The sequence below is a fragment of the Ischnura elegans genome, chromosome 6, assembly GCF_921293095.1.
Source record: "Ischnura elegans chromosome 6, ioIscEleg1.1, whole genome shotgun sequence".
Taxonomy (NCBI): domain Eukaryota; kingdom Metazoa; phylum Arthropoda; class Insecta; order Odonata; family Coenagrionidae; genus Ischnura; species Ischnura elegans.
In genome coordinates, this window is record NC_060251.1 from 116,864,154 (window position 1) to 116,936,242 (window position 72,089).

Below are 72,089 nucleotides of genomic sequence, written 5' to 3' on the forward strand. Positions count from 1 at the left end.
GGATTTGTCAAAATATGCAATGCCAACAACCTTCTTCATTCTTCTTCTTCTTCAACATTTTTCAACTTCCTTACTTAAAAAAACATTTTCGAGGTTTCCTGCAGCTTTTTTCTATTTAAGCTCGCTCTTCCCCCCGAATTCCGAGGATATAATCAAGTGAATCTTGAGTAAGAAAAATCTAGAGGTGATGGGGTGTGCTTAACACATTACAGTACTCTCTGTACGTTGTTCAAGAACATAGACTTTGTATTACAGAAAATATTTGAAGAATATTTCCTCTATTAATCGGCCATTTTCGACTTTCTAAGTATGCACGAATAAGAAACATGGAAACCCATTTGGTGAGTATTGGGAACTGTATTACCCTATAAGGTTGAACCGCCTCAATGTGTTAAATTTGAAATGAACAGCGAGGGACGAAAAAAAGACAGAAATGGTCAGTATAAAATTACCGGTGAAAAGAGCATTTAAAATTATTAATTTACGACCTGATAATAATACAAGCAGGCACGTAAGAAAAATATTCATGAGATCTATCCACTCGATAGATGACACTTAGGGGAAAACGTATTTGAGCATATCATGAGGAATGATAGCGTGACGAAAACAATCGTTGAAGGAAAGGCGGACGGAAAGGAAAGCATGGTACGGACCATAATAGAGTGTATATATCAATTCTAAAAATCAAGCGCATCTCAAAATTTGTCCGGATCGGCATAGGTATCTTTAACATAGTGTAATAAAATTAAAAAGTAAAATTCAAGCAAAAAACCACTCTTTGTTGGCAAATGTATATTTTATATATACATTTGCCAACGATATATGTATATAACATATAATGTATATGTTATATTGTAGTTATATGTTTCAGTTTCATGAATTTTTGGTTACATAGCATACAACTGCAAAAAACCAATCGTTATTTTTCTCTCCTGAAAAGTTGCTATTTTTGAGATTTTTGTGTTTTTAGGACTTAGCCATCGATATGGGGCTCTTTTCTGCATGGGAACGAGGCTTGGACGTTGAGAGCAGGAGAGAAGTCAAGAGTGGAAGTATCCGAAATGAGGTTCTACTGAAGAACGATAAAATGGATCGACTGAGTAAGTAATGCGGAAGGATAATCGCAAAGAAGAAAAAGTCTTCTAAAAACCGAAAGAACAGCTTAGTTTGCTGCATCATGAGGCATGATAGCAAGGGCGGTCTGGCCGCAGGTCGGCGATCGCCGAGGGCCCCGAGCTTAGGGGACCCCCACAACGCTCGCGTCAATCGCGAGGCGTATTTGAAAGGTGCTGTAAAAAATTTACATTACTTGGGCCAAAGTATTTTTTACAATTACAAAATTATAATTTTTCATTAGTTGCTTTATTTACAAGATTCTCAAAGTAATAAAATTACATAAAAATTAATATTAAAGTAGAGGTGACGAATAATAAAAGAGAACGTGGTGCTTCTTTGAGAGGGTCATTCGAAAGCTTATTTATAAGGATTTTTAGACTTTGGTGCAGTGTCAAGAAACAAATTCACTTAATAGATAGTAAAACCATAGTAATATTTTATGCTATGAAATTCTCACATTTCATAGTATTGTCCTTACGAAATTGTTATATTTTTGAATTAACATTTATACACAAGCGCACCAAAATCTAAATTCAGGTATGTGGTATCATAAAATTTTTCGGGAAAGAATTCCCTAATACCCCGAAAAGGAGGGCCACATAATGAGCCCCCGCCCCCAATCGCCCTGGGCCGCCCCTGCAGGATATGCTGATGAAGACGATCGCGCAGAAGGACAGGTGGGCGTGAAGAAGGGCAAGGGACGGCCCCGAATGGTTTACATAGAACGGTTTATTAAGGATGAAAAAGGGAACACATACGTCCCTATGAAAAGACCAGCAGATATGAAGTCCGAATTGAGAGCTGCGTCGAACCAATGTTCGGATTGATGGCATCTAATGAAGGCGAAGCACAAAAATGATGAAGGAAGCAAACACCAGGAATTCTCTTTTCAATAAGCACCGTTCAAGCAAGTCGTGGTAACCATGAGACTACGCTCTCTCAGCAGACAACACGGTCGACTCTCTTGCGTCACACCAAAAGGTTTAACGCACGATTTACATTTTCCCAAACAGTCGTGTGGATGTAGAAACTACTAACAAAGTTCCATGAGTGTCGAAAAGGTTTAGATTTTCGCTTATATTCACCTTATTATATCACTCGTGCTCATTTTAACGTCCGACGCATTTCCCCCATGTTGAAGAGGAGAGCAAGGAGAGACGGAGCACATTTACCTATTTACAGATATACCTTCTGGCACTTCATTCTCGCCGCAAGGATAAAAGTCTCAAATTTAAAAAAATGTCTCTCCGACGTCTTTTTTGCCTTATGACCGATATTAAGGAAATCAGATATTAGTTTCGTATGTTATGCGAGAAGGTGTCTTCGTAAATGGTATATTTAGAATTTGTTTACGTTTTTCCTCGCGTCCCGGCTATATCGAGTTTGTTGACTATTCACTCAACGACTGCCTTTTCGTCCCTTCCCAAACCGGCTGTCTATTCCTAAAGACACCCCTGCGCTCACCCCCTTCTGGCTTCCTACCTCGCCGAACAATAGATAAAAAAGGATTTGAATAGGGGGATGTGTTGTCGCCAGAAGACATACAACAAGAGGAGCGTGAGTGAAGGTCACGGTTTTGACGCCACATACCATGGATATTCACAAAGGTGCAAATGAGTTTCCAAGTCTTACAGGAGAACAGAGAAAATCGGGAAGAGTGTGTAGTAAACGGCTTCAAACAAATAATTAAAACCAACATTTATCTTAGCAGAACAGCAAGTTCTAATAATTAAACAAAATGAGTGACCTCTTGCACCAGTTTATGAACAGTTCCTTAGGTAACGCCAACATCGGGTTTTTATCCACCTTTTAAAATCAGCTAACCCTCTTTAACGGATACTCACAATTAGCCCTAATTAATAATGTAGCCATTTAAAAACGATAAGACAAAGCTTGCCCAATTCCTAATTTTTAATATGACTCATGACTCTTTAAAAAATTGTCTTTATATAAATAACTGCGACAAAAAATTTAAAAGATTTGAAACCTTCATGATCTTTAAAACGAGTGCAGAATCTAAAAAAGTTATAAAAAAATCTGCAACGTGACTCAATCCAACAACCACTACCGCAGCCATTATTTTTCATAATTAATTATTTTTATTGCAATAATTTTACGTTTCAAGTTTTCTGACTTCTTGGATTTTTGAAACGAATGACATTCGAGAACATCGTGCAGCGTTGAAATTTTATTTTCTGCCTCGTAAAATTGAGTCGGACTCGGTTAAAATGTTGTGTACAGTTTACAAGATGACGCATTTTTATTGGGTCATAAGTCAAGTAGGGCAGCGGCGGAAGGATATTTTCGAAGCCAGCTATTAAAGTTGTACCTAACGTCAGAAGGTATCTTCATTAATAGCAACATTAGAATCTGTTTACGTTGTGCCTCCTGTTAAGCAGCTTGCGTGGTTGTTGACTGTTCACATAATGGCTGTTTTATCATCCCTCACTACACAGGCGGGATATTTGTAACACAAACCCTTCGCTCATTCTATTTTAGCTGAGTACCACGCATGACAATAGCAAATAAAGAATTAACAAAGGGGTGAAGTAGTCACCGCATAACGGATAAAGCTACATCTACATAATACCCTGCGAGCCACTTAGCAGGATGTGATCAATCACCAGCATGCAGCATGCAATTGGACTCCCAAATGCACACCACACGGTCCAAAAAACGTCACGTATACTAACAAATTATACCACCATATGGTGGTAGAAATAATAATACAATTAAGAAACATGCATTAAGTTTTACATAGGTTAGTAGGCTACTCCACAAGTCATGCAATCTATTTATGAGTTCTATCGCAGCCGTTATAATCTCTTATTGACCGTGGAAAAAAAGACATTCTGAATCTGTCTATTTTGCAGTCCATATCTCTTATTTTATTTATATGATCTGATCTTCTGAAGCATGCCGGCGTCCGTAAGATATGGCTACCTTTTTTAGAAAAGACACTGCTCTTGAAATTATCTAAAAGCTTTTGTCAATTTATCAATCTACGGTCTGACAGAGATTATCATCCGAGTTTATCTAAGAGGTCAGTTACACCAACAAGACTATCGTAACGACCTTTCACGTACCTGGCAGCTCTTCTTTGCACGCGTTCTAACTCTGTTATTAAGCTTTTTTCATGACGGTCCCAAACACTGGCAGCGTATTCTAAATGGGGTCTAACGAGGAAAAAGTATCTAATATCTCTCACTTTGTCGTCGCACTTTCCTAATATTCTTTTAACAAAACCCATCTTACGATTAGCTTGACCGGTTACTTCCCGAATGTGTTCATTCCACGACAGACCATTATTGAGTCCTACTCCTAGATATTTCACGGATTCAACTGCCTTTAATTGGGTGCCCCGAATGATATAGATACGTTGTAGGGAGTTGTTCTTCTTCCAGAAATTCATTACTACGCATTTTTTTCAAATTTAATTCTAACTGCCATGCAACGCACCACGCTTGGATAGCAGCAAGGTCATTCGTTTGTTCATCTATATCTTTGCTGGAACGGATTTTTCTGTAAACTACAGCGTTGTCTGCAAATAATCGTAATTTACTATGCACTTCTTCGCCAATGTCGTTTATAAAAAGAAGGAATAGGAGTGGGCCTATGACACTACCCTGAGGGACGCCAGAAGCGACTATAACCTCGTTGAAGACTACACCGTCTAATACTACTCTTTGGACGCGGTCGCTCATAAGTTCTATAATCCAGGAAATGACATCTTCATGTAGCATTTCATTCCATAAGATTTCAGTTTTATTATTGACTTTCCGTGGAGTACTTCATCAAATGCCTTTTTGAAATCAAGAAAAATCGCATCTACTGGAATGTTGTCTTCTGCGGAGACTAAAATATCGTGGGCGAAAAGCGCTGAGTTTCGCACAATCTGCTTTTCCTGAATCCATGTTAGTTCTCATTAACAAGTTTTGCGCGTCTAGGTGTTTCATTACCGAAATGACTACGATTCGTTCGAGGAATTTACATGAGTCGGACGTTAAAGATGTCGGCCTTTAATTTGGTGGCTTTTCCTTAATATTGGCGTTACATTAGCGATTTTCCAGTCGTTCCAAGCAAGACCTAGTTCCAGGGAACTAGGTCTTGCTTGATGGATTTACTAAATATTAACTGCAAGTAGGGGGCAATTTCTGAGGCTAGTTCTCTATATACGCGAGAAGGGATTTCGTCTGGACCGGGTGATTTCAATATATTTTCTATTCCGTGCGTACTAATGTCAATAGGCGGCATCTTTCGTGTGCAGAGATTGTCAGCGGTCTCGGGTGAGTTCTCGGAAGGCTCGGTGAATACGCTCTTGAAGTAGGAATTTAATAAATTGGCTTTATCGCAACTGTTTGTCAACACATCTCCATTGTCGTTTCTCAGCGAACAGACGGTAGTACGTTTACCTTGAACTTCCCTAACATATGACCAAAATGCTTTCGGATTATCCCGTAACTGCTCTACTAGTTTTTTTTTAACTCGTTAATTCCTTTCTGAACTCTTCCTTCGTGGCGGCATTAGTCATCCTATATTTTTTAATTATTAACTCGCGTTCATTAGCTGATAATTCCGTGTTGACTTTTACATTTCAGCATGACACGCTCTCTGTCGCCTAAATGATTTTCTCACTTCCGCGTCGTAACATCACGGCTCGCTGCCTTCTTTTATTGTTTTACTTGGGATGTAGCTATTTATTCCCGAAGTTACGAGCGAAAGAAAAGCATTCCAAGTTCCCTCTACATTTAAGTTTAATATTGATTCTTGAAACGCGGGGAAAGCATTTTCCAGATGACTCTTAAACCCATCAAAAATATTGCCGACACTGGGACTGGAACCCGTGACAAATCCTACAGGCTAAGGACTAACGCCTTGGACCGCGCCGCCACGGCCGTAGTTAAAGTAGTGTAACATACAAATATACTTCCTCATTACTCTCGCCGTGAGGATAAAAGTCTCCAGCCTCAAATAATTTGTCTCTGCGACTATATTAGGCCTTAAAAAGGATATTTAGCAAGCCAGATATTAGTGTCGTATGCTATGTCAGAAGGTATCTTCGTAAATGGTATCATTAGAATTTGTTCACGTTTTTCCTCGCGTTCCGACTATTTCGTGGTTGTTCACTGTTCACTAAACGGCTGCCTTACCGTCCCTACTCAAATCGGCTAGCTATTCGTAATGATACCATTGCGTTCATCCTCTTCTCGCTGAGTGCCTAGCCGAACAAAAGCAAACGAAGCAGTGAGAAGGGGGACGAATAGTACTCCGAACACGGCAACAATTATAGTCAAGTGGAGCAACTTACACAGATACCTTCATACAAGTTATTCGCGCTGTGGGGATAAAAGTCTAAATCTCGAATAATATGTCTCACCGACGTAATTTTTGCCTTAAAGGGAAACTTGTGGAAGCCAGACATTAGTGTCGTATGTTATAACAGAAGGCATCATCGTAAATGGTAACATTAGAATTTGTTTACGTTTTTCATCGAGTTCAGACTCTTTAGTGGTTGTTCACTGTTCACTAAACGGCTGCCTTACCGTCCCTCACCTCAAAGGCGGGATATTTATAAGGCAACACCTAATAATTTTTTATCACATTGTATGATACAATCAAAATAAAAGCTGGATTCATCCATTTCTTTTATGTTTTAGCTTATGGTTTCGGACATAGCCAATATTTTTTTAAACGGAGTTTTGTCTTTAACTTTGGGCGACAAATGAAAAACACCGTGAAAATAAGAGGGCATGGGAGGCCTGTTGGAAAAGAATGCTAGGAAATGCAAAATTTTCGGAAGAAAATTTTGCATTTCCTAGAATTCCTAGAAGAATTTCGGTAAGCGAGTTGCATATTTTCTCTAGGACCTTTCACCTCCATTATGACTTTCGGAGGTCGAAGAAATCTGTTATACGGATCTATGAACTGAAACACTGACTTTGGTACCCTTCAAAACCTATGGTTCCACACTTTGGCTGTCATGTTGGCCCGATTTAACTCTACGACCCTTGACCCCCATTTTGACCCTTGGAGGTCACATAATCAACAATACGGATCTATGGACTGCCTAACCGATTTTAGCACCCTTCGAAACCTTTGGTTTGACACCTTGATTTTCATGATGGTCCGACTTTTAACTCTATGACCTTTGACTCCCACGGTGACCCTCGGAGGTCAATTAGTGAATAATACGGGTATTTGGACAATACCAATGACTTGGGCACCCTATAAAACCCATGGATCGAAACCTTTGTTGGTATACTATTCCTTTTGCCACCCTTATGACCTTGACGGTGATCTTACAGGGTCAACGGTTGAATTTTCGCAAATAATAGTGTTATTTTCGGGTTTCTTGTGTCCGAAAAACTAAGAATTAACATATTGGTCAATTAAATTCAGACTTTTTTCTATCTCGATTTCTTTAACATTGAAACCCCATAAGGCAAATTCAAATTTTTGGTTTGGACCCACTTTGTGTGGTCAAAAGGTCAAAATTGTAAAATTTTGCTTACACTGAACAAAACTTAAGACCTTTTCCCAATTTTCATGAATATTGCTCGATGCAAAGATTCTAAAATTACAGGTCAAAAATGACACAAGACCCTAGGACAGTTTATATTTCGAAGCACTTGGAAATGAAGCACCCAAGAACATAAAAGGTATTGAAATACTGCTGCATCTTCCTCCAAAATGCAGAAATATTTTATAATAACAACTTATGGAGACGAAGAAAAGTAACTAGCATTAGCAAAAGGATATCTTTCTATGCTATTTTTCATAATCATTCCTTCAGATCTAAGGCCTGTATATCACTAGTTATCCAAACGGTTTTGCATCGCACATGATACATAACGCCGATCAAACAGCTTGTGATTTGTTGCCCGCAGTTGTGGAAAATATTGTTATAAAAATATATTTTTATTTCTACATTACACGGTGCGTGTTCAAATGCTGAAAGAATTTTGTGAAACTGCGGAATTCGAATATAAGAAAATACTTGGTTACTGTAAAACGCCATAGTTAGCTCTTTCGTCAACTGTAGATAGAATTTTGAAATTAGAGCACACTATGAAATCCTACTTCCTGTCACAGGTTTAATATCCTAGAATTGTAGAAGAGAGTCTTGAAAAAAATCCTCAAATTTAGCTAGAGTTTATACCCAATCAATTTTTTATACACAATCAATCACCTATTTTTCAAAATGCTATTGAAGTTATTGTAGGTGAAAAAATGTTTGTCATCGAAGTAGCGAATGAAGTTTAAAATTTAAAATATCTTTTTCAGAAGCGGTTAGAGAGTAATTTTCTTCCGTTCGCCATCGCTATGAGTAAACGTGAGCTCGAAGAACAGGGTGCAACAAATCGTGCAGATATCATGATTCACATTGTAAATTTCTACAATAATTGCATAGATTATTTACAAGAGCGGGCGCTTTATTAAATTACATTGAATATTTTCATTGGATTACATTAAAACATGAACTTACTTGGAATGATGTTCGAAAATCATCCGATCATTGTGCACAAAATTTCCCATATAACAACATTTTCGAAAATGATCTTTTTACTGAGGTATCATTATTAAAAAAATATATTGGTTAGAAAAGGGCTTCTGCACATAAACCTTGGGCTGAAATTCTAAAATCTCTTCTAAAATCTTGGGCTTCAGCACAAATCTTGATGGAGTACAAATGGTTATAAATATTTCATCTTTTTGAAACAAAGCATATTCCATATACCACAAGCAAATGCTGCGACTGAACGCGTTTTTTCTACTGTAAATGAAGTGTGTGCATCAGAAAATCACTATCAAGTGTTGAAACTTTGAAAGTAAAAATTTCATCACCCTTTCCGACAAGAAATTCAGAAAAAAATAACTCAAATATAAGAAATATGCCAAATAGAAACATAATACCTTACTTCATTTTTAATGCATCATATTTGTAAATTGTAATTGTGTTGGCATTAAAAAATATTAAAATACTATTTTTGCGTTGTAATTTTTTCTTATGATGAATTAATATTTAAGAAATAAATTAACATAAAGACCGCATTTTTAATTAAGAACCCACTCCCCCTCGGTCAATGGTGTTTGAATGGTCTTTGAATGTTAAAATTTAGTCACCTTAGGGAAATATATCGTAAAGTTTAATGCTCTATGATTACGTGTTAACATACAACGGCGTACCCAGGGTCATAAATAGGGGGGGGCGTCAAACCATGGTCTAGAGGGGGTGAAGCCATGGTTTTGGGGAAGGAAAGCCATGCTCTAGGAGGGGAAGACATGATCTAGGTGGGGGGGAAAGCCAAGTTGTGACATTTTAGCATAGAAAAATTGAATGAAAGCAACATTTTATGAAAATGATAGCAGCGCATTATTAGTTGATGAGATTATTTTCTCGAAAAATAGTTTTATTTTAGTTACTTATCTTATACTAATACATATCATTTTTCCTTGGTTTGCAGAAAATTTGTTGTTTACTTTCATTTTAATTTAGCCCTGATTTTGCCTAAAGCCTTTTGCGATTTTTGCTTCTAGGGGGGTCAGCAGCCCTTCGCTGGGTACGCCCATGTTTATACATGCCATTCTTTATCAATGCATTTAATACGATCGCTTCTTGCTTAATCTTGGTTTATGTAACGTTTTGCACACATGCGATCAACTAAGGCTACAAGATGCCTTAGTTGATCGCATAATTATATTTATTAATTCTATCATCATTTTGTGTGCCCAATATCTTCGCTTTTCAGAGACTTTGAAGCGGATGAGCGTTAAAATATCTCAAGCGCGTATGCGCCTGCGTTCCCAACCGTGACGTCACGCTCCCTCATCACCCTCAATTCCCCGCCATGTGATGTTGGCCACCAAAGTGATAGGGAGATCTCGCTGCGCTTCGCTTAGAAACCCCGGGTCCGGCTTCGCCGTCTACCTTTCTGGTTGTTCGAAGAATTTTAGTTCGAATAATGTCACCCGAATGTAATAGGGGCCAGGGGGTAGGGAAACGCCCCGCTCATTCCTCGGAACGGCTTCGTCGTTCTTCGTTGAGAGGCGGCTTCGCCGCCCAGGGGTCGAGTGTGCCCCCCCGGGGCTTCCTCGCCTAGTCCTCGGAACGGCTTTGCCGTTCCTCGTAAGGGGTCGACTTCGCCGCCCAGAGGGCAATGGCAGTTCCGAACTGTTTCGCCGTTATTCATTTAAGGGGTGTCTTCGCCGCTCAGGGGTGGAGGTAGCCCACAGCGGCTGCGCCGCTTGTTCCTAGGAACGCAAGGGGGGCGCCTAGGGGGATTCGGGGGTTTTAATGTGTTGTACATGCGGTCACCAATCGTCCACAGTGACAACGGTACTGCAAGCGTAATAGTGGCGACAAGTACCCATATAAGAAGACTTAAGAGAAAAATTTTAATGTTTTTCGAAGGGTTCCAACGGAATACTTTTTTTTACGATTTTATAGTTGTTTAACCAGTGGTCACCAATTGTTCTCATAAATTCCGTGCCGATAAGTCTTAGGGGTCCGGAACAGTGGCGGAATTCTGACGATTCTTTTACCCGAAGAGGCAATTTATCAGAAAATTATTATTTTTTTTGGAGGTTTTAGGTTATGGTTTGGGTTATCAGGGGTTTTCATAAGTGGTAGGGAGGTGAACACCGGCTGAATTGTGACGAAAACAACTCGGAAAGGCGACTTTAATTTTTTCTTTTACAGCGAGTTTCCAGGAGTAGGTCGGGGTTTTTAAGGTATTTTTTCCGTATGGTTTACGGTGGCCCGCCCTCAATGCCCAATGCCCAATTCCGGATCTAGAGCTCAGAGGGGACGGGTAGTGCGGCGTAATGTTTGCGAGAAGTTCCCTTTTCTGAGACTTAATGGCACATTTTACATTTGTGGGGGGTTTCAGGGGATACCGGGGGTTTATATGTGTGTACTCCTGGCGGTCACCAGTCGTTCACATAAATTCCATAGTAATGAGTCGTTGGGGTAAGAACCAGCGGTGGAATAGTGAAGAAAAGTACCAAAAAGTTGACTTACATGCAAAATTTTATTTTTTGGGGGCTGTATGTGGGGTTACCGGGGGCTTATAGGTTTGTACTGCCAAGGGTCATCAATCGCCCGCATCTATTCCGTAGCGATGAGTGGTAAGGCTTGGAAAAGCGGCGGAATTGTAACAAAAAGTACCCGAAAAGGCTACTTTTATACAAATTTTAAATTTTTAGGTGGCTTCAGGGGGTTTACAGATGACGATACTATATGGTCACATCCATTTACTATCATATCTAAGGGGGTTACCCCTAAGACATCCATTTTTCGAGAGTAATACAGTAAAAAGTAAACCTCTCCCCGGAAAAAATTAGTAGTGTCCGCCAATTTTATTTTTTTTCGGTAAATTGATTGAAACATTTTATAAATTTTTACGTTTTTTAAAACCTCATCCATAGTTGTATATAAATTGTGAGTATCAAAGACATCGCTCAGGAAAATGTTAACGAAATTTTGTGTTAATATTTTGGAAATGATAACTTTTTGGTGATTTTCGGAAAATTTTAATTTTTTTCTGAGTAACCGAATACGACGAAAGAAAACAGTTACCTACATTTCGTAGAACATGTTATGAGAATATATAATGACCATTTTTGTTATACTACTCATGAAATTACTTTGCTGGCAGGATTAAGTATGAAAATAAAATGAAATATTTTCCGTTAAATAAATTTTTAGACGGTATTTCTGCAAATGTTGACATCAAAACCCACTGTAAAAATAACAATTTCATATGGTCGTATTTATTTACTATCACTGACGTTTGCCCTATGACATCAATATTTCGGGAGTAATACAATAAAAAGCAAACCAATGAGGGTTAACCCTCGACTCCGATCCTAATCCGTCCCTTTCCCGAGGACCCGAGCTCGCGACGGACGGACCCAAAACACCGGGCGGGCCCCCACCCATCTGGGCCACGTGTACTACGTTTTTCATTTAACAGTTCATATACTGCTATCAACTATTTATTGCTTTTATCGTCTTGTTGATCATACCAGAAATACGGGCCTTTTTTCGTCGTCTTTCTACGATGATTTTCAAGAATTTTGTCCAATCTAAGGTAAATGTCCCATTTTGACTTGGCAACGCTGCAGCCATCAACTTTGGGGTAGGATAGGAAAGCCCTCTCGGGCACAAAGGTCTCGACGCTCACGACTGGCAAACGCTGTTCTGACCTGGGATTTGAACTATAAATCCACATTCATGCAAAGAGAAAACATTACCTACTGCTCTTGCGGGCATGATGAGAAGGCATAAAAAAAGGAAAAACATGAATTTCTAAAACATGAATTAGGGTCACATTAGCCAGCAGGATACACAAAGTTTCAACAAATCTACTTGTAAGGGGGTGACCAATCTTCAACATGCAGCATGCAAGAGGACCGCCGCATGCACACCATATGCAAAGACATAACTTGCCAATTGTTAGTGATTGCTATAGCAAATACAAGCAAGTTTATAACTATGGAAAAAACAAACATGAAGTGAGTCGTCCTAGCGATGACGCCAATAATTGAGACTAGTGATGGGCAAAGTCGATCATTTTAGTGATTCAATCATTTTGACTCGAGTCACATAAATGATTCAATCAATTGATTCAATCATTATGATCGAAAAGACTCAATCAATGGATGTAATAAATAATTTTGAATAGTCGAATAAATACCGCCTCATCTGCGAAGAGCATTGGTAACGCTAATTGCTCTCCATATTATCATTTCATATACTAGTTTGACTGTGAATTCCTATATGAATAAATGAGATGGAAAAAATGAAGGAAGTAGTGTCATGAAAATGTTTGGGAAGCCAAAACTGCCCCAGTTTCTTATCACTAATAGAATAATTTCAAACTATAACACAAATTACACCACAAACTTTGCATGAATCTGATCTGCAGGATAATTTTATGAAAGGCATAATAAAATATTAACAGCTGCAACTTCTACTTCTTAACATTCTCCTACAAGTCATCTTAATAATTTCCTTTAACGTGTAGTGGTGTTATTAGTACTAATAACTGGTGGAAAACATATATCAGGAAAAGGTTACACAAGTATTCAGTTCTTTATAACATAGTATTTAATTTTCTCACAACTGTTTCTGCGCTGACGAAAAGAGATCAAGCATCGATCGTTCCAAATTTTGAATCAAACCGGAAACCGGATGATTAATATGAAACAGGAAGTCCAAGTGATTGATGATCGACTTGTTTAACGTAATGAATCATGAGTCATTTGATTCACCTAGCGATTCAATCTTTTTGATCGAATCGTTCATGATCGACCCACCACTAATTGAGACACCATTGCTATCCTTAATGGTACCAGGGAAGAATTGCGTTTCAAATCTCTCTGTTTTGCAGTCTATTTCTTTTAGTTTGTTCTCGTGATCACGTCATAGTACGTCGGTAAACGTAGAATATGTTTCACGTCGTCTGAGAAAACATATGCTCCAAATTTACTAACAATAAGTACATTTTGCATATACTTCGATCGACGCTCCTGTTAAGGATGAGTTGTGTTTGCTTAGTTTTACAAGAATTCCCTCTTCTAAATGCGTGCTGTTCTTTTGCTAACAGTTATTTGATGTCTAGATGAACCATTATCGAACGTGAAATAATGCTCTAGTATTTCGCAAGAAATTGCTCAGCTGTGTATGTGTGTGACTTCAATAAACACACCCGAAAAATATAATTATATATTTCTCACCAGCGAATATGACTCAAATAAGCTTACTATGTTGATATTTTTTATGTCGAAACCACCAATATGAATGCATTAGACATAATAGGGTAGCCTCCTTCATCATAGAAAATGAAAGGCATCGATTTCGATTCGTTACCCACCATAGTCATAATAAACAAACTATTTGGCTTTAGAAATCCCAGTTTAGACCAATGGCAATGGTCAATCTTGACCTCATTTGAAAAAGGCCAGATTGGCGCCCGTGCGATGCCACTTCACGTGACGTCAAATATGCTATACGAGTGGTGCATGCATGCAGGGGCACAGCTAGGAATTAAGGCTGGGGGGGTTTCAGGCGCAGCTAATTCTGGAGTGCTTGGGGTATTGCATACCCGCCAGGGTTAGCGGGAGGTGCGGAGACCTACCGCCGGAAAAAATTAAGATAAATGGTTCAAAATGGTGATTTTTACGGCGTTCTGAGGGATATTTACTTAATCCTCACACTATTCTATAAGCAATAGTAATCCAATTAAGGAAAATAGATTTAACTTAAAAATTTCTCTGAGCTCTGGGGGGGGGGGGTTTATCCCCAACCCCCCCCCCCCTCGCCGTTCCACTGCATGCATGCATGAGGCACAGAGCTTAGGGAAACATCTCTTAACAATCACCTACTAAAAATGTCAGTGGTCGGGAATTTCCCTCCGTTTGATAGGGTAATAATAATCCATATTTAAGCCAAGCCCTACCTTCTAGCAGGTTACTCTGCTACCTGCCGCTCCTCCCTACCGTTTGAAATTTTTCACTTTTCATTTAACCACGAAAAATTGATATCTTCATTCAGAAATCTAATAGCGTGAAATACGTTCTCCAGGAGTGATTATCTTTCGATTTAGGCAATAAAAAAAATAATAGGAAACCACCCTATTCTGAACGCAATCGTAAAATTATAAATTTCATATTATTTCTTTTTGGTGTAAGGACAAATAAAATTTATTTAAATTCTATATTTGCAGTAATTTTACATATTTTTCAAAAAGTTTATCGTGCAACAACCAGGAGGTCCAACTACGGTCGCGCCGCATTTCCTTCTCCTTAACCGTGGTTCCATTGAGTTCAGCTTAAAATGTGCTATCTTCCTCACTCAACGAAGCAGTGATATTCGCATAATTTATTGATAAAATTCGGGGCTAAAAGAATAATTATTATTAAAGTACTCCTCAATTTAAGGTAGGTTTGCGTGAGGCATTACTCGAATTACCCCGGCCTTGGTCCCCACCCAAATTGAATTTCCCTCTTCAGTTCACAACGAGGACCATTTCCTTTCTTTCTATCCATAATTCCTAATTTATCTTCCTCCCCCATCCTGGCTTACCCGACTTCTTTCCCTCTAACAGAATACGGTAGTTTCCTTCATCAAAGAAAACGAAAGGCTTTGATTGCGATTCGTTACCCACCATTATTGTATTCATAATATACATGTTATTTGGTTTAAGAAATCCCAGTTAAGACGAATGTTAATGGACAATTTTAACCTCATTTGAAAAAGGTCAGATTGTCGCCCATGCGTTGCCGCTCCACGTAATGTCACAGGGACCTAGTTTCCATACGACTAGATGGGAGTTTTACATCGTCTGTGATTACCAATGCATGCATGAGGCGCAGAGCTCAGGGGAACATGTCTTAATAATCACTTATTAAAACTGGTTAAGGTCGGAAAGTTTTCTTCGTTTGATAAGGTATTAATAATCCTTATTTAAGCCAAGCGCTACCTGCAAGCAGGATACTCTGCTACTAGCCTGCATCGTAGTGGCGGTCATAGCCTCGCACCAAGGTGGGCTCGCTCAGCTTCAGCCGGAACCAGAATGACGTCACAAGGGCTTTTCCCAGCATTCATACTTAGCCTTCGCATTTTCGTGCCCTTGAAAATTTTTACTTTTCATTTAAATGCAAGAAATAAATATGGTCATTTAAAAATCTATAAGGGTGAAATAAGTCCTCCAGATGTAATAGTCTTTCGATTTAGGCAGTAAAAATATAGGAAACCATCATATTGCAGTCATTCCTATCGTCCAATAACAATTGTTAAAATATTTAAGAATGATATTTAAATGGCATATCAGAGAAACATGAATAAATAAAAATAGACTAGAGAAAAGAAATGGAAAAAGCGTGGTACTTCAAATATTTAATTATTGAAAATAATTCTGCATGCAATTACAAAAATATAGGCGAGACAAAGGTAATGAAATCGTTATAACTATAACAAAGCACACAGGGATACTAAAATCATTTTTAAAAATCCACAATCAGTAAAAAATAATAAAAAAACGTGTTAAGGAAACATGCATTTAATAGGCATAACAGGAATTATAATATCTCACAATCAATATCAAGTCACACCAAGGTATAGGGGAGCAATAAAAATAAATATCACTAAAATATGCATTAGAATAATATTTCTTTGATAGTGAAAAAAAAAATCCGGCAGGTGCATTTCAAAATAGTTTATTTCTTGAAATAAAGACTGCAACACCCATTCAAATAATGATTGTAATGAAAATGAATAAAAAAAACAGATTTAATGCTAAAAATTGGTGAATACAAAGAAACTGAAAAATGAGATCCTCAATAGTACCTACATGAAATACCATCAGTAATACAATAGCTGACAATCAATGAAATAAAATTATATACAAGGAAAACAATATAAACAGAACGAAATTACTCGAGCAAAATATTGGATAAAATTCTATCACCGTACATCTTCTAAGAATCATTACAGCATTTGAAATTGCACTTGGATACCACACTGCTTTATCCAGAGGAAAGTCTAACGCTACAATTCAACATCAATAATTAATTCGCATCATTCATTGAATTCCTTAGACTTTCTTCTGTTACTCCCCCTCCCCACGTAGAGGGAGCAGTTTGGATTTGAGGGGGAGGGAGGGTGGGGAAGGATTGATAGTGAAAGCATGGGACATTAGTGTTAGTGCTAGTGTTACTACTATTATTACTACTACTACAGCAAGCAAAAAAAACTCACTCACTCATTCACTCATCAAGCGACATTCATTCACACACCTACGATAAAGCCCATGATTAAGTTGCCATGGCAGCAGACCCCGGTTCGAAAACACTGTGAACCTAAATACATTGCTCCTAGTTAAGATACGCAGGGCGACGACCTTGAACTTGTCGAACTATTTTCCTAGTAGATACGCTACGCATGTTGCAAACCTAAGAATCTAGTTTCCTAACGGATTAATACCTACTCTCCTGCCTAAATCTCCCGCAATGCTGTAAAAAAGAAATACATTACAATAAACAAATAACAATAAACCACACAGCAATAAAAAACACACACAAATAGTTCACAGTTCACTGATGAGAAGAAAACAACTCCAGGCCTTCTCTTTCTTCATATTCTTCAATCTTCGACTCTTGAGATTCTACAGTTCGACGCATTTCTTCTCCGTGACAACGCAGCATTCAGCAGAATCTCCAGCTGCAACAGAGGGAACCATTTGTACTAACGAAAAAACTAACTACCGCATCAGGGTTTAATCCCACGGCACTAAAAATTAAATTTGGAATTAGAATAACTACAGGCTTAGTCAGCACTGGTTGAGGCACATCAAATAAACCTTTAAATTATGAATGCAAAATGGTGTATTACCGGAATAAATTTGTTTGTTATTTAAATAAGTGCCATTTAATTGTATCAAAATTTTATTGATCTTGTTGATTTCGAAAAAAGATTTAGAGTATTAATCCAGTCTTTCAAGCTAGAGTAGTTGAATATGGGTATTATTGTGCTTCATCACTGTATTTATAATTGAATGACTATTGTGCATGGGTGTATACCCGTTTTTACTACATGAATGTCACTTAAAAACTTTCAGTCCACGGAATAATTCAGAAAATTTAAACATTTACAAATATGAAAACAAACATGAAAAAAGGAACTGTAGATATAAATTTAATTATGAATTCAATGGAGAAATAAGAACAATAGCGTCTCAATTGTGTCTCAATGAAGGATTCCAATAAATAATGTGAACCTATTCGGAAACAAAAATGATACCTCCATTGATAAAGCTATCTTCATGGTCCATTAAAAAATTGCAATCTTACCAAAGAATAGGACTAAGGGGGGGGGGGGGACCACTCTCATAAGTTGTAGACAAACTTTTCAGTGCTAGGTAATTGCATAAAGAATAATAGCTTAATATCACTGGCTCATAAATATTGATATTTAATTGAAAAACAACGATTATCTACAGGCTTGGTTAGCACTGAATGAGGCACTTGCAGTAAATCCATTTTCTAATGCATGCAAAATGATGTATTTGAATGTGACCGGATTAAATCGGTTCGTTATTTAAGTGGATAGCAATTCCGAGTGATATTAAGTTCTATCAAAATAAACCACTCTACAATTTATCCAATTGATTCCATTAAAATTTAAAGTGTTAATTTATTGTTTAAATTTAGTGCAATAGATTCTAGTATATTTGTGTAGTGTTGTGCTAAAGCGTTGCACATAAGATTGAATGACCATTTTGTATTCGTGGATACCTGTTCTCACATTAATGTTACACAAAAACATTCATTACCACAAATAATTCAAAAAATTAAAATATTTACAAATAGTACATAAATTGGCACTGGAAATATTGATTTAATGTTGATGTCAACAAAGAAATAAGAGGAATAACGTCTTAATGCAGTCTGAAGGAAGGATTGAATTAAAGAAAGTGAACCTACTTGGAAACGACTAGGAAAAAACTACCCTCATGATCCTTTTCGAAAAAAATAACAACCTCATTAAAGAATATGACAAAGGGTGAAACCACTGTGTCCTATATAGAAGATGGACTTTTCAATGTAAGGCAATTCCAAAAAGGAGAATTCCTCAATAAAATTGGCTCGTACATTTTCTTATCGACTGGAAAACGCTAAGAAGAAACGCATTACGCAAAGAAGCAATTTAACAAAATGGAATTATTTAAACTAACAAGTAAGTCAGAATTGCAGTTTAGCAAAAAGTGGTTTTTTCCTTATGTATGAACAGAATTTAATTTTTTTAATGTGCAGGGTGGAAACATGGTCATTAGCTGAAATAACATAAAATTAATTCCTACCATTTCTCAAGTGCGTCCCACACGTGAAGATCCAGATTACCAATCCAGACTAGTTCTGTCCTCATCTCAAATTTAAAATTGAATTCCAGCGATGAGTTGCAGCTGTAAATAGAAAAATGCAAATGACAAGAGAAACTCAACTTTACAAACGTGAAAAGACTGTACAAAAAACTTTTAACTTAAATGACTTTGAAAATTCGTCTGAGTAATAATGATAGCTAATAACAAGAGAATGATATTAGTTGTTTAGATAAATCATAAAATGGATTAAATAAGTTTACAGAATAATTGCAATCATTAATTTCCCTAGCTGTTTATTAAACTGGAATTGCAGAAAACATGTGTAATGAGTCTTCCCATTAACGTTAAAATTTAACTTGAAATACAAAGTATGACTTCGGCTGTTCACTTAAAATCGTACAATTTTGACGGAAAAATCCTCCTTTACACACTTTATTTTATCAAATAATTAAGGATTTTTATTTAAAAGTGAGGTCTCGAAACATTTGATTATGAATAAAAACGGAAAATAATCTTACTGTTACGTGATGGCGCCATCAACGAAGTTTCTTCAAGGAACGGAGAAGCATGCTATACGTCTTCTTCGACCGTTGTCTTTTGATCGTCAAATCCGGCGATGACTTGAGCCTAGGGAGAGGTAGGATTAGTAGCACATGCAAAAATAAAAATAACACTTACACAAAATACCCCCAAAGCCTCGCATACACTCCATGACAACATACAGCAGGTAGCTCTGCACCTAAAACGGTAACAAAGTCCCATTTCTGTACGCTGCAATGGATTAGCGTGCATACAATACTTTGGTTCGAAAGGCTAAAAATAAACGCACGCATGAAAACGCCTAGCCTTACGTTACGCAAACTTTTTGGCCCGAGAGGCCCAAATCAAAGCTAAAACTCGCGTTATCTTCTTGTCTTGGTCGTCTTCTGTCTTCTTTTCTTCAAATCCAGCGATGACTTGATTCTGTGGATAGGTAGGATTAGTATACACATGCAAAAATATAAATAACACTTCCCTTCCCTACCCTCCCAAAAACACACCCAAAATAAAGACAAAAGGGAAGTATACCATATCACACACACAAGCACACACACACACCCCTACCTATTTTTGAGCTCATAATCTAAATAAACCATACTAAGGTTCATGAAGCATGCTTTTTTCCTATTCATTTTGATATTATACCTTTAGCGCTATTTTCACCATTTTCTCAACCTTGTTCATGGCCAATTTTTATATTCACGTGATTTGGTACCATTTTTCATATACCTCTCATTTATTTTAACCATATAACCATATATTCACAATTTTTTAATGTGAGAGTCAATTTTGACTCTATGCTTTGTGTTCATTTGATTGACGTCGTCACTGAGATCTCAAGTACCTTTATACCTTGATTCATACCAAGTGTTTTGTGTGTGAATAAATTGAATAAATCTGTAAAAGACGTATAAATATAAACCCTTATTATCGCCCAAAAATATCGCTCCTATGCCTAAATCTTGTAGCGATTAACAGCCTATCATTTCCCCCGCCCACTGTTGAGTATTTCTCTTTTTCTTTGCAGTAGAATACTTGAATTTCTTCATTTGGTGATTTCACTTTTCGATGCTTCGAAGACACTTTCCCAAATCTTGATTCTGTAAAGAAGAGGAAAGATAATTCAATTTAGTGTATACCTCCAAAATCACGGATGACCACAGCAGCGCATAGAATTCAATCTTTATTCAAAACATTTAGAATATTATTATTACTTGAAAATTAAATTTATACGACTATGATAAATGAGAAACATTCTGAAAGCATAGAATGATGAGCATGAAATGTCAATTAAGTTAAGTATTATACATACACTAATGGATATTAGGTAAATATTTAGCCAACAATTAAGGTTATGCCCTTTTGGAGCATTTAAAAGTAAATAACATGAGCAAAGTGGAAATTAAGTGAAAGTTAAGTTATAGAAAAATACAAAGTGTAAAATAACGTCTTGTTCTTATAATATTCCCATTCACTGATCTTCTATTGCTGACAAGCGAAATCAACAATAGCAAAGCCAAAATACAGCTACGTTTTAGAAGAAACAGCTACGTTTTTAAGTGATCGTATTATGATTACCGTAACCGAAGGATTTCATTTGGTTTTTATTGAAAGTTGCTTCAATACTCGTGCTAATGCGTATTCACCGAAGATTACTTCAGGGGTGGCTTAATCACTATTTCAATCTAAAAATCACACATACAATTAGCGACAAAAACAAATGACTAGATTCAATGTATGCTGATCCAATGAAAATAACATTTTTAAAATAACCAATCCGTCAATAGCAGAATTTCCCAGTTTCACTGGAGTGTTGAGCGAGATAAATCGAAGAAACGCACTAATATGCCCAGGGTGTCTTTAAATTACGCATACTTATTCCTTAACTCACACTAGGTCAGTTATTTAATCAGCGCATGAGGTGTTATACACCATATGTTGTAAAATTAATTGTTTGAGGCGTAACTATGTGAAAGCGATTCATAATTAAATTAAGAAAGAAGAACTTTGTACTTTCACATTAATATTTAATCACGACCATGGTTTCAACGTTAGACGTCATCATCAGGTGAACTCTACAGAGGTCCATCACATCCTTTTATACCAGGCTAGGAGGGGCATCCTCCCCCTCCTAGCCTGGTATAAAAGGATGTGATGGACCTCTGTAGAGTTCACCTGATGATGACGTCTAACGTTGAAACCATGGTCGTGATTAAATATTAATGTGAAAGTACAAAGTTCTTCTTTCTTAATTTAACCATATGTTGTAGTAATAAAATTTAAAATCTACGCATGAAATCCATTGTGACTTTATATAACCGATATGTACAATAATTTATAGCTTGTCGATAACAATATCGATTTACGTCTGCGACTATCAATTACGGTCCAATTTGCGATTACATGACATTAAAATCGATAAATTTAACGTAAATCGATATTCATCCTCCCTTTAAATCAACAGAAAAGTTGCATAATACATTTATCGTTCGGAAAAACTGACGATAAAAATAGTTGATGCAGTAAGATGAAGAGTGTAAATACTGCAATTACCAAAAATCATGTTTAGTTTACAATTTAAGTCAATGTTGGGTGTACACCTTCAACAAATAATATCCATCTCTTGACACATTTTGTGTTACCAATATATCTTGCCATTTTATTATACAGACTTATAAAGGCACAACAATAACGCAAAATAAGAATTAAAATATATGCGAATGTCATGATTGAAGGATGAAGGAGTTGAAGACGCCTATGGTGATAGCAGGGAAGTAATCAAACAGCTAAGGGGTGAAAAAAAAAGAGTTAGGTGATTGGAACACCGTCGTCAGCGAAGGTCAGGATGGAATAATAATTGGAAAATATGGATTAGAAATCGAAATAAAAGAGGAGAAAGGATCCAGAAATTCTGGACAGAACACAAATTAATGGTTGCAAACACGCTGTTTAGGAATTACATGCGAATAAGATAGACATAGAAAATGCCAGGAGGAAAAAGAAGATTTCAACTACACTATATTTTAGTGAGATCAGAGATTTAGGAACCACGTTAAGGGCATGGGGAAGCTACATGGATGTAGATATCGACACTGATCATAATCTAGTGATGATGAAATGCCATCTTAAATTCAAAAAATAAAATATATCAGCGAATAGCCAATGGAAATAAGTGTGCAGAATGAGCTAAAAAATTAAACAAAGAAACGTAAGCAAGACGGAAATGGATCCGCCTGAGATATCAGTTAAACTACCCGAAAAACATCAGAAGCGGAAATTCTAGGCAGAAATTCGCTGAGAAAAAGGCATTATTCACGGAAGAAATCTTAGACCTCATTAAAGGGGGGAGAATTCTTATAAATGCGAACTCTAATGAAGGATAGGCTTGTTACAATAGAATAACGAATTATATTTGTCGCAAACTCTATCTATGATATCTATTCGACTGGAGTTATACCAGGCCCAAAAAGAAGACCGCATAGAAGTGTGAAGATTTTCGGACCATCAGCCTGACGGATTTCGGATGAAGGAAGAGAAAACGTACAAGAGAAGAAATTTCGGCTCTTAGGCAGCCCATTGAGAGGAGAATGGAGAAGAAAAAAAATCTAATTTCATAGTATTTGTGGAGAAATGTAGAATCGATAATGCGGAATGGAATTCAATGGTTAGAATTCCTAAATAAATTTAGAGAGGGCCGCAATGATTGTAGAATTTAGTTCAGTGTGTATAAAAACCAAGTACCTGCGCTACAATACGGACCCAATGCTGAAAAATTAAGAATAGGAAAAGAATTCAGAAAAGGGTGTGGTTGGCTATCCATAATTTTCGTTTGCATCGAGAAAATCGTCAGTGAAATCAAAGAGAGGGCTCTGGGTGTGAATATCCGCTGAGAAAAATTAGAATTCCACGATTTGCTGACGACATCGCAGTCATAGCCGAGACAGAGAAGGATTTGAAGAAGACTGATAAATATGGAAAGGTCAGATATGAGCTGAAAATTAACCAAAAGAAGGCAAAGCTGCAGCAGAGGAGAGGAGGCCTATACAAGCATTAATCTGGGGAAGCATAAAATTAAAGGAGTGAATGTCAAGTAGGTAGGTAGCCGAATAACCAACGATGAACTGCCGAGCCGAAAGCCGAGCAGTAGCCGAAAAGGGCAGGCGGAAAGGCTTTCTAATAAAATGAAATCTTCTAACATCTGAGAATACAAAAAGTGAGGAAACAATTCATCAGATGCTACACATGAGGGGCGAGGCTTGGACGTTGACAGGTGCTGAGAAGTCAATATGTGGTGCTACCGAGGAATGATGATGATGATAAAATAGATCGACCGTGTGAGTAACGAGGAAGTGCTAATAAGTGTGGGAGAAAAGAGAACCCTCCTAAAAACCTTAAGCAGAACTGGGCATTTCAGTTGGCAAAATTGTGATAGCACGATTCAGATGCTGATTGTGAGCAAGAAATTAATACTAAGTAGAATAGCGCAGTGGAAGAGGGCTTCCTATATAAACAAGTACCTCCTAACAGCTGATAATACAATCAAAGGACTAAGGAAAGAACTCATCATATGCTACCTACGTATGAAGTATGTTTCTCTATGGAAGCGATGCTTTGACGTTGACAGGTGCAGAATAGCCGATAGTGTAAGTATTTGAAATGTGATGCTAGCGAAGGATGATGACGATCAATTGGACCGTCTGAGTCGGTAATGATAAGGAACTAAGAAGCGTGAGAGAAATATGAAGTGTCCTAAAAACCTTTCGGAGAAGATGGGACAATTTAGTTGGTCACATTATGAGGCATGATGAAGACAATCGTTGAAGGACAGGTGGAAGATAATGCATGCAAGGGGCTGCCTCGAATGAATAAAATAGGAGAGGATGTAAAAGAAAAGAATTACGTCACTATAAAAAGTCTATCCTTCAGGAGAGAAGAACAGAGACCTGCGTCAAACTACCTTTAGATTACATTGTGGACTTATGATGGGAGTGACTATCAAAATCTAGACTGGGTATGGCTAAAAAAACGGATGCCTGTTTATAGAACGACAGTATCTAGGCTCGCGGATGTCTACCCTGCCGATGAATTATCGAGGAAACCAAATTGACATTGAATACTTCATATGCGTTCGATGATGGTAACTTGGTACAATCCATGAACTACAAAAAGCTTATGAAAAATAAGTAAAAAAATAGTAGATTCACGACATTAAAATCATGTAAAATGAAGTATTACATTAAACTTAGGCAAAAAGACTGCTAAGAAGGCTTCTTATCTGACATTCAACCTTTCGGGTAATACACGCCGTGAGTATAATTAAAAATAGCCTTAGTAGTATAGTATATTTTATTATGGCCATCAAAGGTTGATGTTGATGTCTTCCGCAAAAAAATACGTGCAGAATCTGAACGAACACAGATCACCTCATTAATTACCGTTAACTACAGGTAAATTGATAGAGATATATGGTATTTATTGTTTTCAACTCGGCATTGGACTAGTTTTTTTCCAACCGTCCCTACGATATTTCGAGGGTTGCTCCAGTTTTATTCAATTTAGAATGCCTCGCATAAATTAAAGCATCGTGATGAATGAAATGAACTCTGAATACGACGCCCATACACATTGTTGCTCAGCATTTCACTTCTTCTATAATCTCTTCGCATTATATCTAAAGCAGATTCATCCCTACTGTGTTTGAAGACCAAACATGTCCACGATATTGCGAGCAAAAGCGGGGAAAACTGGGATCATTTGTTTATCAATTGCGTTCTGTGAGTTAACTCACGACCAGGGACTAATGCAGGAGGCATCGCTTACGGCATTAAAAGTAAGATGGCCTCCACAGCCCGTTTTTAATGAGACACGAAATGGCACATCCCAAAGCTCAAACTCACGTAAAATGCTAAATTTACCGCAAAAATCGTCAAGTACAAGAATGCATGCTAATATGCTAAAGGAAATTTACCCTTTTTAAAAGGAATGCACACCCAATTGACGAAAAAAGCACCAGTTCAATGATGTTTAATTTCATGGCCTACGATTCCCCTACCACTCAACGCAGACAGGAAGCGCTCGCATGGCCACGTAAGGGTAAGGAATTTTTCTTAAGAACGTGAGCCTGCTACGCACCTGGGAAAACAAAAGAAATACGCTGACCAGAGGGAGACGGCAGTTCGCGGGGCAGTCGACAGGTGTACGCAAACGAAGGCAGAATAAAGTGTGATTTTCCCCGATATGTGACTTTTTTCTGCGCGACTTTCCTTATTCTCCTGCGGATGACGAGGACAAGAGCGCCCGTCAACTTACAATGCACAAATTGAGGTCAGAGGACCTCTTTAAACACAGCATTGGAGGTAATTACACTATCCTCTGTTAAACGCACATGATTACTCATACTTACGTATCAACAGGAGGCTTGAATGCGGAATCAGCCGCATTTTGATAAAAGTTATTTAAAGAATGCGAGATATTGTTGCAAATGAACAAATGTATCAGTTTTGCGCCGTTAACTTCAGGAATATTTACCGGTTGTTTTTTTTTGATGTTGTTGTTTTAATTATTTAAAAACCAATTTTAGGAAACAATAGCAATATTTAGGAAGTAAGATATGCCGTTGCATGTTCTCTCATACATTCTGTGCATTTTGGTACCTCATTTGTAGAGTTTTGATTACGTATAAGTTGAGAAAAAGGTATCTATACAGTAGAAATAACTTAGAAGATAGGGGAACCGCGTTTGGCAAGAGCAAGGAAAGCGAGAATATTGCGGTAAAAAACTTTAAGCACCTTTGTTTAATGCATCGTTAATTAAAAATGAATTTTTTTTAATTTACCGAGACCCTCAATTTTAAATAAACACAGTTCTTGGTTACTTTGTGCTACAATAATTAATTACGTCTCACATTGGGAAAATTGCGATTTCGAAGATAACGATGCTGTTACATAGGTATTAATTCAGGAAGAGGATACAGATTAAAGGTTTTTGTATATATATATGTGGGAAAATTCAAAGAAAGGCTCGAAGAATTTATGAATACGAACATATTTTGGCAAGAGTTGTCGGAATTATTGGATCAAAAGGAGCATAGGCATGGAAATGCTCAAGTTTAAGAGAAGGAAACGTGAAATTGCTTTGACAAGGGGAGATCATGAACCCCATTATACTAACAACATTTTCCTAATGTCTATGCTTGCTTGAATTAAAATTATTTATGTACTTGTCGCCGTATGATGATCAAAATGAAGACGAAAAAAAGCTATGCAAAAGTTTCTAGGGCAAAGGCTCGAATCCTGGCCCCTGTGTGAGAGTCGTCGACGGTACCACTGTACCAACTGCCCGACACAAAAGAAATCGCGCTATTTTAGCATTATACATTATTATTGTATTGGGCTTGTTTAAAGTACCGCATGGAAATTAATTAATTACAGCCAAACTACGGCCCTATCATTAGAACCACTACCAGTTTAGAGATGTGTTCGCCATTCCGAATGCCATAAAAATACGGCATTGGAAACCTCCACCTCCCCTTGTGAGTAAAATTCGTCCTCTTCAACGAGAGCGAGAACTGCCTTTGCAGTTTCATTTGCCATTTTGGGATTAGTAAATACATGTACTTTACCATTTATATTAAAATAATCTGCACGCTCATTTATCGATAATGAACGTGGTCTCCGAATAGAATGTCGATATTCTTCATCGCTGTCTATCGTATTTTCCGAGAGCTGATGAAGCTGCATGCGCGCCATGCCACGTTACATCTGCCCTCAGATTAACTCTGATAACAAGCAATGAACGGCGGAATATCATCAGTAAAAGTATAAACGGAGATAAAAGCCCAAAACCGAGTTAATGCATCTGGTGAAACGCGATTGTTGTAATATCTCGGTCTTTGGACTGTTATCCGAGTTAATTCAAATATCCTCGTTGGTGAAACTGGCCCTAAGACGGTAGACTTTGAACAAAGGATATGGAAAAGGAAAAGAAAGATGTGAAAGAGAAGAATAACGAAGGCGTGAAAAGATTAGCTGATGGAAGTATTGAGTGAAGAACTGAGTCAAACCAATCTTAGGATTATTGACTAGAATTGTCATGATCCATCAACATTCAAACAATTTCTATCTAAATAAAAGAATAGTGAAGCCTCCACATAATGCACAATCATATATTTTGAAGCATTACAATTGACTACTCTCGGCTGAGCTTTGAGCCACCGAGTTCGTCCACCGGGTTGCGGATGGTGGATCAACCTCTAGATATAGTGTTTAGCTGCGATAAAAGCGAGTTTACTTGTCGAATAAGCAGACGTGGGCAAAAAGAAGTGGCATTCCGAGGTGGTATGGGTCTATCCGTGGGTAAGATAGGCCATCCAAATGATACATCAAGCCTGTGAAGATACCGTGACTTGGCGACGGGAGGCCGCCAACAATTATACCTCGTATCACCCGGGGGAGAGGGCAGCAGCTCTTCTTCATATGAGTTAAGGTGGAGACCACGGTGGTCAGTACAGCGACACTCATTTCACTGCAGGCGTGGCTTCATTTACTTTTACGGCTGTAGTAGTATGGAAGGCAAGGAAAACCACCACATTATTATTCCGAGGAGTTGCAGCTACTCCAGCTATTAAATAATGAGACATGATGGAATTCCCTCAGGTAAAGAATTCCGGAAGTAAAGTAGTCCCCCATTCCGATCTCCGGGCGGGGACTACCCGAGAGGGTACATCGGTCAATTGTAATAAAGTTATGAGGATAGGCACATGGAATGTGAGATCACTTAGGAATTGCAGTAATCTAGAAAACCTTAAAGTGGAAATGGAAAGATTGAATATCGACGTGCTAGGAATCAGCAAAAAGAAATGGCCTGAGGAGAGAGACTTTTGGAGTGGAAGCTGTAGGATTATACACACAGGACCCCTGAACAGTAATGCTGGGGTTGGGATAATGCTCCGAAAGAGCTCCGGAATGCGCATGAAAAGCTTCTTACAGTACAATTAAAGGGCATTTATGGTAAAGATAGAGACTAAGTAGGTAGATACCGTAGTGGTACAGGTCTACATGCCTACGACAGACTACGAGGATGAAGAAGTTGAAGACGTCTACGATGATATCAAGGAAGTAATCAAACAGGTAAAGGGTGAAGAAAACCTTCTTGTTTTAGATGATTGGAACGCTATCGTCGGCGAAGGTCAGGATGGAAGAATAACCGGAAAATATGGATTAGGAAATAGAAATGAAAGAGGAGAAAGGCTGTTCTGAAAGAGTTCTGCACAGAACACAAATTAATGGTTGCCAACACTCTATTTAAGAATGACATGCGAAGAAGATACACATGGAAAATGCCAGGAGACAAAAGAAGATTTCAACTAGACTATATTTTAGTGAAGCAGAGGTTTATAAACCAGATAAAGGACTGTAAAAGCTACCCGGGGGCAGATATCGACAATGATCATAATCTAGTGATGTTGAAATGCCATCTGAAATTCAAGAAATTGAAGAAATCAGCAAAGAACACCTGCAATTAGAGAAACTTAAGGAGCCAAAAAATCAACAGGCCTTTCAAGAAGTAGTGGAGCGCAAGATAGGACTAGATCAGTCTGAAAACTCAGTTGAGAATAACTGGACTACCTTAAGAAGTGGTTTTCAGGAGGCCGCTAGAGAAGTTCTAGGGATAAGAAAATGTGTTAAGAAAAAGCCATGGATCACGGATGAAATCCTAGACCTCATTGAAGAAAGGAGAAAGTATAAGAATACGAATACTGAGGAAGGACACGCCTGCTACAAGAGAATAAGGAACGAGGTTTGCCGCCAAGCGAGGAAAGCCAGAGAAGTGTGGAAGAGGAACACATGTGAGGACGTACAAAATAACCTCGTAAAAGGGAAAGTGGAAGCGGCCTATAGAATAGTGAGGAACCATTTCAAGGAACGAAACAAAAAATGTAATAGCATAAGGGGCAGGAATGGAAACATTCTAATTGAAAACGAAGACAAAGCCGAGAGATGGAAGGAATACCTGGAGAAATTATGCAACGGGAGCAAACTTAGCTCAAAAGTTCTCGAAGTGAAGTAGGAAAGTGAAGTTGAAAAGGATGACATTGGAGCAAGCATCTTAAGATCGGAATTTGACGCTGCAGTAAGAGATATGCGAAAGAATAAGGTCCCAGGAATAGATGAAATTCCAGCAGAGTTAATAAAAAATGCAGGAGAAAAGGTCTTAACTGAACTGTATAAAACTATCTGAGATATGTACTCAACAGGAGATTTACCTAGTGACTTCGAGAAGAACATCATCATTCCCATACCCAAAAAGAAGAGAGCTGAGAAGTGCGAAGAATTTAGGACAATAAGCCTGACGACACATGCGTCGAAGATTCTGGCAAGAATCATTTACAGGAGAATTGAACGAAGAGCAGAAGAATTCCTGGATGAGGACAAATTCGGATTTAGGAAAAGCAGGGGCACAAGGGAAGCAATTTTGGCTCTTAGGATGATCATAGAGAAGAGAATGGAGAAAAACAAACCAACCTTCATAGCATTTGTCGATTTAGAGAAGGCCTTTGATAACGTGGAATGGAATTCAATGCTTAGAATTTTGAAAGAAATCGGCGTACTCTACAGTGATCGTAGAATTATTCATAGTTTGTATAAAAACCAAGTAGCTGTGATCAAATGTGGACCAAATGGTGCAGAAGCGAGAATAAGAAAAGGGGTGAGACAAGGATGTGCGCTTTCCCCCTTAATTTTTAATGTTTACATAGAGAAAGCCATCAACGAAATCAAGCAGAAAGCTTCGGGTGTCAATATCCACGGAGAAAAAATTAGTATGCTGCGTTCTGCTGGCGACATAGCAGTCATAGACGAGACAGAGAAGGATTTGAAGAATAAAAGTACAGCATAGAAGTAAGGAAAAAAATCATCAGATGCTACATATGGAGTATGTTTCTCTGAGGAAGCGAGGCTTGGACGTTGACAGTGTATGTATTTATGTATTTTTCACATGACTATGAGGAGAAAAAAATATTAAAGTATTATGCTCGAAATGCTCCGAAAATTTTACTTGTAATAAATATGCTGTATAAGTTTACCGAACGACTCAGATGTTTCTCTCTCTTCCTCGCGCGATGGGTTACTCACCGAAATAATCCTTAAATTCTTTTCCGCTTTCTCCGATGGTTGAATTGTTTGGCTGCGGGAGGGTCTTTCTACCATTGAAATCGTGCTTGGGGCTCTGGGTGAGGGTTAAAGTAGTCAAGTTGCACCATTTGCACAACCAGATGAAGTCAAATAGATTCCCAGTGGACAAGGAACGCGTAAGCAATGCGCGAAGGTCGTCTTCGGGGAATAACGAAGAAGGCGGCGCCAGGTATGTGGACCGACTTTTGAAAGTGGCTGTACAATTGATACCGAAAAACGTCCTAATATAATGCTATATGCTACGATATGACACGAAGAGTGTAAGGGTGAATAATGTAAAAAACAATATATGTATGCAAAGGACGAGTTGTAGCCAATGATCGGTTTATAGCATTGAGCTAGATCAATGAGCGGATTCATCATCTATACTTATATTAACCGTCAGTAACCTCCATTACAAGTCCAATTTATGAGATCTATAGATACTCTGAAAGCATACTAATTCGAAAGTTGAAAGATCCAAGACAACCAAGGTACATGGACGCCTGAATGGGATGAATAGTATCGGCAAAAGGTAAAATTATTTGACAGATTCATCACTCTTCACGTGACGTAATTCGAATTTGTTGGACAATGTACTGACGCCTAATGAAGATCATTGACCATCAAGACCATTGCAGAGAATATACTTACGAAAAAAATTTCTTGGAAGAAGGAGAAGATGAAGAAACGATAAAAGAATGTCTTTTTGTCTTATTTCGCCTCGTGCTCAACGCATGCACGCAATTATGGAATCAAGTTCTCACCATCGAAAACGTCGGAATCTATTAATTTGTAGCGTAAATAAATACAGAAAAATTAGAAAGGTGGTACTGATTACTCAGTTAATGCCAAAGTTGCTGTAAGTGATGGAACTCCCCCCTCAGCATTATCGCTGGCCCTACACAATAGCCTTGCACTTCCTAAAAGCAAAAAAAGTGTTTCCCATACCTTTCCATTAGAAGTGTCTATTCATATTCGGACTAACCTTAATTAAAGGGAACTGTGGCTAAAGGTAATGATTTACTTTGTTTCTAGTTAAAGAATATGCAAGAAAACGTTTATATTGATAGATACCAAAAAAGTCTCCGAGTGCGTCCAGTATAATAACTTCACCCTTCACGTAATTTCAACTAATTAGGGTATCATCTTCAGCTATGAAAGGGTCACCACCACTCAGGTGATCAGTAAACTTGGGGATCATGAAAAACCATTTGGTGAACTCGGGAAAATTAAAAAAATATTCTATATTACCGATAACGAGGCGCACGGTTAACTTTTGATACTTTGCTAATGATACTGCTGCTTCTGATTGACTTGCTGTGCTTTATTAGTACAGTGTACTATTGGAGATTATTGGCAAAAGGAGGCCGTTAACTCGTAGAAGCCTAGGGGAAACCACTATATAATTATTGTGACGAGTCGCTTATACTTCAATCATTACAAAAAAACGGTATTACCTCGAGTAAATTATGCAACTATAATACCAGTCCTCATTCGAATCTTACCGAGGCTATACTCAGGAGTGCATCGGTCAATTGTGGTAACATTTTTAAGATAACATGAAACGTAAAATGGCTTCACCGTTGAGGGATGCTACAAAAAGTCAGCAAATACAAAGAATATCTACGACGTATAAGAATCAGCTAAATTAAATGGCCTAAAGTAGAAAATTTAAGGAGTCGATACTACCGTATAATACACGCAGGATCGCTAGCTTAATGAAAGATTGGCAATGGTGAATGCAGCTCCGAAGGTTTTGAAGCCAACGAAAAATGGCTAGAAGATTTAGAAGTTGAGAACGCCTATCAATATATCGCGGAAGTAATCAATCAGGCTAGAGGTGAAGACAATGTAATTATTCTCGATGATAGCAATGCTATCACGGGTGAAGGTCAAGATGGAAGAATAGCCGGGAAAGAAGGATAATGTAACCAAAATGAAAGACTTGAGGAGAACTGAAGCTAGCGGATGCGAGTAGAGCATAATATATCAACCGAAAGAGATAAAAAAGGAAAATGTCATGGGCTGACGAGAAGGCTAGGGGCAATTTATTATATTATAGCTGAAAAAAGAATCTGGAAATAGATAGGTGACTGCATAAGCTACCCTGGGGCCTTTACCGAGAATGGCTATGACTTAATAGCGATGTGAATTCACTTAAAATAAAAATTGAAGTAGGTGGTGCGAAAAGCAATTGGACAGTAGAAAAATAAAAAGAAATCAGTGCCAAGTGTAAAATCAAAAAGCAGCGGGGAACAAAATAGAATCGCATGTGCCCGAAGTCATACGAATAGAATTAAAAAAATTATAGAAGTGGGCTGCAAGAAGCAGCTTAAGAAGTTTCTGAGAGAAGTAAATTATTAAAGAAAAATCATGATGTGAGCCTCACAGGAAGTCTAGGATCTCGTTGAAGAACGTGAATTCGAAAACTTAGGAATGTCAAATGAGAGTAAGGAAGGATATTTGTCGAAAAGTAATGGAGGCCGGAGAAAAGTGGATGAAGAATATTTTAGAAGGCAAAAAAATGCATCATGTGTGCGGAAAAGTAGAAGCTGCCTATATGATAGTGAGAAACCACTTCAAGTAATGAGCATAGAATGCAGTGCCGTGACAAAAACGGAGAACTTATGACTGAAAAAGAAGACAAAGTGAATGTATGTGTATAATATCTGAAGAGTTGTGCAAAGGAAGGATTAGCACGAAAGCGATGGAATAGGATATCGAGTTGAATGCAGGTGAAGTGGCAGTCCAAATATTAAGACCAGTAGTGGACGCTGAAGTGGCGTGAATGGGAATTCAATGCCGTGAAGAACTTCGAAAGAAGTTGGGGTAATTAACAATGACTGGTGAATCATCTATTAGTTATGAAAAAAATCGAGTAGCGAGGATAAATTTAAGAATCACCTATGAAGAATCTCTTATTAGGAACGATATGGGACATAGCTGTGATCTTTCTCCAAAGATTTTCGAAGTGGATATCACGAAAGGCATTAATGAAATTAAAAATAGCGTCAGGGTTCTGAAAGCCATGAATATCCACGAGGAAAAGTTATTTGAAACGTTATTAAATTGAGAAATATTTTTCTAAACAAGGGGAGGACTATGGCCAAATGTGATCTGGAAATCACCCTCAAATATCACTGTGTTGCAAAAGAAAGGAAGTCGAATAACATTTAAAACTATTCAGAAACAAAAACCGGAAGATGAATGGATACCGGGAAGCAGAATTACCAGCGGTTGAAGGAGCAATAAATAATGACATGAATTGACTTGCTGAAGAGAGCTTTAGAGAAAATGTAGCGATCTACTTTCTTGATAATGCAGGCAATTTAAGCATAAAAGTAAGGAAAAATTCGTCTGAACTTATCACTCGAGTGTAAAAACAAAACAAAGATTAAAGAAAAGTATCGGGGACAAAATTAGGACCAAGCTATGAACAATAATACATTAAAAACAAGACAAGGACAAGACGGAGCAAGACAAGGATTTGAAATTTTTCCTTTTATTTTTGAAGTTTTTATTAAAAATTTAAAGCAGAATTGGTAATGATGGACGAAGCAAGAAAGACAGTAGAATAGCTTAGGCGAAGGGAGAATTCTTCTACAGTTCTACAGGAGTCTTTTTACAGCTGAGAATACAAGCGTATAAGCGAGGAAGCAATTCATCAGGTGCTGCAATGTTTCTCCATGGGCGCGAGGCTTGGGCGCTGACAGCAGCAGAGAAGTCAAAGAGTGTAAGCATTTGAAATGTGGTGCTATCGAAGAATGGCTAAGATAAAATGAATAGGCCGAGTGATTAATGTCGCAGTAATAAGAAGAGCGGGAGAAAATATAAGTCACATAAAAACCTTAAGGAGAAAACGGAACACTTACATTGGCCACATTGTGAGGCATGATGCCCTGAATAAAACATTTGTAGAAGGAAAGAAGAGTAAAGAGGATGGTCTCGAATGAGTTACGTACGATAGGTTATAAAGGATGTAAAAGGGAAGAAATACGTCGCAACAACTAAGCTAGTGGATAGGATAGAGTAATGGAGAGTTGCATCAAACCAATCATAGAATTGTTGACAAATGATGATGATCATGTAAAAGGGAAAAATCAAAATCAAAGAAAAGGCTTCGGTAGTAGGTATTAATGGCATGGCTACACACGAGGAATTATTTGCCGAGGCTTTACGAAATTTACAAAGATTCAACTAAAAACAAGTAGGAAGATGTCCAAACATCATTTAAAACCACTATCAAAGAAACTAAAATAATAGTGTGCAACTAAAAAGAGGAATTCGAGAATAACATAGAAATTCGGAAAAAATAAATGGTAGTCGAGGATTTACACCGCTTGGGAAGCAGAACGACAAGCGTTTGAAGGAAAATCAGTGGAATAGTCCAGGCGAAGAGAGGTTTTAAGAAAATAAAGATTGCTGTTCAGAGAAGGAATTTTAAGCACAGAAATGAGGAAACAATTCCTCAGAGCTCACAAATTGATTTGGCTTTTGTACAGCAATGAGTCACGGGCAATGACGGCGGTGGAGAAACTGCTGGTTATTCATCTGTATGAAATTTGAATGGATCGACCCAAGTGAGGAATTCCACAGAAGAACGGGGAAGCATAGAAGCCATGTGGAATAAAGCAAATGAAAAACCATTACATTCACACACATCTCAAGCCACATATCTTGATGTTAATGGATTACAGGAGCGGAAAAGGAAGACATGAGATAACGCATTTAAGTAACCGGTAATGAAAGAGAATTTGAGAGATTCCACTGCTCTCCAAGTCACATCATAAAATGATTTTTAAATGTTCTGATAATTACAATATATGCTAGGCATAGTGTTCTGCACTAGTATTGGCATCTGTGACCATTATAAATTGTAATAGTAGAACAAGAGAATTAATTAAGCGGGTCAACTAACTAGCTGCTCATGAGATTGCCTTTGATCACTGGAGTATTCGTTTATTTTCTGCATCTCCGTATAACCCAACCTGGGACAATAAGACGTAATCCCTCAACATGTGCGTGAGCTATATGCACTTATAACATTCTTAGTTCCTCCCGAATTCCGTCAATGGTATCTTACTCTCGGAGGATAATATTAGTTGTATAGCTTGGTGCTCATAATATAAAACACTATTTGAAACTTTTAAATTATGAAATATCGTCCGCTCAAAAAATTATCAAATGATAAGTTAATTTTTCGCAAACTTTTCAGGATTAAGTTGACCTACCACTACTAAGAGACACAAAAAAGATGATCGATGAATGGGAACATTTAAAGACACACAAAATAGTTTAGATGAAAAGAATAGTATTGACTCACCATATTTCTATAGGCTTCCTCTTCTTCGTGACCGCATCGCAATGCCCCATCAAACCCCACCCATTCCACAGAATTGACTAAATGCCCCATTCTATCATTCGTACGCCTGAAAATAAAGAGATCGCATTAAGGGCTGGAAATACTCAATCACAAAAGGTAAATTGTTGATATGGAACATATTGTAGCAAACGTATGATGGTACAATTAAAAACTAATAATAATTGTCACACTAACGACCCCAACGATGAAAAACTTAGTAAATGCCGAAAGTAGGGCTATGAAACCAATTAAGATCGCTAATGTTTTTTCTCTTACTCATCAAAATATCCGACTTATAATTGCAGACCGGTTACGGAGTAACAGCAGACGCAAAATGATTGGATTTTAGAAACTATAAATATGTGGAATAACTCACTTCTCAGATAGCAATAAGAGAGAAATTGTTAAGTGCGAATAAGGGTTGATGACTGGTAACTGAATAAATCGATTACAGTTATACTTATTTGAAATTTGAGGTTCTCTCGCAGTAATTAACGAAGCAGTGTGGCTGGTAGGAAATACACCGTTACTCGTCTACTGTTAATACCTCATATAACCAGTCACAGCGAAAAATGCATCAGTTTGACCTCCGTGAAATGTAACTTAGCTAACGGCGTGCTGAAAGTAAGCTACTGGATGGCAGTAAAGATTACATGTCCTGCATTCCATGAGTTATCTTCTGTGCTCTAAGAAACACGATAAACGCAAAGATAATACCACTCACACGTTACTCCCTAGTGACAAAGTCCGGCACTCCATTATGGAATACAATTTTTTTGAAAGTTACACATATTACACTCGGGAACGAGTCGATATGTATTTTGCAAAGGGGGATCATACAATTTGAATTATCGAGTATTCGTCACATTAAAATGGCTTTGGCAAAAAATGAAGCGTGACTTGTATTCCATGGCCGAAATACATTTCGCAAAAGAAATTATTGTAATTCAGAATTCAAACGGTTGAGAGTAAAAACATCACGATATTAATCGGAGATTTAGTTTCACTTTCAAGGCATTATTTAAGAAACTACTCTGAGCTAATTTTAACTAAGAGCACATTTACTCACGTAGTATCAAAGTTGAAACGTGAAGTTGGTTGGCGAAATAAAAATTAGTTATTCAAAAAAATAATCGCTCCAATCACGATTACTTAATGGGCATAAAAAATAGGATTTACGAATTATCTTCTAGTTCATAGCATTAACAGTGCATGAAAACTAATACGAAAACGTTCCACCAAAAGAATAGTAAAGGTACTCACCTCTTAACCCCAAGAGATATCGCCGCGAAGTGTAGTCCAGCAAGAGAGGGGGAGGAGTTCTGACACTCCATGGATCACGTGACGAATAGCTGTGACGTAACGACAATAATTTCAAATCGCTTTATTATTAACACAACGAAAAGTCTTAAAGCACTGAGGATCGTAGATATTAAGTTATTTCTATTTTATCCAATGAAAGAAATTGATAAATAGTGTTATATTCTATGTTAAATAAAATTATATTGCGCGGAAAACCAATAAGGTGCGGTAAAAAGTTTTGTTCAAAAGGTGGCGCTGTTATACGCAAATAGCGCGGGATTTCGTTAACGCCCAACGGTCGCAATACTCGTGAATCAATATTCTAGAATTTTCTAGTAGTTTCCGAAGGTCGGGACTTGTAGAATACGACATTGCATTAGTTTAAGAAAAACCGATCGAATAGACGACCAATTTCGCAACGGACTGCATTCAACTGTTGTTTCCAATGCAGCACTTCCTATCCTCTTCTTTACGAAGATAACACAACACACCCCCCATTTCGTCACTAACCGTCCTATAGGTGGACTCACATTTGGGCATGTTTGACTTGATAAAATGTTTCTGCCGTTCCCTCGTTCGTTGATGTCACCGTATTTTTCCCTGAAAGCGAGGTTAGAGAGCTACAAGCTGCCAACAGTTACACGAGGAAGAAATGCAGCGGAATCGACAAAGGTAATTGAGAAAAAATATTTGAAATTTCAATGGTGTAGCGCTTACAAGTGTAAGGTGCAATTTATGTCTAAAGGCCTGGTTACACGGTGCATTAACCCGTACGGGTTAATGTCTAAATGTATGAACGCGAGAATGAACGGAAAAATTCACCGTGTAATCACCCCAAAATGTACAAATGCATGAACGCGTGAACGGAAAATAGAACCTGTTCTAATTTCGTTCATGCATTCGCACAAGTTGATAACAGAGCCACCTGGTGGGAAACGACACATTTAGTTGTCATCTGCAGGGCTATTCCACGGCCGCCTTGGCTATTCAGTAACTCTTTACGCGTATTTGTTCATTTGTACTGTATCGTAAGTGCTTGAATCCTACCACAAACTCACCATTTGCATCTACACTAATATTTGCATAGATTATCCTTGTATGTATGCCGGACATACCAAGTTTATGCCTATGGTATCTTATTGGTTGTATTATGCCGGAACAAAACAATCGATGAGGTTGTCACAGAGTTTTCAATACGACATTTGTGAAATACAACGGCAATCATACGACTTATAGAACACATTTAAACATAATTAATATCATACGAATTAACGACAATTCTACCTTTTATACGTCCGAGGTGGGAATGCGCTGGCTCACCACAAAAATACGACTCACATTACGCAAGTTCATAAATCGGCAAGACCTCTAAACCAACATCTTTTCCATCAACAGCAAATATCTTCTTAACTTTATAACCGTCCCGGACAAAAGTAGAACAAAGTATTAAAAATATCTACTCTCATACATCATCTACACTCAGTGAAACAGGTGACAGAAAAATGTCGGTATTATTTTACAAGAGGTACAATCCGGATTTCGCCTTCAAACCTTCACTTTCCTGAAGTATTTTTGCCTCCTGATTAACGTGGTGACATTCATTCCTGGCGGAAATTAATAGTTTTCGAGATATTTTAACTTTTATGGATAGCGATTTTCGGGTTCTGCGCATGCGCCGCCATTTACGATCTTCACTTACTCACCCTTTACTTTACGCACTTCACCTTCTGCGCATGCGCAAACATTACCATGCCGCCAAATTTAAAGTTTACCCACTGAGGAAGACCTGCCTGGGACATCTGGGCAACCATAAGCACTGGAAGGTAAGCACATTTTACCCACTTCTACCTCCCACCCTACCAACTGGACCAGCTCGAAGGATATTTTTTTTCTAGTTGACCAACTCGTACATGTGCCCGGAAAGTGATTTACCCACTTTACCAACTGGACCAGCTCGAAGGATATTTTTTTCTAGTTGACCAGCCCGTACATGTACCCAGAAAGTGATTTACCCACTTTACCAACTGGACCAGCTCGAAGGATATTTTTTTCTAGTTGACCAGCCCCTACATGTGCCCAGAAAGTGATTTATCCACTTCTACCTCCCACTTTGTTATGTATTGGACCATCACTAGGGATATTTTTCTCTTGTTTACAATTTCAAACATGTTCCGTGAAACTCATTTACCGCCATTCCAATATGGCCGCGCATGCGCAGAACCCGAAAATCGCTATCCATAAAAGTTAAAATATCTCGAAAACTATTAATTTCCGCCAGGAATGAATGTCACCACGTTAATCAGGAGGCAAAAATACTACAGGAAAGTGAAGGTTTGAAGGTGAAATCCGGATTGTACCTCTTGTAAAAATTTACCAAAATGTCTAGTGAACACGGCTTAAAAACAAGATGCGTCTACAAATTTTCAGCCTAAGTATTAACTTTGATAACGGTTTGAAATAAATAGAGTACTATTGAGATATAGCATTAAGCGAGCGTTAACGATAAATATTAAATATAAATAAATATTACTGGCACGAAATGAAACAACATCGGCAACTACAATGAAAACCACTGTTTACACGGCAGCGCAAATATATTACCAGTATGTGTAATTTCCTGGTCCTACAGGAAACAACGAAAAGGGAATTATTTTCTGGTAGGTATCGTCTGCTTCCTACCTAATGATACTGTTTTCACATTTAAATTTTGCGCACTGTAAAGGGAATAAACAAAAACTAAACGCCTCGCGTTACGAGAAAATGTGTGAAAACTTGTGCGAACGCATGTACCGTGTAACCGCTCATTCATGCTCCTCGTTCACGCAAACGTCCATGAATTCAGACATGCAAACAGACACGCATTCATACATTAACCCGTACGGGTTAATGCACCGTGTAACCAGGCCTTAATTGCTATTATAATTACACTTAAACATGTCACTGATATTGTTTATTTTGAAAAATTATTGCGTAAGAGAGTGTGTAGCGGTGATAAGTAGTGAATAGATAATGCAAAATCCAATTCCAAAATTAGTAATCGCATAATGCAAAAAGTACATGAGAGAAAAACATAACATTTTTTGCTCTAGTGAGTAAAGATGCTCCGCCATACAAATACCATTCTCATCGCTGTATCAAACTTGTTAAATATTGAAATACTGAAATAAAATACTGAATTCGGATCTACGCATTAATTCGGTAGTAAATATTCTATGATACGGAAATATTGTTTTAATTTCCTGGCTTTAAACCGATTTCGTATGTATTACCTGATATTATCATAATTGCTTCATTGGGTTCAATCGAAGGTAAACTTTAACGACACCTGTAACTTATTTGTTTTCGTGTGAATTGGTCAAGTGTAAACAGTGAAACATAACAAGTTCCAATGAAGAACTTTCAGTAGCAGCAAAGATCTCCATAGTCTTTGTGAGGGTGTTTAATGTTCCATTCAGTTAGCTACGTGATCATCTTCTTCCACTATAACGCAGATATCGCGCTAACGGGTTGTAAGCCTTTTCGGATTTTTTCATTTGTAATGATGAGATGAAAATATCTATTTACTATTTTAAGATTACACGTTATTATTTATTTTTTCTTGTCGTTCGCAGATTGATTTCACGAGAGCCTTGCTTAAATCAAGCCACGTCTGAGTGGAGTAACCTGATGCTGTCATTATTATACTATGGGTATTGCAGAGTGGTTCCTTACGAGCAACACTGGAGCATCTGTAACCAACTGAAGAGATTAAAAGCCACTACTTCAAGGGGTAACTATGGAGAGAATAATGGAATTTGTTTCTTTCCGTGAAGACAGTCAATTTGCTTGTTCTGAACGTCGATTCTCACTCGAGGTAGCCATATCGTCATCATTTCAAAATTTGAATTAATTAATTTTTCATTACTAAAATGCCCCTTAATTTATCATACGTGTGGAAACTGGTATTTTGTTAAGGTTTATACATATTTTGTTCAAATTATTTCAAATTTTCACGGAAGTAACCACTACCGATTCAAATTAAATTTACTTTTTCGGCGTCACGAAGAGGTTTGCCTTTTAAAGGGTCTAAGAGTATTCCGGTTAATTTTTGAGAGACCGTCATGCAGCCCCATTTTCGTCATAACAATGCTTGCATATGGCAAGAGGACGCTATTTGGAAATAATCCTAAAATATTTAGCTTCAGCACTCGCCAAGTTTATACCTTGGTCACCCCCACAGCAGTGGTTTTCAATTACTAACTCATTACTTTACTGGGTAATCGATTTTAATCAACTAGAATTTGCATAAGAATGTTTTTGATCGTTCAAACGATAATAATGGCTGGACCTGCCAAGTTGCCCGGTATTGGTTAATAGGAAATTTAAAAATGCGGTAGTTGTCAACTAAAGTAGCCTCCGTCCACTTTTCAGTAGGATTAAAGCTGACAAACTAGAAAATTCTAACGTAAATCTAATTCAGTTACATAGATACAGCTGGAAAGTTTTTACTCATCTGGCTTCAGCTCCAAAACTGTAGCAAAGTTTCCTATTTCTGCGGACAACTTGAGAATTATGTTTAATAAACAAATGAAAGAAGTAAATAAAGCAGAAATCTTAAATTGTCTTGTAACTTATGTTGCTTCAGAGACTTAGACGGTATGCATCGCCGGATGGGAAATGGAGGGGGGGTTGAACTAGGTGGTATGTCTGGGGGGTAACCTTCTGCCATCGGTGGGGGTCCGAACAAAATTGCCATATTCTACGGTAAATTGCATATCCAAGGGGGGCAAAAGCACCCCTTCCCACACTGCTGCTGAATCCGCCACAGACGGTATGTGAAGTACCTAATAAAAGTATATATTCTGAAAATTGCAAAGGAACAGCTTAAGTTTTAGCAAATTGTCCGTCTAGAAAGAATATAACTATACTTTAGAAGATGTCTTCGGCGGATCGAGAGAGGCTATTTCCTAATAGAGAAGAAGACTCCTTACCTTTTATTTGCTGCAATGTCCATCGGCGGCAGAGCTAAGCAGCAGAACAGCGGCTATCTATCCAAAACACGAATATTCACCAACACTTCTCATTGAATGCGCAACTGGCCATGACATTTTTAATAAACACTTGACACATAAACTTCACTGCATAACTAGATGATCACTTTCTTCTTCCGTTGGGTAGCGCAGGAAGTATCTTCACATTCTTCCGATGATACACGCTTTATACTAACAGTGTCACCGATGATAATTCTCCAAGAGTTGAGTTGAAGGCTTGAAAGGGATTTTCGAAAGCTTGGTTTCAGGCGTGTACATTAATTCAATGGATTAATTGAATTATTTACTCCACCTGCCGTAAAATCTAGAAAGAAGCAAGAAACATTCCTCAAGCTCTAACACAAAACATTGCATTGATGTCACTATTCCTCATTTAATATTCCAAGAAGGAACTAAAACAGCAGTAATGCATGCTATTTATACCAATTAAACCTATTCTTTAACCCCCGATTTCATGATACTCTGACTATTACGGGGTAATGAATAGAATATTAAAATACGTGAACTAAATTTGTGCTTTGTATCACGTAAACAGACCTTGATGCCTAAGTCTAAAAATGATCAAAAATTATGACTTTCTGTGTGGAAATAGCATGGAATAATAAGTCGTTCACACTCAGAGGACTTACCAGTACTCCTTAGTGACGGATCGTATTCTCTGAACGCTAACCGAACTGCAGCGAGACTTCGCTATAACAGAATGACGAACATAAGGGGAAAAACCTAAAGTGACGCATTTCTTCTTACATACAGCTTTGAGAGGTGATGGAGGGCGGGTAATTGCTAAGAAAATAAGGGGAGGTTACCTTGCACATATTCCCCGAGCGAGAGTCAAAAATGCTGGGTTGATTTCGAGTCCGAGGTCATCACTAAGGCGGACGGGAGATGTTAGATTTGCGCGTCGTCGGGTGAGCAAGGGGGTCGGTTGTTAGGGGGTTGTACTGTTTGAGAGCGTCGGTGAATGTGAGGGGGGGAAGTGAGGGACTCAGGGCACAACCCTCACCACAATAAGTCCGTACATTTATCTCCTGACATCAAATACCCACGAAGCGTACTTATCTACCTATCTGTATTATACATGTATATAAATAGTTTGTCTGTGTGCCAGTCCGCTATGCGTTTCCATACAGCCGAATGGCTTGCAACCAAAGTTTGTTCGTAGTTTCTCATGCTCCCAAAGCCTTTAGTGCTACTTCTGGATGTGTTCTACGCATCCTATGCGTCGTTTTCTCTATACCGTTTGTTATTTCACGTCATACAATTTCTGTGGTCGGACAATAAATGCTATGCACAGGATTCTCCACACCCGCAGTTCCATTGATTCCCACAGGTCGAAATAAATAGCGGCGCTCGAGTCGCTAGGACACTAGTCAAAAAACGTATTAGACCGCAACAAATACTCTACGCATTGAATGTAATCGTTTTTCGCTCTAACTCAACCTCAATTAATTAATATTTATTTTATTTATTGATTCAACTTTTCTTGTTGAAGCACGAAGAAAATTTATTCTTCATATTTCCAGGAGTACAAAGGAGATGGAGACAGCATCGCCAGATACCGCTGCGGGCCCTTCATTTCATCTATTGCCCAGTCCTAATAAGTACACGGCGGTTTATTTGCGGTTTACGCCGGTGTACCTCACGTCTTGGACGAATGTCGGATCACAAGCCATACCAGAAGAAGAAAGTTCCAGATGATTTTGATTTTTCTATGCCTGCTTCTTGTTGAAAAATATATTTTTAATTATTAATAATTTATGGACAAGTTTTCAGGAATATGAATTCATAACACGAGACGAATGTATTATAACTTTTTAAATACCACACGGTGTTCAAGGCTCAATTTTGGGGCCTATCCATCTCCTGATTTTGTATAGAAATGATGTATTATTTGCTTTTAAACATTGTAAGGTAATTATTTATGCTGATGACAATGTATGCAGAAACATTTTTAAAATCAGCCGCGAGAGGCTCCAAATTAAATTTAGCAAAAAAAGGTATGGTCTCAAGACAGTAATGTAATAAATAAAGATAAAACATCACATATGCATGCATCCTCGTTGATCAGCAAGATTTTAGAGATAAAGATGCGAATCATCAAAATTATATGTGCTCTGGTTTACCTTTTTTACTCAATAGATGTCGTGTATGCTGGCAAAAAGGTTTGGGCGTCATATGCGAAAACTTATTGTTTTGATCCGCAGCTGATCCGGGTTCCTCGATAGTTCCGTGAAATTAGACAAAGTGATTGAGTTAAGTGCCGGGGTAGGCCAATATGGTTACATCTAATATATTGATATCCATTTAAATTCAATATGCTTTATATGGTGCCTTCGTTGAAAATATTGTAAATGGAATCGAATGACGAAAGTCAATGCATCCCCAAAAAAAGCTGTTTAAAACGCGATTCATGGATTTTAGAAACGATTAAACCTTAGATTATGGAATGGGATATCTAATAGGCAAATGAAAATGTTGCCCACAATGTTGCAAAGTAGCGTTGCCATTAAACGTTGTCAAAACGTTGTGTCAACGTTAGCATTACAATGCAACATTGGTAACGCTGAGACAACATTCTCTTCTGCTGGGGATTGCGTTTGTTCTTTTTTATGTTTGTTATATTGTGCCTCTCTAAAATGGCAACTATCCTGCTTGTTGAAAACTCAATAAATAAATAAAAGAATGCCTTAACGCGGCGTACATTGCAAGGCTCTTAGGAAGACTTATCATTTATAATTGAAATATGCAGTAATTTATATCATTCTCCATAGTAAATCGGGTCTAATTTTCATTTATTATCAATGGCATGAAGTCGGTTTGTAAATAATTGAAAAATGAAAATCAGGCCTCAAAATCATTACACTAGGGAACAGCTATTTTATTGACTTACATCTGAGACTTGTTTATGACAAATTTTTGGCCTGTGGAAAAGAAAATAACCTTAGCTTTTATCAGCCACGTCAACTTCTTAAGTTACTTGAGCTATTTTTGTCTCATAAGTCATAAAAATTTGTGTGTGCAGGAATTTAAAGGGATACCTTACCTTATATATTGCCCGCACAAAATGTTTTAATTTATACAATGGTTATGTAGAGTTACTGCGAGTTTTAATTGCGATCAATCAAATAGTGATTTTTTTCCAAGAGATTTATATTAATATTAAGTTAAACATTTCCGCTTCTAGATTTTTTCTGGAGTACTTAATCTGGGGACATTTATCGGTGACAATCTATTTGAGATAGACTCAAATGTCTTTCCAAATCATTTGACTCATGCTGGTGAAATCCCTTACCAACGGAATCTTATTCAATTTCAATGAATTCCTCAATGGGGTACTTCGATCTTCTATCCGTGACGTAGCCAGGAATTTCGTTCGGGGGTCAAAGGCAGGGGGAAAATTTTCGAAAAACGGGGTACTAAGAAATGGGTTTAAAACTAATTTTAGCCTTTTTCACTACCGAAAAAACTTCATTTGTTAAGGATATATTTGGTAAAATCGTGATTCTTCAATATTTTGATTTTTTTATGAAGGAAAATAATTGTGCTTTTACATTTCGGATGTTGGGGGGGGGATGTTGGGGGGGGCTAAACTAACAGTTTAAACCCAATACGTGGAAGATGCCTGAGGGGTTCCCAAATTGACTACATTATATTGAAAATTAGATTCATGAACCAGGTGAAGGACTTCAACAGCTACCAATAGGGGCAGATATCAACTGTGATTATAACTAAGTTACGACGAAATACATATCCCCTAAAATAAAAGAAATGAAGAAAGCCGTGAAAAAACATGGCAGGTTGAAAAATTGAAGGAGGTTTAGCATCAACTGACTTTTAAAAAAGACAGTAGAAAAAGATTAAAACATGCGACCAATAATTCAGTGGGAGAGAGCTGGGAAAGTCAACAGGCAGAAGCCGATTAAGTTGTTGCAGACGAAAAGACGTTATGGAAAAACCATGAGTCACACATAAAGTATTGGATCTCATTGAAGAAAGAAAAAAGTAAACAATGTGAAAACAGAGGAAGGGCAGAATCAAGAGAATAGGAAACAAGATATGCCGTAAAGCGAGGAAAAGCTACAGAAGCGTGGATGAAAAATATCTGCGATCACAACAATCTTATGCATGGAAAAGTAGAGGCCACCAATGGGAAAGTGAGAAACCACCCTGAGGATAGGATGTAATACCCTTAGGGAAAAAATGGAGAACTAACGATTGATAACAAAAGGAAGAATAGCCTAGGAACGAATGCTAATAAAAACGAGAGGGAAGTAAATGAAGAAGACATTAGAGCCCCTATTCATCAGAAATCGATGATGAAGAAGCCTTTGGATAAATAAGCCATGACATTCCAGCAATCTAATTAAAAATACAAGAGAAAAAGCATTGAACCAGCTTGAAGCAGCCTTGAACATGACATGATAGACAGATAATACAATCTGGGACTCGTAGACCTGGACATAATTCGATTTGTATTCTTTCATGAAGATACTCCCAATTAAATAGATCATCGTCGCTTCGTATTCATCCATCACGTTAAAGCATGTCCACAAGAATCTCCCAGAGTAAAAGGATATTCCTTAAACTGCTACATAGCTTCACATCTACCATCGGACATACGATGATGTGTATTTGGAAACACCTTGTTCGCAATTTAAGTCTTCAGATGAAGGTCGCATATCGACCTTCACTTCTTACACCTACCAAATCCTTATTAACTGCTAGAGGATAAGCGTCTCCCACTCACAAACAGCCAACAAAATAACGTGAGGATGAGGCTAACAAGTGATGGCTGGACAGCTTCTCATTGTAATCCAAAGGAAAACAGATTTCATAGGTATCACGTTCATGGGCGGATCCAGGATTTCTTTCTGGGGGGGATACAAGGACAAGGATACCTCGTAATACAAAACGAACGCAATGAGAATGGGACCGTATTAAAAATATTGCATTGGCGTAACTAGGAATATGCTTTTGGGGATGAGAGGGCTCTGGGGGGGATGATCCAGCATTTGGGGGGGTGAGAGGGGTTATTGGGGGCTAGCCCCACCAAAAAACTGGGAGGTCAGGAAAAATTTTGAAAAACAACATGTCTGAAAATGCATGTTTTATCATTTTTGGCATATAAAATTCAAATTTAAGAAGATGACCCCTATGAAAAAATTGTATAAAACCTGTATAAAATTGTATAAAAATTTTGTATATATTCTGTATAGAATTATATACAAGTTGTATACAGTCTCTATACAGATTGTATAAAATCTCTATACAGATTTTATACAGTCTGTATACGTTATATACAAAAATGAGTGTATACAATTTGTATAAAAATATACATTTTTATACAAATTATATACAGGCTGTATAAGAATTGTATATGGGTTGTATACAATTTTATACGGGCTGAATAAGAATTGCATACGGATTGTGTGAAAGAAGACCTACCCTATGAAAAAATTGTATAAAACCTGTATAAAATTGTATAAAATCTCTATACAGATGTTATACAGTCTGTATACAAGTTATAAACAAAAATGAGTGTACATATACAATTTGTATAAAAATATGCATTTTTACACAAATTACATACACGCTGTAATAGAATTGTACATGGGCTGTATAAGAATTAAACATGGGCAGCATAAGAATTGTACATGGGCTGAATAAGAATTGTAAACGAACTGTATGAAAGAAGACCTAGGAATACCTCATCCAAAATAGGTGGAGTAATACTACCCATTTTCTTCCTCATTTCATCTCAGGTCATAAAGAAACACTCATAAAAATTATTCCAACAGACCATTTCCCTTACCACACTTCCTCTAGGAACCCACATGCATACAAAGGCATAGATAAAAATGGAGTGAATGCTGTCCAAAATATAACATTATAATCCTTTAAACATTGTTAAACTGAAAACTAACCAACCATTCAATACCAGATTTTTAAATGATAAATAGGGGATTCTCAAGTTAAGCAGTGGAAATTAAGAATAGCATGTAATTAATTCAAAGTAAAACATCACTTACTCATAAAAAAATAAACGTCTACAAAGTACTTCCCACACAGCACACGGACACCTTTAAGACACGTTCAGGTTAGGACTGAATTTCGTTCGATACTAGCATCTAAATAATAGGTCCAGACAATAATTTAAATAAATTAGGCTTCAATTCCATACACAATATTTATTGGGCTTCTTTGGTGAAATAATACAACACAAGAAACTACATAAGTCTTGTGCACTTAATTTTCTTCTCCCCCTGCAACCGTGTTGTTGCTGTCACTTGGCGTGCCTTAGTGAGTTTCTGATAGCCACCTCCACATCTTTTTCAGGGACTGACATGCTCTCCTGCACTGCTACTGTAGTAATGAAGTATATAAAAATTTCGTTGTAGCAAGAAATTGTCTCTTGTAGGTATCAAGCAGATTACATAAGACAGGAAACTACAGTCTTATTAGTCTCGTGTTTAACATTCTTAAGGTTTCAAAATTAGGAAACCTGTCCATTTTAGGCCGTAAACATTTTAGAAACTTTTCTTTGGATTTTTCTTCTTCTTAAAAAAGAAAAGATTTTAAGTAAAAATATTAAGACATATATTTATAAATGAAAGTTATAAAATATACTAGTAATGCATATATTATAATTAAGAACATTTTTCATAGAGCAATTGTTGCACGACAGATCCGAATACAACGAACACAACTAAAATGCAAGAATTTCCAAATGAATTGCTGCTACAATATTTTAAATCACCACTTTCAGTCCTGTACATCAACATCATGAAGCCACTTTTAACTAAAAATTACGTCCAAAGAATTTCAGGGAGAAAGGGTACATACCTTAATGTTTTCCGTAGGGGTGAAATTGTATCTTCTTATCGCCAAAATACACTTCTTCTTCAATCCATGAAGATCTATAGGAAAGGTAAAAACTTGAACTTTGGGTGTTTCCTTCGCATACCGGCACCACACACGAGAAAGGCATATTTAACAAAAATGCCTCACAAACAAGTTTCTGAAGCCCACCGAATGAAATTAAAGAATAACGGAAACTTCACTATTCACAAAAACTCTAATTTTCACCAACTTAACCACAAAAATCCAAGGAATATGGTGATACATAACATAAACCACGTAATCTCCAACGGCGATCCTGGGCGATCCTTCCGCGGGCTCTCTTTCTCGGTGGCTATGGCCCCATCCGCAAAAGAAAATAGTCCCACAACGGATATGATTTTTTTTTATCCAGAGTATCCAGAAACAAAATGACTACTGTGTCATATATTAAATCACGAGTTTTTAGGAAATTTGGGCGTATGTGATACAATTTTATCGCTGCATATGAATTTGCCAGTGTACTGTGTAAAACCTTCGTACCGCTTCCTACAAACGTGACAAGGGGACACTATGGAGGCTATGGGTATGGAAAAATTTCCAAGTGGCATTGAATGACTAGCGTTGATGCATCTCCGAGAATCTTGTTTAAAACGCGTTTCATGATCTTTAGAAGCAATTGAACTCTTGAATTAGGAACATTATTTTGGTCCCCTACTAAGTTGATTTTTGGACTTATATTTTTGACGCCTCGGCTGAAAATTTTCCAAGTGGCATTGAATGACTAGCGTTGATGGGTCTCCGAGAATCTGGTTTAAAACGCGTTTCATGATCTTTAGAAGCAATTGAACTCTTGAATTTGGAACATTATTTTGGTCCCCTACTAAGTTGATTTTTGGACTTCAATTTGTGTCGCCTCGGTTGAAAATTTTCCAAGTGGCATTGAATGGCTAACATTGATGGGTCTCCAAGAATCTTGTTTAAAACGCGTTTCATGATCTTTAGAAGCAATTGAACTCTTGAATTAGGAACATTATTTTGGTCCCCTACTAAGTTCATTTTTGGACTTAAAATTTTGACGCCTCGGTTGAAAATTTTCCAAGTGGCATTGAATGACTAGCGTTGATGGGTCTCCAAGAATCTTGTTTAAAACGCGTTTCATGATCTTTAGAAGCAATTGAACTCTTGAATTTGGAACATTATTTTGGTCCCCTACTAAGTTGATTTTTGGACTTCAATTTGTGTCGCCTCGGTTGAAAATTTTCCAAGTGGCATTGAATGGCTAACATTGATGGGTCTCCAAGAATCTTGTTTAAAACGCGTTTCATGATCTTTAGAAGCAATTGAACTCTTGAATTAGGAACATTATTTTGGTCCCCTACTAAGTTCATTTTTGGACTTCAGTTTTTGAGGCCTACTTTGAATTACTATTATACAAATTGTATACATTGTGTACAAATTGTATACATTGTATTCAAATTGTATACATTCTATACAAATTGTATATGCTGTATACAGCATGTGAATTAATACAGTTTATACAATTTGTATACAATGTATACAAATTGTATACAACCTGTATAAACTGTATAGAAATTTTATACGGTTTTATACAATTTTTTCATAGGGGGAAGTTATTATATATAAAATCCAGAAAAGATATTTAAATATTTTTTTATTTCTCAGAGGTTTTGGGGGGGGGGATAAAACCCCTCATTCCCCCCCATCGTTTTGCCACTGAAATATTGCACATAATTAGAGGTTAGCCTGTCTGCATCAAATATCGGATTGCCTATTTAGAGGTTCTTTGGGGGGGGATTTGCACCCCCTGCAACCCCCTAGGTACCGCCTACGATCACATTAGACAATGATTTCCACCTACCAAGAAGAATCCTAGGAAATACATCCAGCCCATTAATATTTCCACGGGGGTGACCTATCAAAATAGGTAACTTGCATATATTTCAGATATAATCAAGACCCCTAAAATTATATTAAAAATATATTTTTGCATACCTCAGTGAAAGTTTTTTTGTTATATTATTATAAAATTGAATTTGGCAAGACGCAAATGAGAATTTTTTTATAATATATTGTGAGTGGGTAACTGCTGGAAGTGTAATTATGACCTCGGATACTACAACCGACTTTGAAAACGAGTACTATAGTAGTCTATAGATTTGTGAAAATTGAAAGAACAGTGAAAATTTAGAATTACCTCGAGAAATAAAGGGGGTAGATCTGTGCATCGCTCTCCTAGATGTTTACAGAATTGTAAATTGTTCATTTCCTAAATTAGTTATATCCGTTACCGAATGATACATATTTCCACTTAGCGTTCCCTCAAATTGGAATATCTCTGAATTCCAAACGCGAGTGGCCAAGGGGAATAAAATAAATTCTCCCAAATCCGGAATTTTCAAGCTCCTTAAGGCTGCAAAGATTTCCGCAAATATTGACATAAATTGTCTTAACTCTGCTTGTACATAAAAAATTTCTGAAAACGAAAACATCTTATATAAAAATGAAAACCGAGGAATGAGAGAATTAGGAAAAAAATCGTTTAATTCTCCACAGGAGGATGTATAATGCACTTTGTCAAAAGGAATAGAAGCAATCATCGCAAATGCCTCGTCTAAGAGAGAAGATATTAGATTGTAAAACTTTTTATTTGCGGATGCATCATTCCATTAATGCACCACCGATATAAATATATCACGATAAGCTGGCCATTAGAAAACCACCAATAAAATTTGGGAACGTCAATGGCAGCAAGTCTATATTTTCGAAACAGCACAGAGAAACTGGCTTTCCCATCCACATCACTCATGGGCAACGTCAAACTGTCAAAAACAGACAAAATAAAATAATAATTCTCCTGGAACTCATTTGCCATTACGGAATCTATCTTATGCACGTCCGTGCGATAGCAATTATTGCTGTACTCATAGATTGATGAGACATGAAACTAGATTCACCTGTCCATAAATACCCCATAGTTGGGATATACGCTGACTTACCCTGTTATATTCTCAATTAACTTGCTCAACTACATACGAGGCCTAAAGGGTAGCCTCTGAATCGCAGAATTGGATTGACTCGATTCGCAATTGTCTCGTTGTTATCTCACTCTCAGGCATGATTGCATTAAACGATCGAAATAATTAAATTATGTAAAAAAACCAAGTGATTTCCATATTTTCCAGGGTATCGGCACCATTAAAATGTCGCGTCATGGGGCTGCTTTACCCCACCTGAACATAGACCTTATCTTGAGACATTATGGCCTGATTAAGATAATTGGCGAGAGGCAAGTAGATGCAAATGAATTATATGGGACATGTAAGATGCATGTGAAAGTTACGAAATTGGTTGGTGTGAAAAGATTGGCTGCTATGAGAATTGAGTGGAGAGATGCTTTAAACAATCTAAGGATTATTGGCCGGTGCCAATGATACTAAATTTAATAAAATTAATTGTGTCCACTACATAATGTACAGCCACTTATATAAAGTCCACTATATAGAGTATAAAGGAACAAGATTGTAAATAATCTCAAGTATAAAATATTACTTAAATTTGATTTTATTTATTTATAAAATTGTCCTCATACAGCATAGTTTGCCATTTTGTAGTGGCACAGTATAACAAATATAAGAAGCACAAACACAATCAAACATAATAAATTTAAATAAATAACAATAATTGAGTAAACTTATTGACCTTATGTGTTTCCATTAAGGTAGGAAAGAGCGCGGTTTGTAAAGGAGTGGTTTGGAAAGGAGAACGGTTCAATGTGATCTGGGAGGGAATTTATGAAGGAAGAGAGGATGGAACGTTTGGTTAGTGACAATCTGGGAATGGGCGAATATGTATATGGAGGAGCGAATGCATTCGAGTGGGCCTGCATGGAACTTTAAAAGTTAGATTGGAGACGAGATCGGGACAGTCTATGGCAGAGTTTAGAATGCTTTGTATTAGTTTCAAATCGAATTTAAGGATTAAATTTGGATTATTAGATATAGAGAGAGTGTGCAAAACAGTATCATCGGACATATTACGAAGATGAGGGGCTCTTAACTATATTAGTGAACAAATTTGTCACACTTTTGAGAGCCAGAATATTGGATGGGGCTGAGATTGTCCAAATGGGGGAGCAATACATTACAATGGGAATGACAATAGTTGAAAAATATGCGCATAATGCTATCGGGTCTGCAATTTCTGAGAAGCGGTAGAGGAGGCCAAGGATAGGCATAGCTTTGTTTTTAATTTTTGTAATATGCTCAGAGTAATTAAATTTTTGATCCATTAAAACACCTAAGTCTTTGATGATGGAGACTCGTCTGAATGAAAGGGAGTTTAAACTATGCCTTAAATCATAAGGGGACTTTTTTAGCGAAATTGAAATTATGTTGCATTTATTGGCCTTTAGGCGGAGTTTCCAATTGTTGCACCACTCTGAAACCTTGTTAAATACATCCTGTAGGTTATGGCAGTCTGCGACATTGTTAATTTGCTTAAAAATTTTGAAGTCATCTCAGCAAAAAAGGGTATGGGCTTAAGAGGTATGTATGAGGGAGGCCAGATCGACAATGAAAAGATTAAATAAATGTAGTCCGAGAACACTTCCCTGAGGTACTCTGGATGTTGTGGGTAACTATTCGGATGAGCAGCCATGAAGTATTACACGCTGGAATCTATTGTTGAGGAAAGAGTCTACTAGGTTTAGAAAATTTCCTTGATAGTTAAAGTGATGAGAGAGTTTGTGAAGGAGAAGAGAGTGGTCTAGAGAGTCAAAGGCTTTCGAGAAATCTAAGAATATTGCGTCAAGTTGAGCTTTATTGGAGATGGAAACGACTGCATGATGCTGAAAAAGAGCCAAGTTGGTCAGACAGGAGCGTCCCGGAAGGAAACCATTCTGAATATTTGATGAAAAAGGAGAAGTGAAGTAGTAGAGTCTGTTGAGAATAATCCTTTCACAAACTGAAGATAGTATCGGAAATAACGATATTGGGCGGTGGTTTGAGACTTCATCTTTAGGGCCATTTTTATGTATGGGAATGATGTTTGTTTGGGAGGGGAAGGTGCCGAGGGAAAGGTGCCAATGGTTCAGTAGGAGGCTCAATGGAAGAGAGAGGGAGGGAGGAGGCGCAGTGTCTAATTAGTTTGGGGCTCAAACCATCGGGACCAGGGGCACGATGGAGAGGGATTTTGCAGAGATACTCGAATGCTTCTCTGGGATCTGCGTTAATGTTAGATAGACAATGGTCACGAATTGTTGTGGGGAAGCGATCAACTTTATTAGAGAGAGTAGATGAAGGAGCTAAGCAATCTGTAAAGAATTTATTGAATGAGTTTGGCCTACCTGGGCCCCCAGCCTCGGGATTGTTTTGCATTCTCTCACCAGATAGATTTCACAGCCTACCCAATCCACTCAAATACCTTCAGTTGTGTACTTCCTACAGTTAAAAAATAATCTATCCCAAATTTTGATGAAATTATGATTTTATCAACCAATTTAGGGGGTAAAGTCCATTACTATTTCAGAAACGCATCAGATAACCAAATTGCGAGGATTATAGGAGGAGATAAGGCATTCACCCAGATTTGAACCAACGACCGCATATTGTGTTTGAGAGAAGAGGCCAACAGATAACGCCACTTGCGCCTGGAAAGCTAGGTAGAGTGGTAAGAAATCCGGCGCCAGCTATATCCTGCTTTTAACGAAAGCCGCCAAGGGCCCAAAATGTCAACGTCCCAAATGACGGGTGGAACACTGTACTTGCAGCTCCATGCACACAGCTTACAAGTGGGGAACGATCTTTGACGGGAAAACTTCCATCACGACCCATGTTTGAACACGGACATACTGAATGAGTTACCAAAACCCTACCTACCCAACACAAAACCCTAGATTATAGATTCAATATAACTAGACACTAATACTGTATATCTGGCATACTATCGATTAGCTCACTATAAAACCTATAATATTCAATAGGTCTTTTTAAGTAATCTCACAGCCATTTCTTAAAAACATCTTTCAGATTGAAAAATGTAAAATAACGAAATGAGAAACTTAAATGATAACAACTGATGAAAGAGAAAAACTTTTGATTGGATAATTTTTGGAAATAAAAACACTCATATCAGACGAATTGTCAAAGAAAAATAATTTATAGTGAAACTAAGTAATACGTAACAAACTATATAAACACGAATCCCAAATTAAATACTATGTAGTCCGAGATTCTGAAGGCTGTTAACGTTATGAAACCTAGCCGGAAAGTCATGTGAATACAGTGGTCTGGGGTGTTTAGGGGGCTGTGGCGTAGCCAGGAATTTCGTTCCGGAGGGGGGAGGGGGGGAAAATTTTGAAAAACCAAGCACTAAGTAATGGGTTTTAAACTATAATTAACATTTTTCAAAATCGAAAAAACTTAATTCATTAAAGTAACATTTATGTAAATTCATGATTTTCAAATATTTTTTTTTCTTTTATGAAGGACAATAATTGTGTTTTTTATATTTCGGGGGTTCCGGACCTCCCCCCCCTGGCTATGCCACTGTTCGGGGGCCCTCAGCCCATGGTGGGACTCTCCTTAGCAAATGATGCAGGAGTCCTCTCTACGATAATTTTAGGTAATTGCATTAACGCTGTTATGGGTCTTTAAAATAAAGGAAAAAACGAGACAAAACTTAATAAAAATACCAATTTCATGAGATAAAATACTATGAAAAGTGAGATTTCAAAGCTTATGAAATTTCCAAATGTTTTATGGCTACGTAATCTATTTAGTGAAATTGCTACTTAAAACTGCAATGAAATCAAAATAAAGCCTCCAAAATAAGCTTTTCGAATGACCCTTCCAAAATAGGAATCAGGTTATCTTTCATCTTCTGCCACAGTGGCTTAGCTAGAATGTGCTTTGGGGGGATGAAGGGAGGTTAGTGGGGGAGTTGTTTTGATTTTCTGTTGATTGAATAGTGAAGTGAAGAATTGAAAGACTGGGGGTGTAGGATAATTTTTGAAAAATAACATGCCTGAGAATTCATTTCACATCATTTTAGGACTTAAAATTAAACTTAATCCAGATGCAGTTATTATGTATCAAATCCAGACTAGACTTCTAAATAATATTTTGATTCCTCTAAGGCTTTGAGGGGGATACATTTCCCCCTTCCCCCATAGTTATGCCACTGCTCTGACAGATTTCCTTTATATACTTTTATATCAACTTCTTAAAATTCGTGCCGACTTCTGGCCAGACCGCCCCTGGATGACGCATTTAAAAAGTCAATAAACTAATATCGATGATCAAAATATTCCTACACCCCATGAAAAGGGCAAATAAGACGTCGCCAGGCTAAATTATGAGTGAAGCTCTTATGATACGCTACGCTGAAATTTTGCAGACTTTGATTGTAGTTCAAGTTCCCAGCTGTTTTACAACTGAGAGGTTCTGCACTTTTGATAGTTTCACTTGATTAATTTTATCCGTCTGATCATGGCATCCTGTCGTAGGCTAGGTTAAGTGGGTGTGGGAATGTGGGAAGGGATAACGGCAGTCTTGGGGACTTTGTGTTTAGCGGATGGTGATGGGGTATAGTCCCTAAGGGATGTTAGGAGTTCATTGTTCATAGCAGGGAAGGAAGGATTTATCGAACTGGGGAAGGTATGATTTTAAAAGGCAAAGGATAGGGGTGAGTTTTAAGTCTTTTCTAATGTTTTTGTTTGGCATAATCCAGGGTGCTCCGACAATTCTTCTAATTATGGTATTTTCTGTTGATTGAATAGTGAAGCTCTTTAATAAAAGGGCGCTCTCATACCTCTCTCTCTCTCTCCAAATGAAGCCAGCAAGGAAAATTATTTAACAATGACCTAAGAAATTATCCCAATGGTCAAAAATGAATCATCAATATACGCTAATGCACCATGAACTATAATGGCAGTGAATAATCGATCATCTTATGTAATAAATGAACATGAAATCTTCAGTCATCAAAACTTGACTAGAAGAGCATCAACTGGCCATTCAACTGGGTTACTCAACGAAGTTGACCAGGAAGCAACAGGATACGTAATCGAGAATATATGATAAATCTAGAATCGTTGCAAAGGCGGAATATTTCAAGCCTAGACTCAACCGTGAAGCCATCGAAAGATAGGTACATATATAGACAAAATAATTTCAACAGAGACAACAAATTTATAATCTGAAATACATGGAACCCAGTCATCTAGTACATTCATTTCTCAAGCACGCCCCTCCAGTCCTTATAAGAACCTCTCACACTTAACCTCTTACATCTAGAAGTTTCATGTAAGTGGAAAGAAACGTTAAAACAATAAACATTCAGCTAAACTATATTTTAAATTAAAAACATGCCAAGGTACAGCCCATAATTCTTGAGCTGGTGACGTCATTATATATCTCTGATAAATTTAATAGTTCACCTGCACCGGATGAGACAAGGCAATAATTTCCAAGTAGAGGACCATCTTGTTGCTCCATTAAAATAATAGCCATACCCTAGCTTTAAAGCAGTGCTTTATGTTATGTACAAATACCTATATATTTCTTGGATAATAGTTTTATTTATTTTCTACATATTTATTCTGCTTGGAAAAGTTGAGACCACCTACAGTATAGTGAGGAACCACTTCAATTAAAGGCAGGTAAGATGTGTTACCCAAAGGCTTAAAATGGAATACCTATGATTGAAAACGAAGACCAAGAGAAGAGATGAAAAAAACATCTGGAATAGTTGTGCAATGGAAAAAGTGTAAGAATGAATGCTATTCAAAAGGAAAATAAAGATGATAAAGATGACAGGGGAGCCCCAATTTCAAGATCGGAATTTGATGCGGTAGTAGGTCGCTTGCGATTAGTTAAACATCTAGAATTGACGATATTCCAGCAGAGCTAATGGCAAATGCAGGGAAAAACACATTAAACTGGATGCAAAAAACCACAAGTGGACAAGTAACAATGAACCTCGCTAGTCCCAATCTGGGTGACTGGGGGTGGGTACTCACTACCCAATAACTCGTGACATCATCAACTCTTCCATCAAAGTGCCAACACCATTGATTTTTCGTCGGTTATAGCTCGAGAAGTGGGCACGTGATGGGTAGTAAACGGATAAATAGTGAGGTAATTCAATAAGATTGACGATAAAAGAAAATCCAAAAGTTGCACAATTCGTTATTATTATGTATGTGCTAAAATTAATACTTTTCACTCCAGCTGAGAAAGAAGTCAAACTAATAAATGTGTATATAAGAGGCGAAGGGATAAAATATTCGATAGGTGAGATACCAATAAGTCTAGAAATTAACAATGTAAAACGAGGCATTATCATTACCTAATGCTCTCATGTCATTGTTTTCAATATGCTCGAAATTATTGTGAAGATATAAAACATCTTACTGCATGTGGTTTATTGGGGTAGCTACCTTACCCTACTAAGAAGTGACAACATATAAATATAACTAATGACTTACCACCATAGGTGGATCTAGAGGGGGGCATGGGGGCTAGTGCTCCTCCGGACCCTTAAAAAAAATATGCAATATTTTTAATACGGTCCCATTATCATTGCATTTGCTTTGTATTACGAAGTATCCTTGTGCCCTCTAGAAAAAAAATCCTGAATACGATCGCGCTATTGCCACCCCCCCTCAGAAAGAAATCCTGGAACCGCACCTGTTTACCATTATATGTATAAATAGTTAAGGAAATTCCTCATTGAGGTGTATAACACAAAAATGTCTGAGGCTCTAATTTTCATGGTTTAACTGACCTGGCAGATCGCTGCTGAGTTCTCAGTCAGCCACATAGCTAGAAAGGTATGGAGAGTTTGGGTGTTATGTGGCTTGCCTGCACTGATATTCTTTTGTCGTTGCTATGGAGGTACAAGACTTCGTTACACTCGTCAAAAACTTTTCAGCTATGTAACGATGATATAATCTTCCAGCATTATAACAATTCATTGATTATTGGAAGACATAATTAAATGTAACCACATAATTTGAAAATTGGAGTGCAGGAGGGCTTGTGATCATCTCAGCAGATGCGTTGCTGGTGGTCACCCCCAGGAGAAAAATATGGGGGATGTTTATGCCCCCAATACACTCCTATGCTCATAAAAAATTAAAATTTGCATTGTTAAAAACAATTTGTACTGATCAAGCATTACCAATACTGTTACACTTATTCAAAAAATCACATTCATCCATTGTTATCCAATCCAATATTAAAGCATTACCTGACTAAATACCTCAACATGCACGCCTGAATTAATCTAACGGACTCATATATGACTCGGATGACAACAGACGAATATGGACTCATTGTCACGATGTCCCAAGGCCTGCCTAGTCTGAGTGATTTATAATCAACAGCATTATATAATTAATATATAACCCATATTCTCCTGTTAATACTCTAAACTGTAACCGGAAAAATACATGTTCCTAATCTTTTTGTGTAACAATGTCACATTATCATTACCAAAAATGGATTAACAATGATAACAAATTGGCTATTTGCATAAAATTGAATTAATTAAAATATTGTTTTGCACACAATATATGCCCAATGTAATTGCACCTTGATGGATGCTTTCTGAATATGTTCACTTTATTTAGGTTAATTATCAATTGACCAATGTTAAATTTTGTCAATACCTTAACGGCATTCCATTTTACTGGATTTGCACCAGCACTTTAATTTTCACAAAAATTACTTGTAAAATATTTTATTTTATGTCATCAATCACAAAGATATTAAATGCCCCTCCCCACGTAGAGGGAGCAGCTAGGATTTTGAGGGGGAAGGGGAGGGATTTTTAGTGAAAGGAAGTATTGCTACTAACACTACTACTAAAGCACACACACATTCATAAAATCACATTCTATTCACTCATTCGTCAAATCACATTCCTTTCACTCATTCATCTAAGCGGAAGCCATCAACATGGATGGCAGGTTAGAAACTCACTGGGAACATAATAATAGCCTACCCAAAGCCTACCCAAAAAAGGGATTCAAAAAGCGCAGTACTTCAAATTTTTATTCTTCAAGGCAAGTCCATTCAAGCTAATTCTACATATACTTAGAAAAAACAATATGCACTAAGGTAATAGAAAAATTATTACAAAATTTTAGCATGTAGAGACAGTTGAATATTGCATTTTACAAAAAATCCCCAATACCAATGAAAAAGGAGGAACAAAAATGTATTTTACAAAAAATATGCTTAAATGGGAACATAAGTTAATATTTAATTTTATAGAGTATACCATTGCACAACACAACATCATCAAGAGCAGTGAAAATGAATAAACGCAGTAAATACATTTTAAATTACTTTAATTCCTTAAAAAACAGTAATATTTATACACCTTATCATAGTAATGAGAAATTATGAAACAAACAACAACAAAAATTGGTGGATAAAATCAGCTAAGATAATAAAAAAGTGCATGAAAAATGAATCGGTAATGTCACCATGAAGCATATTTCAAACCAATGAATAAAAATAACAAAAAATGAAAAAATTATAAACAGATCAAAATTATACGAGCCAAAAATTTGATCACATTCTATCACTTCAAACCTCCTAAGTACAAAGAACAAATACAGAATTTGAAATTGCCCTAGGATACCATACTGCTTTAGCCAGAGGAAAGTCCAATGCTATAATTCAAGCATGAGATAACATAAATGATTCATTAAAATCAATAATTTATTGGAATAGACTTTCCTCTGTTTATCCCCCTCCCCACGTAGAGGGAGCAGTTTGGATTTTGAGGGGGAGGGAGGGTGGGGAGGGATTTTTAGTGAAAGGAAGGGACAGTTAGTGTCAGTATTGCTACTAACACTACCATTAGTACTACTACTATCTACAAGCACACACTCATTCAAAAAATCACATTCCATTCACTCATTCAAAAAATCACATTCCATTCACTCATTCATCAAATCACATTCCATTCACTCATTCAAAAAATCACATTCCATTCACTCATTCATCAAATCACATTCATCCATTCATACAGCCCTGCCTACCTAAATACTGCTTTATACGCCTGAATTAATTAAATGCCTAAATACGGAATCGTGGCCACGATGTACGAAGACCTGCCTAATCTGAGTTATTTCTACTCAATGGTAGGACGCAATATAAAATCCCTACTCTCCTGCCGCAAATCCTAACGATAGCTGGAAAAAATACATGCATTAACAAAAAATATACAAACACCCTGTACAATAATTGCAACAAAAAATGCAAAAAAACAACCATCTTCAGGCTCGGTGTCTTCTTTCTTCCTATCTTCATTCTTCCTTTCTTCAAGATAAAATCCTGAGGTCTCTAGTTGTCGGCGCAGTAACCTTCAGGTGTCCAATTCATGGACCTGAACAGTTGTCTCCAAAAGCAATCGCTGTCGTTGTCCACAAGCTTGACCTGTGGTAATATAATAAGAAAAATTCTAATAATGCAATGAAGGGAAGACCAAAAAAGTTAACTCTCAGCTGAGAAATCTCTCATTTCAATGAATACTTCCAGTAAAAATTAACTTTTTAATTGTCTAGAAATTTTTAAAATTAAAAAAATGCAAGAGTGGGTGATTTTAAATTATTTGACGCTTATCTCATCGGCGATATTTCAATGTATTTTCATTATTATTTAAATATTTTAAAGATATGAATGGGCAACATTAAAAATTTTCCTGGAAATCATTACAGTGAGCTTAGCATGTTATTTATATAGCTTTTTTTACGACTTAATTGGACTTCATGGGTAATACTAAAATTGATAGCAAAAATATACCATTCAACATATATTTAATGTCTGTACTATTTTATGAAATTGAAGACAATAAAGAAATTATAAAAATCAATACGATGAAATTATTTAAAAAGACGAAAATAGAAGTTACAAATATGGAAATTATCCATGAAATATGGAGCCAGAGGTTCACTGCAGAAACAAAGCAACCGAAAAAAATGAAAAATATATACTGATTATTCCGACACCATTGGCGTAATAAATATTTAATAGCAAGGAAAAAAGCGTCAACGGAAAAAAGTACCCAAAATTAAACAAAAAAGAGTATCAATCATTGGAAATATGTTGGTGCGACTTTTTTAAAAATATATCACTTATACTCGGAATATATAATTCACGGAAAATTTCAGAAAGGTAGAAAATATGACCGGAATCTCACGTTTCCCTCAGGTAGGGTCTCCGAGGAAGTTATTACTTGAGCGCGCAAGAGAGATGCTGAGTTACCTACCAAATGCAAGGCCAATATGGAAACCTCGACCACCACATTACATTGAGAAAATTAACAGCAAAGTAAATACTTATCATAGATTCACAAAAATCCCCATAATTGTCCTTCATTCGAATTATCAAATTTAATGGAAATGAAGTTTCAAATCAAATATACGAAAGCAAACGCATATCATCGTCGTCAACCAATCAATGCCTTGAGATTCAGCGCGGGATCCGCGGGATGCAAGTTTTGTGAGTGTTACAAAAAAAGCGCGAGATCTTAATATTTGGTGCGCTTCATTTTAATTTTTTTAGCGTTGGAAAAATGAAAATATTAATTTATTTTCTCACACAATCATTACCTTTATCATCGAGGTTCCTGAATTTAAAAATTACAGTGTACCTATGTGATCACTAATTAATAATAGAACTGAACTCAAAACTTGGAAGAAGAATGAATGAAATCCTACCGTCTGCCTGCGCCAACGAGCTGTATTCATTCGATCTCTTTGCACGTGCTTTCATCGAGGCCTCGAGTAGTCAACTCACACAAGATTACCCCTGAACTCTGCAATTGAAAAAAAAACGAACACTCATAATGAGACAAAGCAATGTCCTCGAAAATCGGCTTCATGGCCGAATCAATCAATAAATATACTTATGGTGCACGGACGTTACACAGTGATTGGGCTCGCCTTTTAATTAGATTTAAAAAGCTTTGAGTGAAAAATAAACTTTCCCGTAATGCAAAGGAAATTAAAATAATATTTTCTATTAATTAAAAATACTTGTTATGATAAAATAATTCCAATCAAATGGAATGATATCTTTGTATAAATAGGAAAAATTAAGGATTGATTTTGAAGAGGGTAAATTTCACAGGACAAATAATAGTTAAATAATTCTGTTTAGGAATGCAAAAACATGATGGAGAATAAAATTTGTAATGATTAAACAGATAATTAGAAACTAATTATATATAAAACTTATTCGGTCTGCTTTGTAATGTGAAAATATTTTGCGGACACTGTTAAGGGAAGTGATGTTTTGACAAAAACATTTGTAAAGAAAATACGTTGGTGCGTGATTATGAGTCAACCAGAAAAATGTTTGCACAAAAAAATATTTTGCCCATCGCATTATTTTTTCACAACTTTTCAATTCAATTCAAAGTTAATTGATCAATGAAATATGCCCTTATCACGCATTCATTACTTTTATCATCGAGGTAACTAAGTACCAAGTACAATTTTATAACTGAGTAGTCAATGACTAAATTGAGGAGGATATTAAGTTTATTTGTTAATTTTAATGGCATTAAGGGCAAATTAGAAGATCAGTATAAGAATGAGCACAATTGAGTTCCGTTAATGAATGCAATATTGAACATTCTCAAGCAGCTCGTTAATTTAAAAATTTATACGGGAAAAATGAACCAAATTTGAATGAATATTATGAGATCATACCGCTCCTTATCTGCTGCAACTCGTGTAGAGCCGCAAGAAGCCGGCTCGGTAAGGTGCACCATCCCATCTTCATCCAAGTGTCTTCTTTCTCCTTATAATCATGTCCAGCGATGGCTTGCGGACCTAGGGAAAGAGCGGGTTAGTGCATACACAAATAAATAGCCCTTCCGAGGATTGCATCACTCCAAAGCAGCACACAAGAACGTGACAATGGATCGATAGGAAATCAAAAATTTCCTACCTAGCCACAGCCACATTCCTGCATGACGCAATGGAATACGTAATGCAAAACCACGGCACAAAAAACTAAAACTAACGCACGGAAAAAACGCCTAGCCTTACGCAAATTTATGTTTGTTGGCCAGAAGGGCCCAAAGCTAAGATGCCGTCTTCTTCTGTTCCCGCGATGCCATCCTCTTCTGTCTTCTCTTCTTCCGATGAATCTTCATTCTTCTCTTCACATCCAGCGATGGCTTGCGGACCTAGTGAGAGAGCGGATTAGTGCATACACAAATAAATAACCCTTCCGAGGATTGCATCACTCCAAAGCATCACGCAAGAATGTGACAATGGAATCAATAGGAAATCAAAAATTTCCTACCTAGCCACAGCTACTCTCCTGCATGGCGCAATGGAATACGTAATGCAAAACCACGGCACAAAAAAACTAAAACTAACGCACGGAAAAACGCCTAGCCTTACGCAAATATTTATTTATTGGCCAGAAGGGCCCGAAAACTAAGCCGCAAATATCGCACGCGTCTTCTTACGATGCTCCTCTTCTTTCTTCTGTGAATACTTGCGTCTTCAATCTCCTCTTCTTCGTGCAGTCTTCGCTCTTCCTACCCTGAAGTCCAGCGATGGCTTGAATCTGTGAATAGGTAAGATTAGTGCATGCACAAACAAAAAAATAAATAAATAACACTAACATGCAATCCCTAACGCGACGCAACGGACAAATACTCGCAGCACACGCAAATATAAATAATCACACGCAGAAAAATATCACACGAAATCACACGATAGATAAAAATACACACGCAATCGGATTCTTGCCGTTCTTCGAGCTCAATTTGATGTCTTCAATCTTCATGGCTGGAAGGGAAAGAGTTACAGACATGTTACAATTAAGTACAAAAAATACTCTCAGTTCAGGCGAGGGATTATCAATATCCACTCATTCCCGATACACACACGCATTATCTTCTCTCTTCATTCTTCGAGGCCCCATGCGATGTCTTCAATCTTCGGGGCCTCAGATACGTCTTCTTTCTTCATTCTTCACTCCTGTAATAAATGGTGTTAGTACAAAGCCCACCCAAATACCTTAAAAAAAACTACACACACAAAAATATCCACATGGATTTCCTGCCTCAGAATGCATTCTTTGTCTCCTAGGACCGGTCTCATTCGTAGTAAATAATTTTAAAGTGCACTTTGTGGTACCTTTGTTTCAGCGCTGTTTCGAAACATTTCTAAACTTGCTTCTTCGAGCCGTTACCTTTCGTGTACCATTTTTACCTAGAGCTCGTGCTTTGATAATCGAGGGTGAATTCACTTTCCACCAGGAGTCTCTCATAACTCCAGGTGTGTGGTTCAGGTCGGCCCTAATTTACCATTTCACGTTCATGATAACCTGATGTAAACCTGATGAAAATGTACGGCAATGCACAGCGTCCGAGGAAAACTGCACTTTTCCCAGCTTTAAACTCAAGTCGATGAATGGCGTTCTAACTCTTCAATATTCATTCTGAAAATGAAAAAGCAAAAATGTGGATTAAAATTTGCGTCAAATCTCTCCGAACAACATAAAAGGAATAAGCATTGGATGTCCCGCGAGGCCATCGTCTTCTTCTCTTCTTCATTCTTCCTGCTCCAACCTTCATCCTTCCCTTCACGTCCGGGGATGGCTTGCACCTAAGGAGAGAGCAAAAAATTAAATTCACATTATAAAATATGGGTCACTCCACCTTAATTCAACAAGCGTTTTTCCCCATGAGACTCAGATTTTGATGTCAGTATGGGTCTACATCAACCTCAAACTAAATTCCCTGAGATATTTTTTAAATGTGGTTTTAATACGTTATCGATTTAAAAAAAAAAAAAATTGCCTTAAGTCATATAAATCCCATAATTTAACTAGAAAATAGTCTTAGAACCGTTATTTATTGCTTATTCAAGAGCTTAGTCCTTTCGGAAGACACTCTTAGTAAGATATTTATAAAGTGCGCTTCCCTGTTATTGTTATATTTAAATGTTTAAAACATTGTTATACAACTTTTCTCGATTAATTCATCTCAGAATTGGCCAAAGCTGTTATTCTTCAGAGTGTAGGCTCATTCATTACCTTAGAATTTCAAAAATTAAATATAAACCAACTCCTGAATGATTTTTTTGAAAATATTCAAACGTTTACTTTTTCTCCCCTGCGGCTCCCTGATTATTTCTTATAATTGTCTATATACGTTTACTCATAGACTGGTAGTTTATATCATAGAAGTATGACCTACACCGTCAACTATAAGCTATCAACCATGAATTCATCAAAAATCTGAGACCCTAGGGGACAAGCTTTTGAAATCGAGGTGGAATGACTCAAACTATTATACCCGTTTGTCTTTAAAAATCGAGGAAATGGATACTTAAACAAAGGCTGTTTATTTAAAAAGAAGGACAACCAAAAAGTTCTCGAGAAATTCACATATTTGGTCCGTGACTTTTAAACATCAGGCTATTTTATAGGGTTATAAAATAGCCTGATGTTTAAGCTTGCTAAAGTGATAATGAATAGGGTAGGTATATTAAAATCTCTCGTAAACAGATTAAATTATTGTACTTAAATGTGGAATTCCTTATATCCACTTGATTTTAGCAGTGAAAAATTTATATAATTATAAATATTTATATAAATAAATTGTCTAGTATTGCCATAATATATTATATGGTATTGCCATAGTATAAGTAAATTATCTAGTATTGCCATAATAATAATTAACCCTTTGAGTGCCATGGGTTTTTTGATGGGTACTCCCAGAAGTGCCATGGGTATTTTGCTAATTTTGTAGACCTTTATTAAAAACTTAATAATTTGCTTACCTATTTATTACTGTTTTTGCACAATTCTTTTTGTATTTGGCTGTGAATTCATTCATCTAAATCAAAATAAAAAAATATTGGCAGTTTTTTTTTGTAAAGCTCAATTGTTGTAGTTAAATTTTAAATTTAACGAGATTGAATTATTTAATTTTTCACTTTTGACCCAAAAATGGGCAAACAAAATTCTTTTAATATGAACCAAACAGAAATAAATAAGAAATACCATTGTTTTTCTATAAAATGGTCACATAATCTCAGAGAAAATTGCTCAAATTTTTAGTAAATATCTTTTTTATTTTTCCAATGATAGTTGCATAAAATTCAGGGGTAATTGAATCGTATTTCTTGAAAACATCTGTCCAAACCAAGGGATTGAGCGAGAATTAGCGGACTAGTCCGCAAAAAATGGATGTCTTTTAGTGACTTGATTTCCATAAACACCGTAATAAAAGGACTCATTTCCTCCACTCTGACTGGACACCATTTCTGCAGTCTCGAATTCGGTGAGAGTCTATTATGTGAAGCCTAAACCTGTTTAGACCTAAAAGAGTACCTGTTGGTCTCCTTTACAACCATGTTCCAGAATGTGATGGCAAAGAAGAGGTTGAATTACACAATTGGAGGAGAGTTTGGTGGCGGTAGACGTTTGGGCCCAGGTTTTTCAAGAATTCAAAATTTGGAGTCTGGGGTAAATCACAATTGCCCTGAACTTCAACGAATTCTGGAGTGTGTTCACAACTTCCACTTCCACTGTAAAGTTCATCAGAACTATTATTATCATCACTAAAGTCAATTATTACCGGTGTCTTCTTATCAAAGAGTATCACACTTTCATCTGAGTCTGATAACATTCCCCTTCACTCTTGTTTCGACGAGAATGGGCGCTGTCCCCACTTCGCACAGAACCGTTGTCATGATCACTTAGCTAACTTATATATTCAACTAATCTGCCATCGTCAACACCAGACGCTAACTCAGTTCTCGACGTTGACGCTATTTACTAAACCATAAGGCTACTTCAATTTCGAAGAGGTAAAATGCGACTACAATCCCGTTCGTCGCAGGATGAAACTGGCCACGCAAACAAAACTGTGAGCTTTACATATGTGGGGTAATTTCATTGAGTAAATGACAGCAAAAGACGGCACACAACGAATTCTTTTCAGCTTTACATATGTGGGGTAATTTCATTGAGTAAATGACAGCTAAAGACGGCACGCAACGAATTCTTTTACGTTCACCGTCATCATATTTCAATTACTACTGCCTTTGATACCATGAAAACGAGGTTGGAAATCGGAGTCAAATTGACGACCCGGTGCACAGGGTCGACAATGTTACTCCGATTTCCAACCTCTGCCGTGCCCCAGTTGACCAGTACACAAGCTGTTATTGATTGCACAATATCAATTACATACTTAGTAATACTCCTTCTCTCTTTCGGTGCTAAATATAAAAAACATGATTGAAATGGCACATTCAGCAACAAATTATATCTTTCGAAGTAATAGAGCATAGATACAAACCTCGTGTCTTCCAGTAACGATCATATATCGCTCGCGCTCTGAAAAAAATAAGACGCGCTTCGCAGTGGATAAAATGTTTCAAATAAGTTAAAAGGAAATAGGAACTAGCCAAAAATAACACCACTGATAGATATACAAAGTACAAGGTATATTAAATGAAAGCCAGTTGATTTTAGGCGACAAACAATGCGGCTTATTAAGTGTAATACCAGGAAGCTGTTTCGTAAGAACCAAAAATGGCGCTCAGAAATTTCCATCTGTCATATGGTCACAAAAATTTACAAATATGTTGATAATTGCAATTAAAAACTCAAATTATAATGCAACATGGTAAAAAATAAACTGTTCTGGTGGTATATGCTATAAAAAGTATCAATTGAATGAAAAAAACATTGTTTTAACAGGGTTCATTGTCAACAACGATATATCGTCGTAGGCACTTCTGGCACATTCTGCAAACGACGATATATCGTTGCGTGGCACTCAAAGGGTTAAATTTATAAAATTTTAATTATTATTATGGCAATACTAGATAATTTGTAGAAAAAGCAGTACAAAAGAAATGCATAGCAAACAAACATTTTCGGAAATATTACATCGTATCAACTATTTTTTTATATAGGGAAAAAAAATTAAAATATATGAATAAAAAGTTGGAGTTATTGACCACACGATGTTAGTATATTACAAGTTGAGCAAGATTCTTTAACTATATGGGATTTGTACAAATGGAAATTAGTACGGAAGCTCGTTTTTTATCAATAATAAGAGTAAATCTAAATATATAAAAGAACGAGTCGATAGGCGCTTGATTACATCAAGCGGGTTCGAGAGGGGGGTGGGAACATGTTTGTGTCACGCGTGTTCGAGTATTGGGTCCATAAGTTGCTTAAAAGCGGAAAGAAAACACTTACAATATCGTTTTAATAGATGAAATAGACGGAGGGTACGCTCTTTTGCTCTCAACAATACTTAACGTCGTCTTAGTAACCACGATGATATAAGCGTTAAGACCGTTTTGAAAAGAATATTTACGTAATGGAGAGAAATATAAAATTAACGACGGATGCACTTGTGAAATATAGCCGATTTTTCGTATTTTGACCCTTGTCCTAGAATTGTAGCTTTTCTATTTCTGATTATGAAGATTTGAACCCAGCATACTTAAAAAAATATAAGTTTTTTTTACTATCGGACTAAGACCAATTCAATGCACCAATACCCAGCCGATCAAGTTAATTTCGAAGACAGAAATCCAAAAAGCGCGGATCTATTAAATGTTACCACCTTTCAACCGAGAGAAGCTCAAACGCTCTGTCCTCAAAAATCCAGCATTCGCATATTCCTTGAGGTTTATTAATAAAAATTCGACAATTCATACACATCATAACTGTTCATCTATTCTTAAATATATGAGCGCGGAATAATATGAAAGATAGCTATCGCCTGGCCTGTAAATTATTTTCACACACAGCCATAAAATTAGCTATTCTAAAACCTGCTCTTATTTGAGAGGTGGGAGATGGCAATATGAACGCGAAATATCGGCACTCAAAAGCATAACCATGCACGAAAGTTTTCGTTATTAACAGCAATACACATGAAAATAGATATTCTAAAATATATTTCTATTATCACTGAATAGATGGCGCCACCAACGCAAATCAGCGTAACACGGCTTTCACAACCGGTCGCGCAAGATTTTTTCATAATCATTACATATTCACAGCAAATTGTCTTCGCCGAATTAACTCAATTTTCGGTTATGGCATTCATTTGTCGTGACGCCTTACGCGAACTTTATTAGATATCGATTCCCGACTACTTGAATCCCATATAATGTAAAACATTCTTAAAAGATGAATTACGTGAGGGTGTAGTCTCCGTAACCCCAAATTTCAGCGTTGGTAAAGAAGTATGCAACAGGCATAACATGTAGGCCCTACGCATGCTAGAAAATGTAATTACAAATTTTAATAGCAAACTATCCGTAATTTCGTGTAGTTAAATAACCACGGGAAAAAGCAACCCTGGTATATAATGGTCAGTATTACCGGTTACTATGATTGAAATTATTCCACACATTAGGCAATCAATAATGCGACTGAAATCATTTGATGAAAGAATGGGTAAGGATGCGCCTAGAATATTGAATTTTTCGTATTTCAATGATGCATAATGTAGTATGTAATTTTGGAAAGGAGATATATTATCAAATGGATATTAAAATTGTTAAAAACAATCAAATATAAAAATACATAAATACAGTTAAGCATTTTTAAATGGTGTAATGCATGCAAACGTCATTGAAAGTAAAAAAATAAGTCAATGTTTAAACCAAAATAATGAATTGGTTACGCTTACATGCAGTAGAGTTGTTTACCAGACATCAACAATTACTTCCAGCCTTAGCAACCACTTCGAAATTCTGAATGAAATCGTACGTAAAAACGATATGAGTGTGTCGCCATTTACTTTACATTGAAATTAAATGTCGATATAAAATGAAAACTATGGTTGCCATGGAGCCCTTATTATAACGAAACATCTATATCACCAATGAGGTACTACCCTGAAAATATCGGAGAGGTACTGTCAATAGCAAAGGAGAAAATGAGTCCTATCGATATAATTTCATATCGATATATTTTCATTAGGAATCGTTACCCATCAAAAGTATTTGCATGTGTGCATAGAGCTTTTCTATCTTACCAATATATTAAAATTTACATGCCCGTAACTATGTAAATAAGTCTAAAAAAAGGATCTATCGAATGCACACTTGGATCGATAATAACTTCGGCTTTAATCACTTGATACGCTTGATTTAACTTTTGTCGGATAAAACACATTATCAGATTTTATATATCTGACTTTCATATTCAAAACTTGATTAACAAAAAAGTTATTAGCATTTAAAGCGTAACTAAGGAGATTAGTATCGATATAACTCGCACATGAATCGTTCGAGCGGAATGGCCATCATTGTAAAAGTTGACCATTTAAATAATATTATTACCCTGAAAACTTCATTAATCTAGCTGAAACGGTTGCTAAGATATTCAAGATTGTATGCTTCACAAAAAAATGGCGACAATGATTTATCGCGTGCAGGATATTTTTCGGAATTTTATTATGAATTAACAAAGATGGTTACGGTAAAAGTAAGGTAGATCGTAAGGGTACGAAGTACCCTCTACGGTTTTTCTAGGAGATTCCAAATTTTCATATGGCATATGTCTCAACGCCGAAATCCGAGTTTGAAAATTCGCCCTTCACGACAATATAAAATCGAAATCGTTTATTCCTCGGAATTGTTTCGACGTATGAACATTTCAAGATAGCCAAAAAATCAACCAAAAAGTCCTACACCTTATATTTCAAGGAAATTGTCGTACGATTATTGCAAGTTGGTCAAAAAAATTCCTAAACTTTTTCCATAAGAAAAGCATAGAAAACGTTCAAA

General features: G+C 37.0%; 2 long non-coding RNA genes across 2 annotated transcripts; one reads left to right on the forward strand and one right to left on the reverse strand.

Annotated features, from left to right (window-relative positions):
- Positions 1–16,449: 16,449 nt before the first annotated feature.
- On the reverse strand, positions 16,450–43,115 carry LOC124160501. Its single transcript, XR_006865171.1, has 5 exons — positions 43,039–43,115; positions 42,350–42,713; positions 19,520–19,628; positions 18,981–19,082; positions 16,450–17,341 (listed from the first exon to the last, which is right to left on the reverse strand). It is a non-coding gene; the product is annotated as an uncharacterized LOC124160501 (long non-coding RNA).
- LOC124160502 lies at positions 37,503–44,391 on the forward strand. The gene is made up of 3 exons (XR_006865172.1): positions 37,503–38,051; positions 40,991–41,232; positions 43,933–44,391. It is a non-coding gene; the product is annotated as an uncharacterized LOC124160502 (long non-coding RNA).
- Positions 44,392–72,089: the final 27,698 nt, after the last annotated feature.